The sequence below is a fragment of the Rattus rattus genome, chromosome 1 (assembly GCF_011064425.1).
Source record: "Rattus rattus isolate New Zealand chromosome 1, Rrattus_CSIRO_v1, whole genome shotgun sequence".
Classification (NCBI taxonomy): Eukaryota; Metazoa; Chordata; class Mammalia; order Rodentia; family Muridae; genus Rattus; species Rattus rattus.
Genome location: NC_046154.1, coordinates 16803600 through 16873691, shown reverse-complemented (window position 1 = coordinate 16873691; position 70092 = coordinate 16803600). Strand labels below are relative to the sequence as shown.

General features: G+C 53.6%; 1 protein-coding gene across 1 annotated transcript; it reads left to right on the top strand.

The window, feature by feature from the left end:
- The first annotated feature begins 28461 nt into the window (after nucleotides 1-28461).
- On the top strand, nucleotides 28462-56889 carry Epha2 (EPH receptor A2). The gene is made up of 17 exons (XM_032895174.1): nucleotides 28462-28653; nucleotides 34062-34129; nucleotides 35721-36396; nucleotides 43941-44096; nucleotides 44185-44517; nucleotides 45742-45857; nucleotides 46194-46347; nucleotides 47642-47741; nucleotides 48127-48182; nucleotides 48341-48466; nucleotides 48563-48751; nucleotides 48905-48966; nucleotides 49053-49262; nucleotides 49406-49555; nucleotides 50225-50418; nucleotides 51035-51190; nucleotides 55916-56889. Exons 1-17 carry the CDS (start codon nucleotides 28572-28574, stop codon nucleotides 56019-56021), a joined length of 2934 nt encoding a protein of 977 aa, XP_032751065.1. The 5' UTR covers nucleotides 28462-28571; the 3' UTR covers nucleotides 56022-56889.
- The last annotated feature ends 13203 nt before the right edge of the window (nucleotides 56890-70092 follow it).

The following is a 70092-nucleotide window of genomic DNA, read 5'->3' as shown; positions in this document are numbered from 1 at the left end:
GCTCTCTTCTGGTGTGTCTGAAGACAACTAGAGTGTACTTATATATAATAAATAAATCTTTAAAAGAAATGTATGCCTATACCTCCCTTCAGACCTTCATAGGTTTCTCCTCACAATTCAGGCATCAAGTGTCACCCACTCACCTGATGGCTGCTGCACACATGCTCCCCCCTGCCCCTCAGCACCATGGGTTCCCTGTTGGCTCATATGTAGGTTCATTTACTGTGTGTCATTCTTCCTGTTGGGCTGTGAAGTCCATGAGGGCAGAGACCTCAGCCGTCCCCCAGTGCTGTGGCCCCGCATGGAGAAGAAAACGTGGACCCAGACTGTGGGGCCAGGAGTCGCATTCAAGCCTGCACAGCCCTAAGTCGGAGCCACTCTGCTCCCCATCTCTCCACAGCAGCAGCCTCTGCTCCCCGAGGGACACCATGGTGTCCTCAGGTTGTGGAGGAGGCTGTCCTACCCGGGCTGAGCAGTCCTGGGCACTGAGAGACCGGCTTGGCTACTCTTGCCACTTTGACCTGGGTTTGAACTTGGGCTGAGCTCTTACTTCCTGTTCCTAAGGGACTCTTTCCTGTTCCAAGGTACCCTTCTCAAGTGTCCTCTCCAGGTCCTGTTTCATGACTCTTGAGAGAGGGAACAAAAGACACAGGTGACAATGCTAGCAGGAGGAACCCCAGTCTGTCACCCGCAGGGTTTACCTCCTGTGGGGACTGTCACAAACAGCCGGGTGGGTGGAGGAAGTGGAACTGTGGAACTCTCCTCACCACTGAACATCGAGAAGAACAGGAAATACGGGCACCTGCTGGGCGGGGAGCCAATGGATGAATAGGACGGCCATTGCAGGTCCTTGGCTGGTGTTGGGCCCTGAGCTGAGAATGGTCGTTGTCAGGGCCTGGTGGCCCAGTGCTGGTATGGGAGGCAAGGTCAGGGCTCTTGAGGGGCAGGAGGCTCCAGTCTGGGTTAGGAAACAGTGGCTGTCACATCCCTGTCTCTCCTCAGTTTCCTTATATGGTAACAATGTGGATTGAAGGTGACAATACCGGTAAGGATTGTGATGGTGCATGCCTGTAATCCCAGCACCCACAAGCCAGAGCAGGAGGATGGAGAGGTTGGGTCCAGCCTGGGCTATACATCTAGACCCTGTCTCTAAAACAAAGCCAGGTGTGGTGGTGCATGCCTGCAGCACTTGGTCTGTTAAGAAGATCTGGAGTCAAAGTCTAAAAGAAAAAAAAAAAAAAAAAAAAAAGGCTAGAGATGGCTCAGCAGTTGAGGGCACTCGCTGCTCTCCAGAGGACCTGAGTTCTGTTCCCAGCACCCACATCAGGCATCTGATTTTCCTGTCCTATCCTTTGTGAGTACTTGAGCACACATGTTTTTACATATATACATATAACACTTTTTAAAAGCCACACAAAATAATAAATTAATAAACAAATGGTGCTAGTCAGACGGCTCAGCAGGTTAAAATGCTCGCATGGGCCTCATGACCTGAGTTCAATCTTTAGAACACACATGACGGGGAGAGAGAATAGACTCCTGCAACCCCAGGTGCTCTCTCTCTCTCTCTCTCTCTCTCTCTCTCTCTCTCACACACACACACACACACACACACACACACACACACACCATACACACAAGCGAATACGACTTTGAGGAAGTGTTGTGCAAAGGGGAGGAGACTCGTGGTCTCGAAGCAGTGGTTCTTAGAAACTGCAGCCAGTCTTCCTGTTGTCAGCAGCTCAACCTCGGCGCCAGGCTCAGGGCTCTTAATCCTTCCCACACCCTGATTTCATCATCCCATTCTAGCCGAGGTTCTGAAAGGTGACTTGCCAAGGTCCCATTCCTCTCTGATTAAATCCTATCTGAGGGCTGAGGAGATGGCCCAGCCGTTAGGGGCTCTGGCTGCCAAGCCTAACCAACTGAGTTCAATCCACGGGACCCACATAGAAGGAGACTCCCAGAGCTGTCATCCACCTCCACAGTGAGCCACAAGGCACAAAGATATGAAAACGGTCCCGTCTGGTTTCATCGGAATCCTGCCCTCTGCCTAAGTGCATCCTAAAACTGACGGAGGATGTCTTCCAGGCACTGAAATGCCACGACCTTCTCAGCAGCGGCAGTTCTCCTAGGCAACCACCAGGGGGCAGCAGAGGCTGGGGCTGGGCTGGAGGACGGCGTGCCACACCCTGTGGTCTCCCTGAGCTGGTTGGTGGTTGGAGTCCGGCCGGTTGCTGAATAGTGTCCTGGGGTAGAATACAGGCAGCTGCAGCAGGCTGGACAGGGGCTAAGGGAAGGCACAGCCTCTGGGATCAGGGGCCTATTCTCAGCACTGGTCTCCGCTCCAAGCCTGGACTACGCTTTTCCCAGAGGCTCGTGACCCGTGGCCTGGCTGCCCCAGCAGCTTGCCCAAGTTCTTGGCAGTACAGTTGCCAACATGGACTGTGGTTTACCAGAGAATCAGGCTGTTTACCGAAGCGCCTCCTTCAGCAGAAGCCCCAGGAGCCCTTTCTATGTGTATCGTCCAAACTGGACCACGCAGGAAACCAATCTCAGAAAGGGGCTAGGACTAGCCTGAGCTCATACAGCCAAGTGTCTCCCGGGAACCCAGGCCTACCTGACATACTGTCTCCCCATGAAGCTCTTTGTGTGAGTGTGTGGTGTGATCTGTGTTCTGTATCGACGGTGTGTGTGCTGTGTATGTGAGACTGTGTGTAGTGTGTATGTGTGTGTGGTGTGTATATGTGTGTATGTGGTGTGCACATGTGTGTGGTGTATATATAGGTGTGTGTGTGTGTGGTATGTGTGTGGTGTGTATATGTGTGTGGTGTGTATATAGGTCTGTGTGTGTGGTGTATATATAGGTGTGTGTGGTATATATGTAGGTGTGCTTTGTGTGTAGTGTGTATGTGTGTGTGGGATGCGTATGTGCTGTGTCTGTCTGCTGTGTATGCTTGTGGTATGTATGATGTGTGTATATATGGTGTGTGTGTGTTGTGTGTACATGTATGGTCTCTGTGTGTTGTGTATGGTGTGTGTGCATCTATGCGTGCCTGTGTGTGGTGTCCAGGTAGGTGAATGTGTGGAGACCATTAACGTTCTGCCCTACCGTTCACTTTATTCCCTTGAAACAGGGCCTCTCACTGAGCCTGGAGTTCCCATCTCAGCTAGACTACCTTGCCAGAAACGTCAGTGTCTCCTGTCTCTGCCCCTCATATATGTGCGGTTACAGGGACACGCTCGGCCACACCCAGCCTTTTACACAGGCCCTGGGCACCCAAACTCAGGCCTCATGCTTGCATAGCGAACATTCTTACCCACTGAGCCATCTCTCAGCCAAAGCCTTCCCCTACAATGAGCTCACCCCTGTCTCCCCTCTTCCCTAGCTCTCTCTTGTCTGCTGTTCTCACAGCAGCTGGCCTCGTAAGGCTGGCTGGTGGCTGGAGATGAGGAGGACCTGCTAGTGCTGAGCTGAGGCCCCCTCGGATGGGTTTTCCAGAGTAGCTCGCCTCAGTATCCCTCGCTGGGGAGTTCTGTGATGCTCCAGATTGGCATTCCTTGGTGGGATATTATACCAGGGAAATCAGTTTCTCATGCCTGCCAGTCAACTTCTCCATGCCTGTCAATCATCAGCTTGTCCACGCCTACCAGTCAGCCTCCCGTGTCCCCCCAGCCCTGCACCAGAGATGGTTTCCACATTCTCCAGCACAGTACCCTGTGAACAGCAACCCACTGAGGCTGAGAGCCACAGGCGATGAATCTGGGGAAGCCCAGACCCCACTCCTGGCTTCGATCCCTCTGCCAGTCCCATGAATGTTTCTGTCCGAGACTCTGCCCATGCCCCCACTGGGTGTGAGGGGCCAACACGATTTGCAGCAGGCCACAGTCCCTGATCCAATTATCCCCTCTGGGGTGTGACAAATGACTGTGACTGGCCCCGCCAGGTGCCTGAGGACTGGGGTGCTCTTGAACTCCATCTCTCTTCTTGGGCCCAGCTGGGCGGTGAGAAGTCTTGGGGGGAGGGCGAAAACCCATTGAGGCCTTTGAGTCCCTGAAGTTGGTCTGCACTGCAGAATGTAGCCCTGAAGTCCCTAAGGAGATGGTGACATAGGAGACTGGCATCCTGACGCCTCCTATACTGCCCCTTAGGGTGGGGCCAGATGAGTCTCTGCAGAAGGCAAGCGGGGACAGGCCCCCAAAGCTGTGTTGTGTGTCTAAGGTGGGCACTTGTGCCCAACTGGCACCTTCCTGCGTCCGAGGTGGTCCTGGGTCTGCAGAGGAGGTGCGGAGACACATGGAGTATGTGGGAAAGCGTGGAGGATTGAACTCAGGACTCTGTATGCAAAGCAGGAGGGGTGTCTTCACCTCCTTCTCCCGGAACTCCTCACCCGCATCATGGCTGCCGTTTTCCAGGAAAAAGCCAACGCAGCCACTGAGTCAGCACGCACTGTTGGTATCGCCCAGGCAGCCCCACAGGACAAGCCTGCTGCGTTCAGGGCCCTGGCCTGGCCGGGTTCCCGTTACCCGCCCTGTACTGTGGCTCCTCACTCTCCTTGTCTCTGGTCCCCACCCTGTGGCCCCAACATCACCTCATGCCCAACCCGGCTTTTCTCCAATTCCAGATACCAAGCCTGCTGTCTCTGGGTAGGCTGAGGTGTCAAACTTGGATTTGAATGCAGGACCATGTTTCCTTGCTGTGCAGTCTTGGGTAAGTCCCTCGACTTCTCTGAGGCACAGTTGCCTTGTGGGTGAGATGTTAGCCACCAAGTGGTGAGTGATGCTATGCAAAGTGTCTGAAGTGTCCAGTGTGGTTCTGGGCATGAGGACAGTACTCAGGAAATGGCTCTTTCAGAATCACGGCAGGTTCCTCCCCAGGCCAACCTGTTCTCCAAGGCCCTATGGAAGGAGGAAGGAAATCGTGGGACTTTCTGCTCAGTGCTTCGAGCTGTCAGTCAGCTCCCTTGGAAGCTCAGCTGGGTACTGAGTTCTCCCACAGCTCCAGATGAGGCATAGTTAGCTTGAGTCTGGGGTGTTAGCAGGAGCTGAAGTCAGGAGGATCGATCAAGACTTCAATGTCAGCTGGGCGATCGTGGCACACCCCCTTTGATCCCAGCATTCAGGAGGCAAAGGCAGGTGGAGTCTGAATCTAGCCTGGTCTACGGAGCGAGCTTACAGGACAGCCTGGGCTACACAGAGAAACTCTGTCTTGAAAAACCAAAACCAACAGTGACAAAAAACAAAAAACGAAAACAAAAAAACAAACCCAAAACTAAATGTCATCTCAGCTACAGAATTTGAGGCTAGCCTGGTCTACATACAGAGTTCAAGGCCAGCCTGGGCTACATGAGACCCTGTTGAAGAATAATGAAAAAGATGATGGGGGTGGAGTTGGGGGGGATGGACCTGATGAAACCTGCTGGGCATGGCAAATATTCAGGGCTAGCCTGGACAACTTAGTGAGGCCCTGCCCCAAACTAAAAGTGAAAAGATTGGGGGTGGGGGGAGAAGAGTGTGTGGATAGCATGTGGGAGCCCTGGGTTTAGCCATCTCTCACAGCTCCTGTGCTGACTCTGGCCAAGGAGCTGGGGGCTTAGGGCCCACACCCAGTTCTGGTCTCAGCACGTTGGTTGTCCGGACCTAGGCAGCCCTTTTACTGTTTGAGGTTTGTGGGGAATTAGAGAACAGTAGGAGTCATTAGCAGCTCAGTGGCACAGTTGGGAATGGGAGAAAGACCTGGGAGGCAGGACCGGCTGCTGCTTACCGAGGGATTGCCCAACCTGTGACTGACTGGTGGGGAGGGAGGAGTGTGGGCGTGGTGGGCTGAGGGAGGAAGTGAATCAGTGAAGGGTGAATGAATGAATGAAGGTGAATGTGTGAGCTAGCGCTTAAATGGTGACATCAGCGAAGGCGTGTATGGTTCTTACTGACACCCGGGGGTTGTCCCAAGCTCTTTGACTTGTGTGAATTTACTGAGGTGTCACAAAAGCCGGTGAAGACTGAACTGTTACTGTCATCATTTCGGGGATGGGAGCACACAGAGAGGTTAAGTAATTGGCCCGCAGCCACACAGTTTGGAAGTGAGTGAGGACTGGACCCCGGCAGGCTGGCTTCAAAGTCTCCAAGTGGTACCAAGAGGAATGACCACACACACACACACACACACACACACACACACACACACACACGGGATGGGACGATGTCAATCATTCGCTCCTCTATCCATCTCATCCACTCACTGGGCTGTGGGACTGTAGAGGGTGACATTAATAAAATTCCATCCTGCTTGGTTAGAGCTGGCCCTTCAGGGCTCATCTCAGATGCTGCTCTCTGGGAAACCAGACTGTGCAGACAGCTTCCAAGCTTGGCTCCCTAATACTCTCCCCTCGGGGTTCCCCAGCCCTGTATAGTATAGTACGTCCATCTGGAGCCTTTGGGACACAGTAGGTGACCAACAAGTGCTTAATGGGCATCCCCCTTGGTACTGGGCCTTCTCCTAGCTCTCTCAGTCCTCTCTGAGTCTCTGGCCCTTTCTCCTCCCTCACACCAGCCAGGAGGTAACGGGGTTTGGTGGAGGAAGGGAGTTAGCCTCTACTGCCCCTCGCCCCCACCTCCCAACGCCATGATCTGTGGAGTGGAAACTCTCCAGACACAAACGCCAGCCTTGGGCCATAGTCAGCATGGCTAGAATTCACCACTGCCCCGGAGAAGGGCTGGCCTCACTAGCTCTGGCTCAGCAGCCAGGGGCAGCCTCTTCCTTCCCTGTCCTAATGTTTGTTTTCAAATTCCTGAGGCCTGTGTCAGCCCTACCAGGAGTGGAGTCCGCTGGCCCGGTCCCTCTACTTCCTTCCTTTACTTGCTTGACCAGGCTAGTCTGTAGGGTGGGGCACCTGGCCAAGCCTCTCCCTCTCGCCGTCCGGTAGTTAGGGCCAGAGAGCCTCCAGTTGGAGAGCTGGGGAAGTGGGAGGCTCTGGGACATGGGAGAGGGACCCCCCCGGGGGCCCTTCAGACCCTCTGGAGACAGCATGGTACTGCCAACTTACTTGTTTGTTTTGTGGAAACAGTGCAGGCTTGTGGGGAGTCCGTGGGCTGCTGGGCAGAATCTGTTTTCTTGAAACTTGTGTGTTCCTGACTGGGGAAGCCCTGTTTGGAGGGGGGAGACTGTCATGACACCTCTAAGCATGACCTGGTCAGGACTGGGAGCCCCGGGGTACAGAAGAAAGACCTCCCACAATTTCTTTCCAGCAGGGAATCTGGAAGCGGCTGGATCCTGAGTCTCAGAGCTTACCTCTCGTGTCAGAATCACTGGAGAAGTTGGATAAACACAGAGTCCAGGCCCCTGTGTCCCAGAGGCAGACTCTAGGGGCCTAAGCCAGGCCTGGGGGTCTGCATTTCACTGGGAGACTCTGATGTAGGATGTTCAAGGAGCCAAAGAGAGATAACTGGGGGCTTGGAAAGGCAAATGCAGCCGAGTGGGCAGTAGTAGCACACACCCTTAACCCAGCACAGAGGCAGGAGGATTGATGTGAGTTGGAGGCCAGCCTGGTCTATAGAGTGAGTTCTAGGGCAGGCAGAGCTACATAGAGAAACCCTGGGGAAAACAAAACAAAACAAAACAGAAGGAAGGAGAGAGAGACAGAGAGAGACAGACAGAGAGAGAGACAGAGAGACAGAGAGAGACAGACAGAGAGAGAGCGAGAGAGAGAGAGAGAGAGAGCTGGAATTTCTGATCCCCCTGCCTCAATGTCCTGAGTGCTGGGATAGCAGGTGTATGGCACGACGTCCAGTTTATGCACCACTGGGCATAGACTCCATAGTTTATGTCTCCTAGGCAGGAACTCTACCAACAGAGCTTCACCTCGGTGCCTTAACTTTTAGTTTTTTTATTTTTTAGGACAAGGTCTTGCTATGTAGCTCTGGCCAACCCCTCGTGGTAATCCTCCTGCTCCTCCAACACATCCAGCTTCTCTTTGAGTCCATGAAATCGAGCAAGACTGAAGGCAGTTTCTCTTTGTTTGCGGTTGGAATGCTTAACGGCCAGTGGAAGTGAGTGGCCAATGAGTTGTGCAAAGCCCACACAGAACACGCCCATCTACCTGGCATTCCAGCCAGAGAGTTTTCCGGACAACACCGTTGTTCCAGAGTGCGCTTCGCAAAGCCAGGGATGTTTGCCTGGTTTGATCATTGCTGGGTTGAAGCATCCAGTGAAGCACTCAAAACGAAATTAGAAATCAGCAATCAGCCTGCCTCCTTCTGTCTGTCTGTCTCTCTTGTCTCTCTCCATCTCTCACTCTCTGTCTCTCTCTCTGTCTCTGCCCCCCCCCACCTCTCTGTCTCTCTGGAGGGTGTGGGGTCTTACTATGTAACTCTGGTTGGCTTGGAGACCAGGCTGATCTTGAACTCACAGAGATCTCCCTGACTCTGTCTCCCAAGTTCTGTAATTGAAGATGTGCACTACATTTCTTAATTAAAAAAAAAAAAATCTTTGTATTACAGTGTGTGTGTCTGTGTCTGCATGTCTATTTGTGTCTGTGTCTATGTGTCTGTGTGTATATATATCTCTGTATCTGCGTGTGTCTGTTTGTGTATCTGTGTGTCTGTGTGTGTATGTCTGTGTGTATGTATCTATGTGGGTGTATCTGTGCGTGTGTGTGTGTGTGTGTATGTGTCTGTGTGTATATATGTCTCTGAATCTGCATGTGTCTGTTTGTGTCTGTGTGTCTGTATCTGTATGTGTGTGTGTGTCTGTGTGTCTATGTGTAGGTCTCTGTATTTGCATGTGTCTGTGTGTCTGTAACTGTGTGTCTCTATATGTGTGTGTGTCTATGTGTATGTCTGTATGTATATGTCTCTGTATCTGCCTGTGTCTGTTTGCGTGTATCTGTCTGTGTGTCTATATGTGTGTCTCTGTATGTGGCATGTGTCCAGATCGGAGGACAACCTTCAGATGTCTGTTTTCTCCTCCTGCCATGTAGGTCCTACAGGCCCGGCTCAGTCAGGCTTGGCAGCTACATTAGTCACTGAGCCATGCACCATTCCATTCTGGTTTGGTCTCTACTGCGGTAAAGTAAACACTCTACAACTGACCTATTGTTGTAAGTCTTTGTTTTAGTTTTCAACCTTTTGAGACAGGGTCTTGCTATGTAGCCCAGAATGGTCTTGAACTTGCCATCCTCCTGCCTCAGCCCCAAGAGCTAAAGTTACGGGCAGGAGCTTTGTTCCCAAGGTGTGAGTTGCTGACCTTTTGAGTTCTGTCTGGATTCGTCACCCTGATGACCAATGACTCTGCTGGAACCTTGTTACACCAGGTAGATATGGAGAGAAAACTCCCTTGCATGATGCCACTAAACAGGCAGAAAGGCCGTGGGTCCGGAAACATAAGAGGGCGGGGCGGAGCCTGGACTGAGCCAGGACTCAAGGCATAAATACCCAGATGTTGCTATCCTACACACCACCTGACAGTTAGGAGCTACCCAGAGAATGAATGTAGGGTGAATGAATAAGTGAATGAATGAATGAATGAAGAGTGAATGAATGAATGAGTGAATGAATGAATGTAGGGTGAATGGATGAATTAGTGAATTAATGAATGAAGAGTGAATGAATGAATATCGAATGCAGTCAGACCAGCCCAGTCTAGCTGAAGAAACAGACCCCAGGGGTTAAGTGAGGTACTTGGCAAATATTTATTCAGTTGATGACACAGTGTCACAGGGCAGGGCTTGCTGTCCTGTCCAGGGGCTCTGAACCTGTAAACCCTTCAATCCTTACCCCAAAGGGACAGTCAGGACTGTTCCTTGCCCTGCACAGGAAATTATCAATAGAGTAGCTAACTGTTAGCGACAGGAACGCGTGAGTGCATGGCTTTTCCCCTTGGGTTTTTCGTGCCACAGGCTCGGGTCTGTCACCTGGCCTGAGACCAGGGTTCAGGGTGTCTGAGCTCAGACTTTCTAAGGCAGAGATCCCTTGGGGACACTGGCGGTGGCCTCAGCCAGGGCTGGTAAATGTTTAACACCAGGCTCTCATGAAAAGAAGCAGGGAGGAGGGAGGAAGAATAGAAGAGGAACATGAAAGAGAAGGAAGGAAGGAGGGGAGGGAGAGAGGGAGGGAGGGAGACTCCAGATTCATGCTAGCCAGCAGAGGGGTCCCTATAGCCACCTCACTTTCCCTCTCTGCCATATTCAGAAGCCAAGCAGGCACAGGCCGCCCTGACTGTACCCATAACCAACTGGCCCTTACCTTGGCTTGGGAGAGAAGTCCCCTCTACAACCAGGCACCCCTCCCATCCCTTTCTAGGCCCTGGCATGACTCCAGGGCTTCCAGGGAGTTCAACATTCTCCCTCTGCCTCAGCCTCTCTCTCCCTCCCCCCCCACACACGCATGCACACACACACTGTGCCCCTCTCCTCTCAATGATGGCATCCAAGGTTCTTGCATGCCCCTGGGTGCCCGAGTGCCTCAGGTCTGGAGGAGTTGAGGTCAGGTTAAGGGGTTGCCTCTTCATTTTGGGAGGGCAGGCTACATTCCTGCCTGGGTGTTTCGGAATTCCCTTCCACAGAAGGAGATGGGAGCCTGAAGTATTACCACAGGAAGGTGGTAGTCCACACAGAGGCAGGCCTTACATAGATGGGGAAGCTGAGGTCAGGGAGGACAAAGGTCACTGGAGAACCTGTGACTCAGTCCTTGAATTGCCCAGCACTCTTTCCGGTGCCTTGTATAAGAAGCAGGGGAGGAGAGAGAAGAGTACAGTGCGGTTGTCCTGGGCGAAGGGGTGACCAGCCAAGGGCTTGGCACTTCTTTGGAGTCCCTTGTGCCAGGTGAACACCTCAGGAAGTGGGGGGTGAGGTGGGGAGGCTCACCCTCTTTGGAGGAGCAGCTCCCTTTTGGAAGATCCAGGGACCCAAGAAGCACAGAAACTAATGTAGCCCTGTGTTGCAGTAAATCTCCAACCCCAATAAGCCCGTGCAGAAAGAACACACAACCCAGTTACAATAGTTATGAGCTGCATGCCTGTTTGGGCAGATTCCCCGCTAAGATACTCTGTTCCCCAGCTATGAGATCCCTGCTACTTGTGGCTTCTCCGAGCCACGTGGTCCTGCTACATCTTCCTCCCACCCACTCTTCCTCCCTCTCAGTTTGCCTCTCCTCCTTCCTCTTTTCTCCCTCTCTAAAACTTCCAGCCCCACCTTTCCCCTTCCAATGCTCAGTCAAAGGCTCTGGCCTGGTTTTGACCAGTTAAAAAGGGGAGCCAGTTCATTTGAAATCACTTGAGTACAAGCTCCATTCCTCTCCAGAGCAGCCCCTCTTAAGGAGGAGGCAGAATTAGCATCAAAATACAAACAGCGCCCGGGCAATCCATCCATTCCTTCCTCTTCGGCCTGATTCTTTGTCCCTCCCACGAATCCTTAGGCGGCCCAGGCCCCTTGGTAGCCTTCCCGGATTGCTGAATGAGAACCATGTACCACACCGGTCTCTGTGTTTGCTTATTGCCGAGGACGATACTCAAGGCCTCCCCTTCCTCTGTGATAGACAAGCACTCCATTTTGTTTTAAAACTTATTTCCAACTTCAGAACTACATTCTAGACGCTCAGTATAGACAAGAGCCTTGGAGGAGTAGATTTGACTGGAAGCAGGGGCCGGGGTTCTCGGCTTCTCAGACAGCCCTTCTAGTGGGGGCAGGGCACTCTCCTGGGGCTGGGGCCTGAGCCATGCCAGAGTCACCCAAGCTGGAGAGGTTGTTGCATCCTAGAAGCAAGGAAGAAAGATAGTGAGAGAGAAGAGACAGACCAAGAAAGGGAGACCCAGAAGGCAGGTAAAGAAGAATTGTGGAAGAGAGAACACCAGGGACTGGGCGAAGGAGGGAGAACCTCACTAGGCCTCCACACTCTTTTGTTAAACTAATCCTAAAGTCTCTGTCCTTGACGGCTGGCGGTAGCCCGGGAGTGTGACCTTGGGGCTCCAGTCCCCTTGCCTGGAAATGAAGTCATGACTGTCTGCCTTACCCTCCTCCACTTGGGAACCTTATCCCCTGACCCTGGCTCAGGTTTGAGGGGCTCCTGAAGGGGAGACATGCACACACACACACACACACACACACACACACACACACACACACACACAAAAACCCCAGTGTTCTCAGATGCTCCCTGGGGGGTGTCTTTAGCTGAGCCTGTTGGTCACTCTTGACTGGGAGAATCCAGTCCCCAGGAACCCTGGGGCTCAAGCCAGGCAAAAGCAGAGAGGCACAGGCTCTGACCCTCAGCTTTAATTTGCAGTCTGTTTTCCTTTTTTTTTTTTTTTTTTTTTTAGCTGAGGACCAACCCAGGGCCTTGCGCTTTGCTAGGCAAGCACTCTACCACTGAGCTTAAATCCCCAACCTAATTTGCAGTCTGATCCGCAGTGTCTGGACAGCCCCAGCAGGCAAGGTCTCCGTTTCTCCCTAGGGACACAGTCCCCAGCCCTGGAAGTGAGGTGCGGGGTCCCAGGTTGTGAAGGTGTTCACAGGGGGGCAGTTAGCACTAAGCACTCACTCTGAGCCCCCAGCACACTTGCACACCTGCACACAAGGGCATGCATGCGTACCCTGCATTCAGAACCAGCCTTTGCTAAGGTCTAAGTTACACACATTGCTCCTCAATCTGCTGGTGGTACCCATTACCTTGAATCCTTTCGTTGCTCTCGTGTGTGTGTGTGTGTGTGTGTGTGTGTGTGTGTGTGTGTACTCGTGTAGTACACAATGAGGCAGAAACTTCTCATTAAAACCATCCCGGCAGAAATGACGATATTCTAAAGAGATGCCCTTGTCTTTCAACGTGACTATCAAGCTATTGAAACAGTGCAGCTCAAATAAATAGCAACTTCATTAATTGGAATTTCCCCAGGAATCTCAAAATGGGAGAAGGGAAAGGCTCCACCCCTGTGGGGGAGGGAATTTATCTCCTGGAGGGAGACTCCACACGGCTTGTCGCTTGTCAGACCACCTTACTGGGGAGGCTGAAGCCCAGACAACAATGGATTGGAGGTGGGTGGGACCGCACCTTGACCCAGACAGCTTAGACGTACATATCCTTGGCCCTCCATTTAACCTCAGTCTCACTTCAGAGCCCCAAGACGGGAGTGAGGAGTTTGTGAGCTCTCTGTCCCTATTCCCAAAGTGACCACACTCAAGAAATCTTTTTTCTGCGTCCATTTTGTTGTTGTTGTTGTTTGTTTTTGCTTCTTGAGACAGGTTTTCTCCGTGTGTCCTGGACTCGCTTTGTAGACCAGGCTGGCCTTGAACTCACAGAGCTCGGTTTGCCTCTGCCTGCCAGCTGCTGGGATTAAAGGGGTGTGCCACCGGGCCCAGCCTGCTTCCCATTTTAAATTGTCTTACTCAGCATGATGGTAGGACCTGATTTGGGGTACGGTGTGTGAGCCTCAAATTTGATAATAGGATCAAGCCACACCCCACGTCTTCGGAGGATGAAACTGGAGTCTAGTTTACCGGCCTGCCCCCCACAACCGCACACCCAGCGGAGTGGGGGAGCATCCAGAGTATGACTTCCTATTGCAGAGCCCAGAAGGGAGCACAACAAACCTCTCAGGCTTCCGGGAGGAGGCCTCTCAGATAACAGCTGATCCTCTGGTTTTGTTTCTGGCACAAAGGCCCCCCGGATCCAGGCTTAGCTGTGAATGGAGGCTGTAGGCCCCTCCCCCGGCTGGCCTGGCAGCCCTGAACCAGCAGCTCCTCTAGGGGCTGGAGAGTCAAGCTTGCTTCACAGAATGGGGCTCCATACCCGAAGGGGAAGCAAAAGCAAGCAGACCTGGGGCGCTAAAGTTGGCAGCGGAGGTCTGGGGTGCACACCTGGACACACTCCGATTTTCCGAGGACAAGCAGCTGGGTGTGTCCTGTCTTCGGGGCAGTTTTGGTGTCTATGAATGACATGAGATGGCCCACGGAGTTCACATTTCAGATTTTCAGAAGGGTGCTCAGCCTTGAGAAAGTCTAGACAAATACTCTAAAATCTGAAGTAGTTCTGGTCCAGAGAATACAGGAGATCTACCCAATAGCACACAGCAAGACAGAAACCGGATCACTGAGCAGGTCCAGTCCAGGCAAGAGGTGTGTTCTTGAAAAAGAGCTGTTTTAGGGTTGGGGATTTAGCTCAGTGGTGAGGCGCTTGCCTGTAAGCGCAAGGCCCTGAGTTCGGTCCCCAGCTCCAAAAAAAAAAAAAAAAAAAAAAAAAGAAAAGAAAAGAAAGAGCTGTTTCTCCTGCTCCAGAGAAACACAGAAAAAAGACAAAGCAGTCAGAGGAAGAGAAAATAAAGAGGAAGAGGTCTTGCCCAGATAAAAGGAAGGTTTTCCTGGGGGAAGGAGAAGGGTCCCCACCAGGACCCAGCTCCTGGAAGAGGGGAGAAGAAAACTAGGGCTTCTTTCCCTAAAGCCCCCAACAGCCCCCGTGAGAAGGATCTGGGGTCACTATGACCTGCGGCTCAGATTTGCCTAAATCAGCGATTGTTGGTGTGCGGGCTCTGGTAGATATAAAAGGTGAAGAAAGACTGTCTTGGGCAACCTATCCTGGAATCTAGCCATGCTGTGCTGCCTGAGGGAGGTATACATCCCTCTCTGGTCCAAAGCAGGTCTCTGTATAGGAGTTCAGGGTCTCCCCGTATCCTAACACGGGGGTATGGAATCCATAACTGAAGGTCCCCTCGCTAAGCGGATTCTCAGGAAAAGCAGGTTTTCATGCTAGGTCTGTTTTTCAGACAAAATCCTAAGATCAGGCACGTAGACTATAAATCTCAGAGTCTCTGGACCTCCGCTTTGACCCCCGTCCCCTGAGGCCTGCTAGTGGTCCGTTGCTGCGTCTGGGACCCAGAGCCAAGGCTGCGGCAGAGCCTTGGGCCCTAGTGCGAAGCACCCTCTTGCCCAGTGGAAAAGGAAGGAAGGGGAGGCTGCTTACCTGCTCCCCCACCCCCCAGGTCCCAGCCCTGCTGCTGTGGCAGCCCCCAGGAATGCTACTGCATTCCTGTGGCGGGGTGTGGCTGCCCACAACTCTGTTTGCCCAAGGCCTGGCCGGGTTGCTAAGTAAGCCTAAACTGCGGGTGCTGAGTCAGCACGCTCGGTGCCCATCATCCTCTGGAAACCCAGTCACCAGTACCGTAGTGGCAGGAGGCAGGAAAGACTCTCTGCCTCTTCTTCCCTTGGAAGCTCAAATGTGGTGACGTCAGCAGCAGGGAGGGATGGTGGAAGCTGGGCCCAGCGGAGAACTTGGGGGGAGGGGGGCGCTCCGTGTGTTTCAGGAACGAAGTTGAGGATTTTGGACCTTGCGAGCGAGGGGGCACTGCTTTGCGGCGCGCATGCAGATGACCGTGACCGGCGCCGAGCTGGCTGCTGCGTCCCAGTCCCTTATCTCATGTAATAAAACTGACTCAAGTCTCTCTTACCCTCCATTTTGCATGTGGGGAAACTGAGATGCATCCCAGGACTGGCAATGAGACCCTGAACTAGCCCCCCTCCCTCTGGTCCCCGGTTTCCTATGTTGGCTGAAGTTTCACAGAAGTCTCTATGTCCTGGAAGGAAGGAAAGAGTATGCCTGAGGGATCCGGAGGACAGGTGACAGCCCTCACCGGCCTCTCCCCTGGGGCCGCCTTTGATCGGCCAGCAATGCCGCCGCCACCGCCGGCAACCTCAGATTCCCCCTTATCTTTATAGGTAGCACCCTTGGCCTGTGGGCTCCCCACCCCAGCCTGGCATCCTGAAGGTAAGACCCAGCTCCCTCCCAAGAAACCAGAGTGAAGCAGAAGGCCAGAGCCGCACAGGGCAAGGAACATCGGAAGTCTGGGATGTTGACTTTCCAGGCTGGATCATTTCCCTCTGGGGCTGCTGACAGTGGACTGGCTGGGTGTGGGCACCGGCTGCCAGGGTGGGGCAGACGAGGAGAGGTGTAGGGGTCAAGAGGTCAGGAGTTTCGATGGCTGGTTTTGGTGGTTTTTGATAAGAGGAGAATGGCAGTCACTGGGACATGGAGTGAATGGGGCTGACTCTAAGGTGGCCAAGCACTTTTTACTCCATTGTCCATCCCAGTTCTGAGGCCCCGCGGCCCCTGCTTGCTCCCTCAAATCAGATGACAGTGACTTGAGTCAAGGCCGCCGCAGGTGACAGCATCTTCCATCACTGGAAGCGCCTGCTCTCTGCTGAAGGGGACACAGCACTGCCCTCCCCTCGGGGAATTCACAACCAGAGGGTGGAGGCAGGCCAGTCTGGACGTGGAGGAAGTCAGGGTGAGGCCTCGGGACCCTGAGGTGAGGCCTGGAGGAAGACCGTTTCACAGGAGGGGAGTCTCCTCAGGTGAGCCTGAGGCACACGTGCGGTCATAACACAGGCAGATGTGGTGTGCAAAACAGTTATTAGCTGTTGTTCCCTGGGGAGAGGGGACCAAGACAGAGAGAGTGTCTATTACTGGGGCAGCAGCAGGTCTCCCTCCCCGTGCCCAGCTCCAAACCACACACCCTCCTGCACAGACATACTGCCCTACACGTGCACCCACAGGAAGACACACTACTTGTGTCATTGTATGTGTGTGTGCGCATGCATGCACAGGTGTGTTTATGTGTTTATGTCTGTGCAGACGCTTATGTACAGAGGCCAGAGGACAGCCTGGAATGTCTCTCAGGCTTGCACCCTTTTGTTTGAGGTAGGGTCTCTCCCCTTGGCAAGTAGTGGAGAACAGCCCCTGCTGCTTCTCCCCAGGACCGGATGGAAAATGCATTCCACCACACCTGGCTTTTATGTGGGTTCTGAGTATTGAATTCTGGTCCTCCAGTTTGCAAGGCAAATGTCTCTTCAGCTGAACTCTTTCTCTCTCCAGTCTCCACCCCCCTCCCGCCCCCAATGATTACTTTTTTTTTTTTGGTTCTTTTTTTTTCCGGAGCTGGGGACCAACCCAGGGCCTTGCACTTCCTAGGCAAGCGCTCTACCACTGAGCTAAATCCCAACCCCAATGATTACTTTTTAAGACAGGATCTCAGGGCTGAAGAGCCGTCACTGGAATTAAGAGCACTGGCTGCTCTTCCAGAGGACCCAGGTTCTGTTCCCAGCATCCATAACTCCAGCTCCAGAGGAATCCACCCCATCCTCCCTTTTTAAGCCTGTGAGGGCATCGGGCACACACACGATACACATAAATACATGGAGGCTAAACACCATACACATAAGTATAAAACAAATAAATCTAAAGAAAAGACAGGTTCTCACGTAGCCAAGGATGGCTTCCAGCTCCTGGTCCTCTTTTCTCTACCTCCCAAGTAAGCAGGGTTACAAGAGCATGTCCGTTACATCTGACTTTCTTCCTTGTGGTTTATCAAGAAAAGGTCTCACTCTGTAGCCTAGGCTGGCCTGGAACTCCCTATGTAGCTCAGGCTAACATGAGATTCACAGCAATTCTTTTGCCCTCACCTTCCGAGTGCTGGCGTTATAGGAACACATCACCACGCATGCCCAGTTTGGGCGGAGCAAACCCAGGGCTTCCTGCACGCACCTGACAGACCACCCGAGCCACGTCCCCAGCCTTAGTTGTCTGACTGAGCAAACCTTTCACCTATCAGCGCTTGTTCGCCTATGGAGGCCGCTGACAGACTCTGTCCCATTGCCTCAGACACTCAGATGTAGATGCCTGTGCGGGCCCCATACTTTCACCTGACCCAACCCTGCCCTCAGGGATCGCGCGTCATGTGCCTTCCCACAGGGCCCACTCAAGTATCTACAACACGGAAGAACTATGACCTGCGCCCCAAGGGAAGCTTTTGCCCCTCCACCAGCAGCTGCTATCTCCGGGGCAGATCCCAAGTCAGCCGGAAAGTTCTTTTGTGAGCTACACAGAGCTGGCTTCAAATCCAGACTGTCCCCTTCGTCCAGTCTCCGCCCCCTGCTACAGGAGGTAAACAGTCATGGGCTGAACTCTGTGAGAGGGTCCATCCATATTCAGTGTTTTGGGGTCAGAGACATATGCTCAACGGGAAGTGTGGCCACCGGAAGGCAGGGCCACACTTGTGGAGTTGCTACCAGACATAGTCACCAGGTAACTTCAAACCGGTTATGTTCTAGGCACCGAGCTGCGCATTGGAGCTTCAGACTGACAGCAAAGTAAAACCAGTCTCAGTTCCTGAAGGTGCTCACCCTGCGCCCTGCATACGTAGCCAGTCGTGAGTCAGCGCAAGGCACACTGGGAAATGCAGGGTGCCGGGGGTGGGGGGTTGGGGGGGAGGAATGGAGCTGCTACATGACAGGGGGTAATGTTTGTCAAGTGATTTTTTTTCCCTCCTTGATTCATTTTTTCCATCCATAAAATGGGCATGAAATGACCACCTGGCTGAGTTGCTGTCCATATTCGAGATTTATGGGGACACAGTCAGGCTTAATAGCAGGGAGAATGGTGGTCGTGGGTGGCTGCCGTCCTGGAGGAATGTCATCTCTGAGCCCCTTTCTTTCCTCCTCAGCCTGTGTTGGGAAGAGTATGGTCAAAGCTATTTATCCCCACGGCCTAGGATCGTGTCCTCCATCCAGCCCTGGAGTCAGTTACTAGGTCTCAAGGCCGGGGGGAGGTTGAGGATTCCTGAATGTGCCTGCCCATGGCAAGACAAGGCGACCCTGATCAGCCTGGCTTTGAGCATGTCTAGCAAACACAGACCAGAGCAAAAGACAGGGGTGTATAGCTCTGTGTCTGCAGAAGAGGGAGATTGGGGATGTGGAGGGTCACAAATCATGCCCGCTGACCTAAAACTCTCCAGGATGTGCGATTGGAGGTCCCTCAGAGATGTCTAGGCTCACAGAGATCCCCTGTGTTTCTGCCTCCCCAGCGCTGGGGTTAAAGGCAGATGCCTAGCCCTTACTTGTTTTGCGTGCTAGCCCACAGCCTGAGCCATGGAGACAGGCATGTGGCGGTCAGAGGATAATTAGTGGGACTCAGTCCTCTACTTTCCCCCTGTGCTCCAGGCATCGAACTTAGGAAAGCAGGCACCGGCTAGAGGACTCCTCTCATCATCCCCCCTTAGAGATGGGAAAACTGAGGGTGTTGTTGCTGGGTTTTTTGTTTGTTTGTTTGTTTTGTTCTGTTTTTCTCTCTCGCTGATCCTTGGCTCATTCTAGGAGTTGATATGAAGACAAAAGATGACATTCTTGGTGCTTGGCTTGAGGTCAAGGTTCACAGTGGGACTATGATCATTGGTGGGCATTGCTAGAAAACTCCAGTCCTCGACCCCGGCCCCCTACAGGTGGCAGTGGCTGAAGGCTTCCGGGAGGAGGTGACTCTCAAAGGCTCTTGGGGTTAGGGGAGGAGAGGGGCGGCAGGAGAGCGGGGACCACCCGGGGGAGTTGACGGAGATATGCAGAGGGCGCAGCGGGAGCGTCCGGTGACCCCAGGTGGGTCCCACCCGCCTCGCCCTCCGCGGGGATGTGCCCTGTTTCCAAGGCGACGGGGGCAGCGGCTCTGTTGGCGCGACCTCCTTTACGAGGCGCAGAGCCGGTTCCTCCCGGCGAGGCGCAGACGCGGCCGCGCCATAAACCTCACGTGGCGACCCTCAAAGGCGACACCTGCGGGGTCGGAAGCGGGGCGGCCGGAGCGAGACAGGGCGGGGCGGCTGCTAAAGACCTGTGACATCCCCTCCCCCCACCAGCTTTTGGGGCCAGTCGGGCCCTGTGCTCCACGTGGCTCTGCTACTGGGCTCCTGGCTGTGCCTCCGTCACCGCCACTCCCCCCACCCCGCCCCCACCCTAGGCCTTGTAGCGGCGCTCATCTCTCTGCAGCGAGGAGGGCGAAGGAGCCGAGGGTGACAGTGAGTGACCTCGGGAGGGCTGGGGGCTACTACGCTTGGTCTTCAAGCGCAGGGTCGCCTGAGCCCCGTTCTCGCATGTGCACAGGTGCGACCCTGCTAAACATCTCCAACTAAGGTTGTGGTTTGTTTTATTTTGGGTAGACAGATCCTCATGTAGCCCAGGCTGGCTGCCAACTCTGCTAAGGTTGGCTTTGAAATTCCTCATCCTTTTGCCTCCACCTCTCTAACGCTGGGACTACAGTCCTAAATCACCACACAAGTGGCCTGGAACTCACCGGGATCCTCCTGTTTCAACATCTGGGGTTCCAGGTGCGAGCCACCACACTCCATTCCTGTGTGTTATTTTGAAGAGGCCTTTGATGGATCTGGTGAGAAACCCAAAGAACACACAGGAAGCGCTCACACAGTAACCCAAAGAACACACAGGAAGCGCTCACACAGTAAACCAGCCACTCACACCCACCCCAGGAGGTTGCGAGTTCCCCAATACTTACACCTGGTCTTCAAGCAAGGCCATCCCCAGGTTCCCACCCTCCTGGCTCCCAATTCTCCTCCTCGTCAACAGGCTTGTTCCTACACATGCTGAGAAGTGCCCAGGACCCAGCCAGAGCCCAGCACCTTCATCCGGATGGACACACGTCCATGAACTCACTTGTGTGTACCCAAGAGAAACTATCCTGAAATATATATTTCCCCTGGGTCAGGCTCCTGTCCCTGTTCCCCATTTCCGTCCCATTTCCCTTAATCTGTCCGTCTTTCTCCAATAGCCAGTCTCAGAGGGATCCAGCTCACCCCTGCCCAGCCCCCTTGAGCCATCCATCCGATGAGAGGTGGGAATCCATCTGTCTATCTGCAACTACCCCGGTAGGGAAACATCCCCTGTCCTTCATCTCAGACACACCCACCCCAGAGGACCCCTCTCCCATCCTCAGCAGGGCCTCTCATCACTCACCCAGACCCCCACCCACCCCTCCCTCCTCCTCCTATCCGTTTCCCTAATCTGTCAGTCAGTCTGTCTGTACACCCATCCATCCACCCTTCCTTCCTTCCTTCCCCGCTGGGCCCCATCTCTCTCAACAATTCCTGTGTCCCATCCATCAACTTACAGACAGCCCTGCGCTGCCAGGTAGTCTCCTCCTGGCTGCTCATCTGTTTGTCTGTTCACCAGGCCATCCATCCATCTGTCTCCAAACCCATCCATCCATCTATCCACCAGCTCATCCGTCATGCAAGTCGCTTGTGAGTCTTTGACGATCCTTGCCGGCTCCCTGGTGGAGGCCCTCTCAGCAAGCCTGAGGAGTGTGTGTGTGTGTGTGTGTGTGTGTGTGTGTGTGTGTGTGCGTGCGTGTGGTGTGGTGTGTATATGTGTGTGGTGTGGCATGTGTGTGTGGTGTGGCATGTGTGTGTATGTGTGTATGTATGCGTGTGTATGTTTGTGGTGTGGTGTGTATGTGTGCATGCATGCGTATGTGCATGTGTGTGTGTGTGGTGTGGTGTGTATGTGTGTGTGTGTGTGTGTGTGTGTGTGTGTGTGCTGTGGTGTGTGTGTATATATGTGTGTGGTGTGTGTATGTATGTGGTATGTGTGGTGTGTGTATATGTGTGTGGTGTGTTGTATGTGTATATATGTGTGTGGTGTGTGTGTATATGTGTGTGGTGTGTTGTATGTGTATATATGTGTGTGGTGTGTTGTATGTGTATGTGTGTGCTGTGGTGTGTGTATATATGTGTGTGGTGTGTTGTATGTGTGTGTGGTGTGTGTGTGTGCACCCTTAGGTACCTTGGTAACCCCTGCCCCAATACCCCCTGTGCTGAATCGGTAACTGTGCAGAGCCTGGAGCACTACTGGGTAGGGGAGGGATGTGGGGCAGGTTTGGGGGATTCTCAGAGGCTTCAAACCCATAGGGTGGCTTCCTTACCCTTCCAATCTTCCTCCCTTTAGGCTTCCACCCAGGCCTTTGGCCTAGCTGTCAGGATTGGGGAAGCAGGTGACACCAGTCAGGCCCCATGCCAGCCTGGGGCCCCCAAGTAGGGTGTTAGTGACAAAAATAAGCCGAGTTGATGTTCTGAGGACCTGTCACGGGCTCCGCATCTGCCCGGTTTTCACACTTCCATGGCTGCCCCCACAAGGTGGATATTGCATTATTTTTATCCCCACTTGACATAGGAGAAAGCAAGGTTGGAGCTCACACCCACTGCTTCCACCTCTTTACCGTGAACGAGGGTCAGGCCTGGCTCCATCTTCCAATCTGGCCAGGGGACACTGGTTTTTTTGGTTTCTTTTGGGTGGTGGTGGTGGGGAAACCAGACTAGAGAGAGGGCATGGGAGGACACCTGCCTAGTAGAGTTGAACCAGGACCATAGTGTCAGAGGGAAGTGATCTTGCCACAGAGATGTGGTGCAGCTCTGAGCAGGTTCCTTCATTGGTGTGGATCTCAGTTTCCCTGTCTGTAAAATGGAGCTACAACAAATGAAGAAATGAGACAATTTGGGAAAGCACCTAGGCTGGAAGTCAGAGCGGAGGACTCTGGGACTCAGGTGGAGCATTTCCTGGAGACCCCTTTGCTCCACCTCTGTACTGGTGGGAATCCCCCACTCTTCACTCTCTGAAGCCTCTGCTCTAGGCTGGATGCCAGGTTTTGTGCTAGGCAAACCCGTGCCAAACTCACACACCTCTTAGTGGGTAGCTACTGTTGGCCCTGAGTGTGCCCAGGGGTAAGGCGTGGGGAAAGAACGGGGGTGGGGGTGTGCAGGGAAGTTAGGTGAATGTGTCACAGGTGAGCTGAACCAGACAGCAGCCCTGAAACAGAGGAGTGAGTGGTCCAGGCAAAGAAGACAGGAAGTGCCAGAGCCAGTGCAAAACAGGGTCCCCTGACTGCTGCCCGGATTACAAAAGTCTTGGCACAGGGTTTGTGATTAGCCTTTTCCCTGGAGCTGACAGCCTTCAGGTGGGTCGCTGAAGAGACCTGACAAGATCAGAGAGAGCATAAGTGAGAAGTCTGACCAGACTTGGAGTCTTCACTGGGGCTCCGGAATTTTCCGTGAGCCCCGCCCCCTCTTTGAGTCACCCCCCTCCTCTGTAAAAAGACAGGACCTAGAGCTGGAGAGGTGGCTGGACAGGTAAAGGCAATTGCTTCCAAGCCTGCCGACCATCCCTGAGACCCACCCCGTGGAAACCCTGAGATCCACCCAGTGGAAAGAGAACCAACTTCCACAAGAGGTCCTCTGACCGCCACAAGGGCTCATGGTAAGCAGACACCACAAAATAAATATATGTCAAAAATAAATACGAAAAGAAACAGGTTGTGGTGGGTGGTGGCCTATGCCTTTAAACCCAGCACTCGGGACAGAAGCAGGCAGATCTGTAAGAGTTTGAGGCCAGCCTGGTCTACATCTCATCTCACGTGATCTCCTTTTTTGCTGTGATTTCTCATTATGAAGCTAAGTTTGGCCTTGAATTCATGGACTTACAGTCCTGCGCTGCCATGACTGGCATCGTTTTACTATTAAAAATACTTCATTGTAGGCCCGACACTCTGAGCCTTGAGAGAGGCCTGGGGTGGACAGGCAAGTAAGGGATCTGTGATCCAAGCCCAGCTGGAAGGCCAGGAGGATGTGGACAGATGGGGGTGGGAAGGCCCGGCGGAATGAGGGGCGGGGGCTGGAGGAGGGGGCTGAGAAACCAGACTGGAGGTGGGCGGAAGGCACCCCGGTGACCCTGGGGACTGAGCGGAGGCTCCGCCCCTCCCGGAGGCCCCGCCCCGGGCCCCCGCGGGCAGGATTTGCGAAGAACCCACTTCAAAGGGTCCCAGGAAACGCTTGCAAGCCCCAGAGGAAGCGGTGCAGCCTCTAATCCAGTTTGGGGTGGGGGTAGGGGAAGCCCCGCAATTACACAAGGGTTTCGTCTTGTGCCACCCCCTTAAAATCTGGGAGCCCACACACACGTGAGTCTCAGACCTGTGTGTGTGTGTGTGTGTGTGTGTGTGTGTGTGTGTGTGTGTGTGTGTGTGTGTGTGTGTGTGTTGGGGAGGGGAAGCGGTGCTCGACAGAGCTATTCCGTAAATCATCCCAAAGCCTCACTCAAAAAGCTGATCAACCAATTTCATTTTCCCCCTGCGCTTGGAAAGTGCGTTCTTTTGAAAAGGAAGCTCTCTAGTCAAAGCCTGTGTGAGGTCCACAAATATTTGCTAAACACCTACTGTAAGCCAGGCACCACTGGGGCCAGAAAGAGGGAGTGCATTAGGCCCCTGCCCCTCAAAGGTCTCCTTGCCTAAGGGAGAGGGTGGTATAGTACACCTGGCCATGAATTTGCCCTCCAAGGACAGTTAGTTGGCCAGTCAGCCTTCAGGAGAGACCTGATTGTGGAGGGAGGAACGACTGAGATTTAAAGCACATTGATTATAGACCCATTGGAACTGCCGAGGGTGCCACGTAATCTCTTGGAATGTCAGCCGCTGCCCTGGAGGGTACAGACCCATTATTTTCCTATTTTACAAACCACACAACTAAGTCACATATCTCTTATGCAGCGGGAGGCAGGTCTGCTGGGACGCCATCTCTCCATCGAGCATCCGTTTCTCTACCACCGGCCCACCGCTCCCTGAATCCATCCATCCACTCAACAAACTAAGTCTGTCCCGGGTTCCCTCTGCACTTCCGGTCTCCATTCTCTGGTGTTTCATTAAGATAGGTCCCGCCTGGGTAGGTAGGAACTGTCCAAGTGGAAAGCGCGCAGCTCGGCCAGTGTGCAGGCAGGGATATCCTTGGGTGTGTCGATCAACTCGGGTAGCCATCGCTAGAGAGACTGAAGTGCAAGAATCAAGAGCTAAAGCCTCGCTTGGGGGACTTAGCGAGAGACCCCGTCTCAAAAATATAAACAGCTGGGTAGGGGCGGTGGCTGGTGGTGCACGTCTTTAATCTCAGAAGGCAGAGGCAGGCCGATCTCAAATTGGAGGCCAGCCTGATCTACAGAGAGTTCCGTGACATTCTGGGCTACACAGAGAAACCCTGTCTTAAAACAAAAAAACATGAGCATTTTTTGAAATGATTCCAGCATGCAGGCCGCTTTTCTCTTGGATTCAGGGATTCAGATGAGTCCTAGTTACCTCCAGTCTCTGGGAGAGAGTCAGGCTGGGGAGATTGTTAGAGGTTCAGGAATCTGAGAAAGAGTCCCTTTGGCCCAGTTGAAGATCTTCATTGTTTCAGGAGGACTCAGAGGCTTAGGAGAAGACCTGTCCCCTGAAGCCACTAAGGGGAAAGTCAATACAGTGACCTGGAAGTCTTGGTTGCAGGCAACAGGTCTATCATTCCAGGCAGAGGGATGTGAGATTCAGAGACAGGAGAAGGGTCCACACTGGGTCCAAACTGGCTGAGATCCAGTCTCCAACTTTTCGGAGCCCATTTCTAATCCCTGGCACTCAAGATGGACGTCAGTTTGACAAAATGCTTAGAACTGAACCTGGTCCATAGTGAACCTTTCAGTCCCAGATAACACCAATCGTCATCATCCTTTCTGATTATATCTGGCTCTTGACCAAAGGCAGATGCGGATCAAAGGTGGGTAGAGAAACGGAGGCATCGACATTCTTTTTTTTTTTTTTTTTTTTTTTTGTTCTTTTTTTTAGATTTGGGGTTTGAACCCAGGGCCTTGCGCTTCCTAGGCAAGCGCCTACCACTGAGCTAAATCCCAACCCCAGGCATCGACATTCTTGTGGTGGTCTGCTGATGCCCAGCCTGAAGTAGAGCCTAGCAAAGGTGGGCACCTGAGCTGGAAGGCGCCCTCTTCTCCTTCTCTCTCTCTCTGATTCCACCTGCCTGCTTGGAAGCCTTACCCGCTGCAGTAGCATTTAGGCCCCCAGGGCTCCTTGGGGCCTTTACTGGGTAATTCCATCTCCATTACAGCTGATTACGCTGTAATAAATACCACATTCCAGGGCCAATTTATGAGACTCACTAGGGAACTTTCCCCCTTAGCATCAGTCACCCAGAGCCAGTCAGGAGAGGGGAAGGGTGTGCCCGGAAAGTAGGTGACTAAAGCGACCGCCTCCTGCCACTGCACGAATCTCCTTTTCACACCAGCTCATGGACCATGCTGTAGATGGGTGAGAGCACAGCCTGTGCTCATGCAGACTCCAGCGCACATCTGTCTCTGGGCATATGGCCCTAGCATTGAGGCCTGACAGCACCCTGGCATGTCGGGGAGGGTCAATGTTTTGGGGGTATACATAGAGCACATACAGGGTACAAAGAGGAACAGCCAATGTTACACAGAAACCAGTATTTGGAGAGCTGGCCAACACCACATCCACTTACCCCTTCATTCACTCAACAAAGTTTCCTGATGTGTGTGTGTGTGTGTGTCTGTCTGTCTGTCTGTCTCTCTCTCTCTCTCTCTCTCTCTCTTTCCTTCCTTCCTCCCTCCCTTCCTTTCTTTCATACAGGGTCTCATGATATATGCTTGGCCAGCCCAGAGCTCTCTCTATAGACCACGCTGGCCTTAAACTCCCAGCAGTCTGTCTGCCTCTGCCTCCGCAGTGCTGGGATCAAAGGCACGCACCATGATGCCTGGCCCACAGTGTTTTCTAGTACTCAAATACTCAAAATACAGAGCCTGTAAATATCATGTCACGCACACAGTAGGTCTTACAAACACATAGTAGGTTTTACAAACAACGAACAGAGCTGACTATAATGGCACACACCCACCCGGAGCCCTAGGACCTGGGAGGTAGAGGGAGGAGGAATTCAAGGGCTAGCCTCGGCTACACAGGAAGTTCCACATCAGCTTGGGTTGCGTGAGACCTTGTCTCGCCAGTCACATCCAGGGGCTGGAGAGAGGGCTCAGTGGCTAAGAAGGTTTTCTGTTCTTCCGAGAACTTGAGTTCAGTTCCAAGCACATACATCCGGTTGCTCACGACTGGACTGCCTGTGACCCCAATTCCACGGGATCCCGTGCAGTCTTCTGGCCTCGAGGGCACTCCCAAAACACACACATACCAAGAAAAAAAAAATCAAAACAAAAGGAACTGACAGGAAGTCTTAACACAAACCACAGTGTACCCGGCCTAGCGTGTCCAACAGAACACTTACTTGTACCATGTGTATACTACACACATCCCCATACACACGCACGTGCCCATCCACAGGACCTTGGCACACCACAGTCCCTGCCTCCCCAGATGTGATTTCCTCCTGCTGAACCGCATGTAACCGTAATAACAGCTGAGATTTGACTCGAGGGTCTGCGTCCCAGTCTGTGCGGTTTCCATGCACGACCTTATTTGATCTTCACAGCCACGATTTCCAAGTAGGTTCCTTGTGTCCCCAGGGCACGCAGGGAGGCTCAGGGGAGCAAAACTACTTGTCCAGACTTTGACTGGTGCCCTCTCCTCTGTGTTCTCCACTGCTGGGAAGTGTGTGGCACACTCAGGTACACACAGGTCCTCTCACACGTGAGCACACACTTACATACACACCAACACTTGCATTGTCACACGTCCACACTCGATATTATACGCAAGGCACTCACAGATTCCCATACACTAACTCTTAGGACCCGGCTCGTATATTCCAGTACTCCATTCAAACGTGCTCACACATACATGTTCACACATATATGTTCTCAGAAGACATAGCCTCCTCTCCCATCATCCCTGATCAAAGGCTTTAATTAACCCCAACACTTGTAATTAACCCTTTCTCTCCCCCTCCAGGGGAAATGTCTGGACCCGTTTCTCAGAAACAGGTGCCAAGGCCCAGCTGGTGGGTAGGACCACCTATCAGAGTAGTATGGTGTGGTCCAGGATGACCAGGGAGGGACAGGGGAGTCACAGAGAGGAAGGCCAGGCAGGGACTAGGAGGTGGGCAGAAAGGTCCTCGGAGAACCACGCTTGCTATTCTTTTCCCACTGGCCAAGTGGTAACGGGGCGACAGGCAGTTGTGGGTGGCTGGACTGGCTGGCTGCTTAGTTCACTTTCGCGTCCGCTTGTTACACAGACTCTAGACGCCAAGCGAAAAGATGAACTCAGGTTTGAGGAACCCTTGGCAGAGAAAGGTTGGGTAGGAGGCAAACGTCTCCAGGGTATCAAAACCAAAACGTAATCTCATTCTGTCATCCAGGGATCAGGGGACAAGAGTGTTCTGTGGGAATTCAGAGGCAGAGGTCAAGAGTTACCCGTGAGGGTGTGTGCTGGGTCCCCAAATGGAACAGTGGTTAAAACAGATCGGGACCCAGCCTTGAGTCCTGCCTCTAGCACTCTGACTGGTGAGTAGTGCAGCCTTTGGGCATCCTAGGATACCTTGGAACCTTATCTTACTTCTCTGATTTACAATTTATGTCTTGAAGCTCAAGGGCGAAAGGGGAGAGTAGGTGCAGATTCATTCCACACATCTGGGGACTAACCCTTGGTGACGCTTTGAAGTGAGCAAACTCCTCAAGGTTTGCACAGGCCACGCACAGACACATGCACGCACAGGCCCCCCACAACCCTCCCCCAAATTCCTGCCCTTCCCCCAACCCCCAACTTCCCTGACTTCCCCGCCCTCCAGTCAGGGTGTCAGTCCGTCCCCTTTAAAGACATTCCTGAGGGCGTGGTTTCGGTGACGTCAGCGCAGGGCATGAATGAACAGGAGCGGGTTCTCACTCAACTTCCATTAAGGACTTGGGGCAGGAGGGCAGAAGTTGTCTGTGGCGAGCGGGTAGAAGCGAGACATCCGGGCCGGCGTGTGGACAGCAGGGATCGCGGGGAGCGAGGGGTGCAGCATGAAGCTTCGGGCAGCCGGTTTCTGCCTGGCCCTGTTGTGGGGTTGCGCGCTGGCGGCCGCGGCGGCACAGGGAAAAGAAGGTGAGTGTCTGAGGTGGCCGCAGCTAACAGGGACTCCGGGACACGGGACCCGGGGCAGGCAGCCTCCTCTCTGGGGCTCACCTTTGGAAACTGACTTAGGGCTGCTGGGTCTCAGCGCGCAGAGTTAGGTAGGGTGCGCGGGCTGCGGTCAGGGACGATCTTGGAGACCCATACTCTGAGATCCCAGGTTCACTGGAACTAAGGGATCTCGGCTGGGGCTCGGAGGCCGCGGAAAGGGGGACGCGGCTCCCGCCACGCGGCTGCAGCCCAGTGGCGGCTTCTGGAACGCGACCCCCGCAGGGCGCGCGGGGTCCCTCAGAGGAAAGGAAGCGTCTAAGTAGGGTTTTCCGGGCGACCAGCCTCTTAGTAACCCGAGTTCACTTAACTCATCCACCCCGATTCCGCGCGGAAGGAATTTGGATGCAGGCCCTGCTTTTTGGGGAGGGGTCTTCTCGGCGCCGTGTACCAAGCAAAAGGGTCACTCTGAACCCCATCTGCTTTTTCACTGGTGTCCTCTGGGCCAGCACTGGGAGTGCCAGGAGTCAGCCTCAGTCACTCACACCTTCCCTCTTTCCTAAGCCACCCTCCCAGGTTCGGGAGACAGGTTAAGGGCTGGGAGCGAGGACAGGAAGTCCCAAAGTCAAGTGTTCTGAGCAAGGGGTGACTCAGAAGAAGGAAAGGCGGCAGGTGGGGTTGCGGCTTCCCGCGGTGTGGAGCCGTCATCTCGGGGCCACGGGGAGCCCAGGCACCTGGAGGTGGGGGAGTGAATCACCTGCCCCCGCCCCAGCCACGCTAGGTGCGAGGGCCGCAGAGATTGCCTTTGCCCGAGGCGCAGCCAGGGGGTGTGCTTGGGGGCGTTGTCCCTCAACTAGGGTCTCCGAGAGGGTGGGGATTCCTGCCCGGCCCTTGGCCGAGGATTTTCCTGTCCACCCCGCCGGAGCTGGCTTCCGTTTCCCACAGCGCAAACTTTTCCCAGCTTCTGCTTTTTCTCCTGCGGACTCCAGGCGGGGGTGCGGGGGTACGGGGGTGGGGGGAGCGCGAAGGAACCCCTGGTGGGTGAGAAGTTTCCTTATTCTTTTTGCCTTCCACGTTGGGAGGGTAAAAGGCCAGACTGGAGCTCTTGGAGGGTGGGGAGTTAGGGGTAGATGGGGTGTTACATCCTGGCCCTATCCCGAGGACAAATTACGCCCACCCCCATTCGCACCCCGCGCGCCCGACCTTGCTTTTGTCAAGGTGTGAACAGGGCAGGGATTCTGGGACCCTCACTCCCCTCTTTCTGATTCAACTTGAGGCTCTCTCTTCCTGGGAATGTGGTTGGGGAGAAGGGAAAGACAGCTGGGATTGCTAGAGAGGCCTTCCTGCGCTGCCCCGGAGTTGAGGATTAGACGTCTGTTTTGCTGTGCAGGCTCCTGACCCCCAGCCCCCTGCCCCCAGCGGGGAAGCCTCAAACAATCTTGTACTTGTGCCTCTGGGTGCATCTGTCCTCCTCACCCCAGCCTTTGTGATTAATCCTGTTCTGCATGGGATGGAGCAGAAAAAAGGGTGCATATTGCCGGTGGTTGTGGAAAATTCTTGTCTAAGCCCCGGACTCCCCAGGAACACTATGTCTGTGTGAGGGGGGTTGGGAGTGGGGTCGTGACCCAGCTGGTTGCACTTCCCTTGGGGGGAGTTGAGGGCAGGTATGATCTGTCTCCTCTCTAGCCTTCGCACAGCTGTGCAGTCCCTTTTCTGCTTTCTGCTGGGGTTGGAAAAACCAGGGGAATCGGTTAGGTCCTCAACAGCTGCTGAATCTACCACCTACCGTGAACTTTTACTTTTTTCTTACGTGTGTGTGTGTGTGTGTGTGTGTGTGTGTGTGTGTGTGTGTGTGTGTGTGTGTGTGTGTATACAAGCGTGGAGCTTAAGAGTTTGCAGAAGGAATTGGTTCTCTCCTTCCACCCTGTGAGCTCTGGGATGGAACTCAGGTGACAGACAAGTGTCTTTACTTGCTAACCCACTTCACTGCCAGGTTCTTCCTTACAGAGGAGTGAGAGAGGTCCAATATGGTCAGCCACGGAGGGTCTGAACTGCTGGGATGGGTGGGGGTTAGAACTGCAGAAGAAAGCTGGGTTTCTTAGTTCAGCAAGGGCTTGTCTGCCTCCCAGCCTGCTTGTGTCCCGGAGTCTCTGGTCTTCCCCCCTTCTTTAACTATAAGCCGACCTTGGGTAAAGAGAGATGAGGTTAGCAGGGAGGTGGCAAAGGGGACATTGCATTACAGGAAAGCTTGTCACAAGGGGACATTATGGTGGCAGATTCCCCCTCCCCAGTGTCTCTTAGGGAACAGAGGACATACAGGGTACCCATCTAGGCTAGCCTTATGGTGGATCCCTGAGAGAGTCATGAAGGGGGGCTCCCAAGCCAGAACCTTTGATTACCAGAGCCCAGGGACTCTATCACAGCAGAGTGATGGCTGGGCTCTCCCCGTTCCTGCTGGTTGGTTCTAGGGAATTTCCATGGGAGGGGGCTGTGGCTGGAAGGCCTTGGGGTGCATGAAGCCTTCTTTTCTTCTCGGATTGTTCTAGATCCAGGCTTGGGCTGCTCCTCCTGTCAGGTTAACCCTTCAAAGCCCCCGGCCCAAGGGGCTTAGCTTGTACTTTGCATACTGCTTGTGTATATGGTGTGTGTGAGTGTGAGAGAGAGTGTGTGTGTGTGTGTGGTGTATGTGTGTGAGTGTGTGTGGTATAGGTGTGTGTGGTGTATGTGTGTGAGTGTGTGTGGTGTCTGTGAGTGTATACGTGTGTGAATGTGTGTGGTGTGTGTGGTATAGGTGTGTGGTATATGTGTATGATATAGGTGTGTGTGTGTATGTGTGGTGTATGTGTGTGTGTGTGGGTTTGTGTGGTGGGTGTGTGTAAGAGAGAGTGTGTGGTGTGTGTGAGAGTGTATGTGTGTGAGTGTGTATGTGGTGTATGTGTGTGAGTGTGTGTGGTATATGTGTGTGTATGGCATCTGTGAGTGTATACGTGTGTGTGTATGTGTGGTGTGTGTTGAGTGTGTGTGGTATAGGTGTGTGGTGTATGTGTATGATATAGGTGTGTGAGTGTATGTGTGGTATAGGTGTGTGTATGTGTTTTGTGTGGTATCGGTATGTGTGGTGTGTGGTATATGTTTGTGTATGGTATCTGTGAATGTATGCATGTGTGTGTGTATGTGGTGTGTGTGTGAGTCTGTGTGTGACTTTGTGTGTGGTGTGTGTGTGGTGTGTGAGTGTATGTATGTCTGTGAGTGTGTGTATGCCTGAGTGTGTGAGAGTGTGTGTAGTGTATGTGTGTACTTCGTGTTAGAGTTACTGAACAGCCGTCCCCTCGTCCTCCTACCCAGCTTGAGTCAGGAACCCCCGGAATCATTCCTACAAGGACAGTGAGTTTCTCAACCTTAGGCCCCGGGCATGTCTGAACAAATCCCAGCCGCTACCCACCCACCACACCTTCCACTGTCTAACGTGCAGCCTCTGCCACCGCTGTGGTACAGTGCCTGCTAAGCCACTTTAGACTTCCTCCTCTTCCTTGTCTGAGGCCAGGGCCAGGCTGACAGTGCTTCTCGCCAAGCGTCAGAGCTTCCTAGGACAGAGACAGTCTAACTTCAGAAAGGGTTTTCTTTGTTTGAGATAAGATGTCATTATGTAGCCCAGGCTGGCCTCAATTAAGAAATCGTCTTGGCTCTATATATAGCTGTTCTTTTTAGTTTCATTTTAAGATACTTATTGTTTGTTTGCTCGTTTGTTTGAGACAGAGTCTCACTCTGTAGCCCTGACTAGCTTGGAATTTGCTCTGTAGACCAGACTGTCCTCAAACTCTCACAGAGATCCACCTGCCTCTGCCTTCGGAGTGCTGGGATCAGAGATGTACACCACCACATCTGCTTTACGTGGTGTTGGAGATTGAACTAGAGCTCCGTCCATGTTGGGCAAGCACTGGTTAACTTTATTTATTTATTTATTTATTTATTTATGTATTTATTTATTTTGTGGTGGTGGTAGTGGTTCAGGGAGTCGCCTCCTCAGCCTGTACTCCTCAGCTGAGCCACCCTGCCCTACAGTCCAGTCACCTCTTATATCTGGAAGCCTAGCCTGCCTCAGTTTCCCACAGAGAGCTGTTCTTCTCGCTCTTGGTGTGGAGGAGCGTTGCTTCTAGGGCCAGATCTCCAACCTGCTTCCCAAGAAAGTCATTACATTGTAGCTTCTTCTTCAACCACAGGCCTTGGTTTCTGAATCTGGGGGCACCTTATGTGGGTCCAAAGCCTCAGTTTCCCCAGTACCTTGCTCTCTGGGCAGTTCCAGACTGATTGGTTGATTGATTTATATTCCTGTGCATTGGTGTTTTGACTCCATTATATGTCTGTGTGAGGGCACCAGATTTCCATGAGCTACGCTGTGGGTGCTGGGAATTGAACCCTGGTCCTCTGGAAAAACAGCCAGGGCTCCTAGCCACTGAGCCACCTCTGAAACCCCCTCCAGATGCCTCTGGAGAGGAGATGGTCTGGTCCTGGGCACCTGATCCCTCTGGGCCAGGAAAGTCCTCTATGATGGTTTCCTTTCATCATTTTCCCACAGGTGCTTCTGCCAAGGTTAAGAATGAATTTCCCAGGGGGAGACCTGGCCAGCAATATGTAGCTTTGGGCGCTTCCTAGAGACCTCCGTGCCTTCAAAGCTTTAGTTCTAATCTGTGACTTTGTATTGGGAAAATACCCCCAGATACGTCCCCTCTTGCTAACAGCCCTTTCTTTCTCTTTATTGGGGATGGGGATGGGGTTGGGGTACAGAGTCTGTCCATGTAGCCTTACTGGTCTGGAACTGATTGTATAGATCAGGGTGGGCTTGAACTCCTGAAGATCTGCTTGCCTCTGCCTCTCTAATGCTGGGGTTCAAGCTGTGTGCTGCTACCAGGCCTGGCCAACACCCCACTCAGAGGAGCATGTCTGCCCATGTACCCTCTGCTACTGTGTGTGCTGGGTGGCCTGGTTTAGGTCAGGGTGTTCCATGCGTGTGTGGGGGGGGGGTGGCAGAAGCAGACAGTCCTGTCCTCTGTGACCCGTGTGAAGTGCTCCCTTGTTCGAGGAAGCAGATGGGGCAGTGGGCTCTCATCGTTTTTCTTCCACTCACCCCGGCACACTACCCAGCTGCCGATCTCCCGCTGTGCTGAGTCGTCCCCCCCCCCCCCCCCCTTCCCAGTGGGGGGCTGAGGGAACAGCATAGCTGAAAGCCTGGTGGCAGGCGGCTATGTGGCACACTGAGTTCCTCTTCTTCCCAGGTCACGTCTCGGGCAGATCCTGGGGTTGGGGTTGTCAGGGTGCGGGATGCACACACATCAGGCCATGCTGGTTCTGCTGTGAGGCATAGCTCACAGGTCCTCTCCTCATCTTTCCCGCAGTTGTTTTGCTGGACTTCGCAGCAATGAAGGGGGAACTCGGCTGGCTCACACACCCCTACGGAAAAGGGGTGAGTAACCTCCAGGGCTGAGGGGGGCCGGGAAGGAGGGGCCGGGAGCCTGGGTCAGACTCCAAGCTTCAAAGTGTTTAACGGAACTGGACTGAGTTAGTGATCAAGGCCAGGGCTGGCTGGAGCTGGGCAGAAAGGATTGTTCAGAGATGGGGAGTTGGGGAGACAGCTGACGATGAGGACAGCAGAGTGGGTGGGATGCTCCAGCCGCTCTGTCTGCATACTGGGGGGAAGGGTTAAAGGCTACACAGGGTGAAAAGAGAGAGAGATAAAGGACAGTGACTTCCTGCCTGGGGCCCCTTCCCTTTGCTCCTACTCTACCTTACCCCCCACTGGGAACATCTTCCTTTCAGGCACATTTTCTAGTGATCCTGCCCTGACCTCAGATTCCTAGTCTGAAGGCTGTGGAAATTAACAACTACTGTGCATTGGACCTCAGTTTTCCTTGGGTACAATATACTCTTGATAAGTTGGTCCTGGGACTCTGAGACAGGGAGAGGGGTGTGTCTTTTGGGAACTCTTGGGACAGTTTCTACAGCTGGCCAGATCTGAGTGAATTAGAGTACACTGTAGCTGTCTTCAGACACACCTGAAGAGGGCATCGGATCCCATTACAGATGGTTGTGAGCCACCATGTGGTTGCTGGGAATTGAACTCGGAACCTCTGGGAGAGCAGTCAGTGCTCTTAACCGCTGAGCCATCTCTCCAGCCCCCTACTTGTTGACTTTTTTCCTTTCCTTTATTCACACATTTCATTCATCTGGGATCACCCTAAGCGCATATTCTTTGCCCAAGAGGCCCTGGGGATTCAGAGCTGAGTCAGTTGTTCCCGTGCTGAAGAGTTCAGAACACAGCCCTGAGAGCCAGGCCATATGCCAAGTTCTCCAAGGATAAAGGGGCGTGGAGCTCCTAAGGGCACATAGCCCCCTCCAGGCACCGTGGAGGAGCCTGAACCATATTGTGAACATGAGCTGTTCACCTCCAGGGGCTGGGAGAATCATCCATTGTCTTCACTTACTGTATCTGTCAACACCCATGGTGCACAGCGATGACCCTTCACAGTGACACGATGCTAGCTGCTTCTTATGGTCATAGCCCCGAGCGCCACGTTTTGGACTCAGTGTTTTGTCATGCATCCTCTCAGCAGCCCTGCTCCCATTGTGGAGATGGGGATGCTGGGCTTAGAGAGCATAAACGATGCCCCAAGTGCCCCAGACTCTAGCCCAGGCGCACTGATGGGGAGACTCACTACCCAGACCTTAGAGCCGGAAAGACCCACAGCCATGTCTTGGCCTGGCTGTTTTCTGGTTGCCTTGCTCTAGGCTCTAGTTTTCCTCCCGGTAGAATGAAGGCACTAAGAACTGAGAGTCAGGTGTGGTGGTACATACCTGTCATTTAGACGTGGAGGCTGGAGGATTAGATGTTCAGAGTCATCCTTCATGACACAGTGAGTTCGAGGCCGGCTTGGACTACATGGGACACTGTCTCACTAGAACAAAGATACCGGAAAGGGGTGAAACTGGGAAGCTATGTCCTGTAGGACTCAGTCCCCACCCTCCCCGACTAACCCTCACCTGTTTAACGCACACAGTGGGACCTGATGCAAAACATCATGAATGACATGCCTATCTACATGTACTCCGTGTGCAATGTGGTGTCTGGCGACCAGGACAACTGGCTCCGTACCAACTGGGTGTACCGGGAGGAGGCCGAGCGCATCTTTATTGAGCTCAAGTTCACCGTGCGAGACTGCAATAGCTTTCCGGGTGGCGCCAGCTCCTGCAAAGAGACCTTCAACCTCTACTATGCAGAGTCAGACGTGGACTATGGCACCAACTTCCAGAAGCGCCAGTTCACCAAGATCGACACCATCGCCCCTGACGAGATCACGGTCAGCAGTGACTTCGAGGCTCGCAATGTCAAACTGAATGTGGAGGAGCGCATGGTGGGGCCCCTTACCCGGAAGGGCTTCTACCTGGCCTTCCAGGACATCGGCGCCTGTGTGGCATTGCTCTCCGTTCGTGTCTACTACAAGAAGTGTCCCGAGATGCTTCAGAGCTTGGCCCGCTTCCCTGAGACCATTGCCGTCGCCGTCTCAGATGCACAGCCCCTGGCCACGGTGGCCGGTACCTGCGTGGACCATGCCGTGGTGCCTTATGGGGGCGAGGGGCCTCTCATGCACTGCACGGTGGATGGCGAGTGGCTGGTGCCTATCGGGCAGTGCCTGTGCCAAGAAGGCTATGAGAAGGTGGAGGACGCCTGCCAAGGTGAGTGGAGGTCCCTGGGGTGGCAGAGAAGCCTAGCTGGAGTGGGAGGTCACTGCTCTGGGATTGGAACATCTTAGTATACTGGGGATGGGGCTGTTCTGGTGGATGTCTCTGCTCTCATGGGTTGTGGCCCTGTGACTGGAAGTTGCCTGGGAACAGGACGATGCAGGGACTGTGAGCCAGGGTTAGGGTTCTAGGACGACCAAGCTTGGCTTCCGGTTCCCAGCGCTTCTAGTTTTCCCCCTTTCTTTCACTCCCGGCCTGAGTTTCATCATCTGTAAAGTAAGAGAGAGAGGGTCATAGTATCTGTCTTGGGGGGTAGTTGTGATAATCACATGACCTCATGCTCGTAAAGTGCTTATGTCAGCGCCTGACAGGTAAATACCGGTGAGTGAGGCTGTTATTTTTTTGATTCATCCCGTGAATAGGTGCTGCCCTGCTGGGGCTCTCAAGTCTATTCCCAGGAGCTGTTTCTGATTCTCTTGCTGTGTGGCCTCAAACAAATTGCCCAACTTCTCTGGGCTTCAGCCCATTGTTTAATGCAGTTTAGCCGTTTGTTGAATCAGACCCAAGGTATGCTCCAGTCACCTGGAGTGGATGGGAGGAGCTGGGAAGCAGGGTGCAGTTAGCTCTCAGTAGAGCCATGGACCCAGAGATCCTCTGTGGGGGTTTATAAATGACCTGTGGAGACCCGTTTGGGTGACTCTCTGGGAACAGGTCTGGGCATTAGCGAGCTCACACACCGGAAGCTGTGGGGACAGCCAAGGCCTGTGACAGCAGAAATGGACAACGGGTTTGCAGTGGATGACTCTGGAACCGACTGGGGCAGGCAGTGCGTGAGGAATGCTGCTGACCTTTGAAAGGCCCTGGGAGCTGCTTTTGCAGTGATAAGCTGGGTATTGAGAAATTGGGGGCTGAGGAGTTCCCTCTCATCCCCTGGCTTCAGCTTTCCTTTGAGCAAAATGGGGATAAAAAACACCTCCACCTGCACGTCTATTTTTTCCACGAAGGAGGCTGGAAGACCCCGAAGCCTTTCAATAGGTGGTCTGTATGCTTCCCGAGTCAGTTCTTAGAACCTCGCTTAACACAGAACATAGGCCCCTCAGATGAGGGAGGGGTCTCCTACCAACTTTTCTGGTCACGTGACTTCCCATCACCCCACTCCTCCCAGCTGCCTTCTGCTGATCGAGCCCCCTTCCCTAGGTGGGCCCCTGCTTAGGTGACCTCAGATGTACACTCTCGGCTTCAGACAATGACCATGGAAGGGGGGGTGCAGGACAGGACAAGAGCGAGTGGGCCCAGGAGCTCCTCCCCCATGACATCCTAACACAAGAATGCGGGGGTGGAGGAGGGGCGGTTGAAAACTTTCCACCCTGGTGATTCAGACCCTGCAGAGATAAGTGGGGGGTTAAAGGGGGGTCTTCATGCACTGGGCTAGCTCCTTTTTCTTGTGGGGAATCAGGCTTCTTGGCAAGCTTTGTTTATAAAGAGCTTATAAAAAGCCCTCTTCGGGAGGAATCCACCCAGCTCAGCCTGAGGACGAATCCCCAGGAGGGACACTTGACTTAGCTGGCAGAACTCTCTTAGTTCTAGCCACCTACTGCCCTGGCTCTGTCTCCTGGCACCTCCTCCCAGCAGGTAAAGGGTCTTGCCCTGCAAGTCTGGCAACGCACGCAACCCAAGTTCAATTCTCAGAAAGCAGGTAGAAGGAGGGAACCAGCTTCACACACATGCGGGGGCAGGCGTGCACGGATGTGTGTGAGTGCCCGTGAGTGCATGGGCACGCCGTTGTGATGAATACGATTAATTTCAAAATTCTTGCTTCTACCTTCTGCTCAGCAGCCTGGGGCCATGGTACCGAGGGGTTGACAGTGGTGTGCCCTGAGGTTTGTTTGGTCCTCTCTGTGAGTCTGGGACTCTTGGTAGTCCCACTGAATAGATGAAGAGAGGAAACTGAGGTTCAACTTGCCTGGAATCACACAGTTAGGTCAGGGTTTAACTCACGGTGCACAACAGTGCCCAGGCTGCCGTGGGTCAGGAAGTGGGACAGGAAATGACCGGATCCTGTGGAATCCCTGACTCAGCTCTTGGCACTGAGATGGGCTCTCTGGGCAGTTCTAGGATGGCAGGTCTTGGCATCGGAACTGGGCTTCATCAGAGGGAGGGGTGGGGTGACTGGAGGGCCGTTGCTGGGTGTGTTGGGGACGTGAGTGGGGGACATGAGAGGGACTCTCTTGGCTCTCTCTCTCTCTCTCTAGCCTGTAGCCTCAGGTGCTTCTGTTACAGCTTTTACTGATGACAGAGGTGGTGTGGCACCCTGAAGTCATCCTGCACCACGTCAAGGTCATCTCCAGAGTCATCTGGTTGTGGATCTGTTTTTCCTGGGGGTGCTCTCTCCCCGGGGAAGAAGGCTGGGGCTGGTCAGGAAAAGGTTAAGTGGTCAGCGGAAAGGAGGTGCCTTCCAGGTGGACAGGTGGGCATGCTGCCCTGCCACACTAGCCAGAGCTATGTCAGGAATGAGCCAGCCTTCCTCCAGCCCACCCCCAGCTCTGTCCAGGGAACCGTGGAGCCACTTGGACTGACTACCCTCTGGCTGGGGGCTCCTTTGTCTCTATTTCCTGCCTTCGTTGGCCTCCACAGCGCCCCCACCCCACCCTGCCCAGACTGGCACCTCACTTCAGTGGCCCAGGGAGACTGAGGCCAGGTGAGCAGGTGGCCAGCAGCCTAGGCCAGAGGCTCAGCCCAGCACCTGGAAGGCCAGCCTCTGGAAAATGTCTCTGCCCAGCTCTGGTTTCTTGGCCGCCTTTCACATGCAGGGACACTTCATTCCATGTACTAGAGCAAACACTTCACAGGCAAGATCTATGGTCTGGGGGCTGGAGAGGTGGCTCAGAGGTTAAAAGCACTGTCTGCTCTTCCAGAGGTCATGAGTTCAATTCCCAGCAACCAATGGTGGCTCACAACCATCTATAATGAGAAGATCTATGGTCTGCAAAGCACTCAGAGAGGTGCAGACTTTCCCATTTTACACATGAGGAGATCAGGGCCTGAGAGGAGGTGGCTGACTGTACACTATCCCCACCTGTCTGTGGAGCCGTGCAGCAACCATGGTAACGCCCCTTTGGGCTTTATCCTTTCTCTGTACACACTATCTGACCACCTTATGATCAGATCCTAAAAGCTGTCATTTTTCTCGATCAGCTCGGTCTGAGCTATTACATGTGATTTACATGTGATGTTACTACATGTGATTTACATGTGCCGTTACTTGGGATAGATGGGAGAAGGGACTCCCTTACCCAGGGCCCACCCAGTCCTTGCACTGTGGGGGACTGGGGGCTCTAAGAGCTGTCTATAGTGACTCTCAGGCTTATGCCCCCTCCCTCTATAGTCACACCAGATCTTATTCTGTGGATTTCAGGGGTAAGGGTCACGGTGGCAATCCCCCAGCCTCACCCCCTTGTGCTCTGATCTCTGTGACCTAATAGCCCCGCCAAGCAGGCTCAGCCCCTCCCTGGTTACCGGAGGTAAGTGGGTCCCCTGAGCGGAAGGAAGGAGGCCTACAGAGAAAGCAAACAAGATAAAGGCTGGAGGTGGGGGAGTCGGGTGGGTGGAGGGGAGCACTTAGCTTATCTGCTAGGGGGTGGATATGCCCACAGATAGCCCAGGGCATATGGCAGAGGAGATGAGGCCTGGGAACTGGCAATGGGGCTCCCCTTTTCTGTAGGTACCCCAGAGCCTCTTGGGGGCACCTTCTACACCCTGGGTCAGTAACTCACAGTTGATGTTCCCTGGCAGGAATCAAAGTTCAGACTCCACGTGCACAACTGGGCTAGCGAGGTGGTATTCTGGTTGCCGGCTCCTCCTGGCTTGGGGAGGCCCATGGCCTCCAGGACTGACCCATTGACCTCACGACCTTACCACCCAAAGCCTGGGAGGTGGCTGGGCCTGGGGAGGGGCTCCACAAGGAGCTGGATTAGCTCCACACAGAGGGCGTCTGTCCCTGAGTCACCCTGCACTGCCACCTGAGGGGCGGGCAACGGGAACTGGAAAAACCAGGGTGCAGCCCTCGCTGCAGTGCCTGTGCCCCAGTTCTGCTTGGAGTGGCCCAGGCCTGCCAGGCAATTGGGGCCAGAGATGCACTCCACAGGTGCCCCAGGTGTGCCCGAGTCAGGCTACCCGCCAGCCAGGTGGGTGTCCCCCAAGCGAATGATGTCCCTGGGGAGGCTCTTCTGCAGCCCTTGGCGTGTTTGACGGTGTGCTTACGAGTTTGCCATCTAGTCGCTCCTTCGTTTCTTCACTCACTCATTCTCTCATTCATTTCTTCATTCATTCATTCACCCCTTCATTCCCTCCTTCCCATTTCCGTATTTATTCAAGACCGATTCATTGAGACTTCCTTTACATCAGATCCTGTGCTGAGCCCCCCCCCCCCCACACACACACACACACGGGGCAGATAAAACAGACTCCCGCTCTCTCGAGGCTGCCAGTCTCAGAGAGGGAGAGAGGAGGGAGGGAAGGAGGGAGGGGAGAGAGAGGATCCTCATATGTGCACAGATCATTTCAAATGAGGCATAAAAGCTAGGCTGCGAATTCCCCTGGAGCTGAGAAGATGCTAATCTCTCAGTCACACCACCACATCCCAGTTCTCAGCGTCGTGCCAGACACGTAGGTTGGGCTTGTTTCTGTTTGGTAAACTTGAACCTGAGTAATAAATGCACCACGGGCTCACCAGGGGCCCTGAAACTGAGTAGCTCGTGGAGGTTATAGAGCAGCTGAGCAAGCGGGGTGGGTACTTGGTGTGGAGGGCGTAGTGCGTGTGAGAGAGACAGACCATGGTTGCTTGCTTGCTCTAGGTGCTGAGGGAAATTTAGGCGATTCTTAAGGTCCTCGGTGGTCTTCCCGACGTCTCCTGGGACTCCTCAGACACTTGCAAACTCTGGCAGGCAGGGTCTGTGGTGCCCCAGAGCTCTGTGGTTGGAGGAGGAGGGGGCAGTGTGTTTTCAGCAGGCAGGAGCATGCCCTGTGGACACCGCCTCCCCTGCATTATCTGGCATATCCGCAGCGGAAATCTCTCCAAATTCCCTTTTTCCTGCCGTGAGGCAGGCCACCCCCAGGCTCTGGGGCCAAAGAATAGAACCCATCTCTTCCCCCACTTCCTCTCCTGGCGTGAGATGGTGGGGAGCAGGGGAAGGTGGGCAGGTGGCTCAGGCCTTTGTGACCCCCATTCTTCTGTAGGTTGAGCGCTGGGGCTGGGAAGAAGTGGTTGTGATTTGGGGGCTGGAACCTCCATCTCCCAGTCCCCTGACCTTGGTCCCCAGGGAACCAACACTTGCTCTCTCACAGGTGCTGCTGGGTTTAAGTGAGAGCATTAGGGACCGGCGGGACCTGGCATTCTGGCATCTCGCTTCTGTGTGAAAGTTAGGCGAGGGAGAGAGATATTTTCGTATTGTAACAGCTATGGAACGGAGGCCAGAGACACACGGCTCTCTAAAACCCACTAGGAGACTGGAGCTTGGAGGAGGTGTCTGTAGCTAATTCCACAGACTCGGGGGGGGGGGTCCTGGGGATGTGGGTGCTCCCCTTCAGGCTATTGGCTATTGTCTGGACTTAACTGGTTGGTTGGTGAAGCAGGTCAGCAGGATTCATGTCGCACCGACACTGAACTTAGTTCCAAACTGAGTTGTTCCTGGGAACAGAAGGGGGGGCGACAGGAGAGGTGGTCAGCCTCTGGCTTCCTCAGTTTACCTTTTGACATGCAGAATGGAGTAGCTGCTACTAGCCACACCCACATGTAAAGGATCACCTTGAGGGCTAAATAGATGTGGAGTCCAGGCCCTGCACACAGTAGGTGCTTCATCCTTAGGAACTCAAACTTTGTGCAGGTTAACTGATTGGGGGGGGGTGCATTCGGGTTGGGTACCTTTGTCCAGCTGTTTGGTTCGGAATGACCCCCCACTTTCTCACAATAGGTACCCAAATTCACTCTGTGTGTGTGTGCGCGCGCACCCGCGCGCGTGCGCTGGGCTAGCCTGGGCTAACTCAAGGGACCACAAAGAGTCAGGATGTTGTCTTCCTGACTTCTAGCAAATGTAGGGCACAGGCTAGCCCGTGACAGAGCCCTGCTCTCAACCCCATCTCGCTTTCACCGCCTCTATTCTATTTCCCAAGGAGAGATGGGCTCTGGTCTCCAGCCTGGCTTGGTTAAAGGCTCCATGAGGGCAGGGGACTTGAAATTGGCTTCCCTGGAGGGTCCCTGGAGTTGTACTCAGGCTATGAAGGGCCAGGTCTGCCCCATGTCCGGAAGCCCTTGTCCAGGACTTTTTCCTTACAGCGCCTGTGTGACCGTCATTTTCTACATCAGACGTGGAGTGGCGCCTCTTGGGCACCCTGTGGCTCTCCGACTTCTTTGCCTGGCGTTCGAGGTCTTTGCTGCGGTTCCTTCTGTTTGTGTCTAGAAGGCTGCTCGTACCTTTTGGGTGACAAGCTCTTGCGTAGCCCTAATTCCCTACTCTAAAACCTTTGCCCTGTTGAACACAGCCTTTAAGAACCCCAGCTTAAGTATCCTCTCTGGCTCCTCTGAGGCCTGGCCACCCTCTTTGACCTCTGCCAGCTACTTCATGTGGACGTGTCACACACTCCTGTGTTCTACCTGTACTCAAGAGTCTTAGCGTTCACCTCCGTGTCCATGAGCCACATGGGGCTAGGCTGGGGATTTGGTGCAGGAAGTTAATGGTACCTCAGGACCCTCCTTGCAGAAAAAGCAAAAGGGGCTATTGTAGGACCTGGGGAAAGCCTGTTCCAAAGCCACCAAAGCCTGGCCAGCCCTGTGAGGTGAGCCTCCTGTCTGAGCAGTTTCCTGCCTGTAGGCCAGGAAAGAGCTTGGAGCAGGGAGCAGGGTAAGGTGCTAGGAGGAAGAAGCCCCCAGAGTCAGGTGCCTGGCCCTGTAGCCAGCTGGCCAGGATGGCCCGCTAGAGGAGGAAGAGCTATTTCCTGGCAGCCCTCTGAAAGGAGAAATGAGTTGGGGGAAAGAGCTGGGCCCGGCCTTTCCTGCTTCTTGGAGGCCAGCCCCGGAACAGGAAAGAGATGGAGTCCTAGGGTAGAGGAGCCCCGGCAGGGGGGTATCCTGACTGGGGAAGGCCAGCTGACTCGTCAAGGGTGAGCTCCACAGATAAAATCTCCACCCTGGTCAGTTCCAATCTGTACAAGTTGAGATTCCGCTGACCCTATCCGCACAAAGCAGATTACAGGGAGGTATATGTGTGTGTGTGTGTGTGTGTGTGTGTGTGTGTGTGTGTGTGTGTGTGTGTGTGTGTGTGTGTGAGGTTGAGCTGTGGTCCTTCAGAGCTTCAAGGTGTGACATTTTCTGCAAAAGGCAGCTGGCATCTGATGTCCCGGGCTTTGGGGAACTCGGGGGCACTTGAGACAGGTTATTTTGGTGTCCAGGAGACGCTGGCCGTGGGTGTGACGTTCTATCAGCGAGAACACGACTGGGGAATGGCATACGGAATTGACCTCCTGTCTCTCCTTGTGCCTCTCAGCCTGTTCTCCAGGATTCTTCAAGTCTGAGGCATCTGAGAGCCCTTGCCTGCAGTGTCCGGAGCATACCCTGCCATCCACTGAGGGTGCCACCTCCTGCCAGTGTGAAGAAGGCTATTTCAGGGCACCCGAGGACCCACTGTCCATGCCCTGCACACGTGAGTCTTGCAGAGATCCAGAGGGGGTGTGTGTGGCTGAGCAGGAGTGGGGGAAGGGCAGCTCCACTGATCTCTACCTTTTGGACAGGTCCACCCTCTGCCCCCCACTACCTCACGGCCATCGGCATGGGTGCCAAAGTAGAACTGCGTTGGACGGCCCCCCAGGACACCGGTGGGCGCAAGGACATCGTCTACAGCGTCACTTGCGAACAGTGCTGGCCAGAGTCTGGCGAGTGTGGGCCCTGTGAGGCCAGTGTGCAATACTCAGAACCACCTCAGGCCCTGACCCGCACAAGTGTGACAGTCAGCGACCTGGAGCCTCACATGAACTATACCTTCACTGTCGAAGCCCGCAATGGCGTCTCAGGCCTGGTGAACAGCCGAAGCTTCCGGACTGCCAGTGTCAGCATTAACCAAACAGGTGAGCCCAGGGATAGTAGTGGCTATCCAGGGGACCTGCCTGGGTGACAGGCACCCAGGACTCAGCTGTGTGTAGAGAGGCAACGGGAAGTGGTTCTGAGTTTCATCCCTCCTTGTCTATGTAGTGAGCACCAGGTTAGACCGTTAAGACTTCTGCCAGGAGTGACAGCACGTCCCAGAACTCATGTTCCGAAGGTGGAGGCAGGGAGATCAGGAGTTCAAGCTCACCCTCAGCTACATAATGAGTTCAAAACTGGTGTGAGGCAAAGGAAAGACAGGGGACATGGCTCGGGTGTTACAGTGCCTTGCTGCAGAGGCTTGAGGGCCGGGTGCGGATCCCTAAGACCCATGGAGGCAAAGATAGGGAATTCCCAACTGATACAACCAGGTCTGGGTTCAGTAACAGACTCTGCCTCAAAATACAAGGTGGAGAACAATGGAAGAAGACAACCTTTGACCCCCCACATGCACGTGCTCGAGCACACGTGTGAACACACACACACACACACACACACACACACACACACACACACACACACACACACACAGTGACCTATATGGACGACTCACTCAGCCCTGGGACTTCGAGTTACATCTGGAGATTTTTTTTTAATGCTTTTTTCCAGAAGTAGAGATGCTCTTGAAAATCTATTTTGATCAGGGAATGGAAAGGTGCCTTACTCAGTCCAGTGCTTGTCGTACATGCATGGGGCCTGGGTTTGACTCCCGAGCGCTGGTTGTAACTTGAGGGCCAGGGTGGTGGGGGCGTGCAGATCCCCGCAGCTCACTGATTACGGAGCCTGACTGAATGAGAGAAACTTCAGGCTCAGTGAGTCTCTGTCTCAAGAAAACAAGGTAGAGGGTGACTGGGAAGACACCTATGTGGACCTCTATGTTTAACACGCAGGCCTGCATACCAACATGCACTCGTACAAATGTGTTCATGCACACACCACACAGAAATAGAATAGACCATATAAGGCTTTTCAAGCCTTGCCTGACCTCCAGAAAAACTAACTCAGTGGCAGTCAGCTAGTATCTTAGTTGTTATTTATATGCTCATGAATGTCCCCAGAGCACCTCTGATGGGCTAGCCTCTGCGGTCAGAGCAGCAGCCATAACAGGAAATCCTGGAACCCCAGGCAGGACCTGAAGCATGCGGTACTCTGTCTCTATCCCTCCCTTTCATGGCTTCTCACACCTCTCCCTTCCCTCTTCTGCCCAGAGCCCCCCAAGGTGAGGCTGGAGGACCGAAGCACCACCTCCCTGAGTGTCGCCTGGAGCATCCCGGTGCCACAGCAGAGCCGTGTGTGGAAGTACGAAGTCACCTACCGCAAGAAGGTGACTTGATGAGGGTCGGCACAGGCCATGGAGACGCTCAGTGGGCACAGCAATCTGGAGGGGTTCCCTTCTGCGTCTGGGGGAAACTGAGGCCTGAGGTCTCCCGGGACAGCACAGCAGAAGCTTATAGGGGAGAATGTTTTGGGTTCTCAGAGCCAGTTAGAGTGGGCTCGTCCTGGGGGTGTATATTCCCTCTCTGGCCTCTGGGGAGCCTGTCCTCCTGTACCTCAGTTTCCTGTTCCTAAGAGAGAGCATCTGCCTGGCTGGATAACACAGGGTGGGTGGGGTCTTGGCTCTTAGCTTCATGCCTGCTCCTCTCCCCACCACCACCCACAGGGGGATGCCAATAGCTACAATGTGCACCGTACGGACGGCTTCTCCGTGACCCTGGATGGCCTTGCTCCCGGTACTACGTACCTGGTGCAGGTGCAGGCGCTGACGCAGGAGGGCCAGGGCGCCGGCAGCAAAGTGCACGAGTTCCAGACGCTGTGTGAGTCAGGGGACCCTGAACTAAGTCGGACATGGCTGGGGAGGCAGTAGGCCGGAAAGTCTAGAAATGCCCTTCCTTTTAGCCAGGGCATGTGGGGAGGGTCGGCACTGAGACTGACATGTAGGACCGGGAATGTGTGTTCTGGGTAGGGTTAAGGGGTGTGCGAAGCTGTGGTTTTGACATTGATGTGCCCGAGTTCAAAGCTCGCATGGAAAGCACTGGAATCAGGCTGGGGTAGAGCTCAACTGGTAGAATGCTTACCCAGCATCCCCAAGCCCTGGGGTTCAATTCCCAACACGTGGAGTAACTCGTGCTGTGCTCCTGTGAAGAAACAGAGGTTTGAGGTCTCCTTGGTTACGTGATGAGGCCGGTTACATCAGTTATAAGAGATTTGGCCTCAAAAATTGGCGGTGGCACAGGCCTTTAATTCCAGCACTTTGGGAGGCAGAGGAGGGCGGATCTCCGAGTTCGAGATCAGGCAGGGACTACACAGAGAAAAACTTGTCTCAGAACAACCAAAATAAGTAAATATTTAAATAAAGAAACTCGTAAAACAGAATAAACTAAAGATTAGGGTTCTTAATTCTTCCTCCATGGACCGCCAGGAAGGCCCCTCTCTGCCTAGCTGTGAAACAGGGTTTAAAATCCTTAGGAGTGTGGAGAGGTGGCTCAGTGCACCTGCAATCACACACACACACGGACCCTCACCCCTACATACATACATACATACATACATACATACATACATACATACATACACGTGTATATTTTTATATACATATATGTATTTATATATGTACATAAATGTATATGTGTGTGAACATTATATATATTTAAAAATAAAGAAATCTGTTTATCTTAGTGGTCACTTACTTATATTTTGGTTTCGGTTCCCATTTTTTTTGTGTGTTTTTCTTGGTTTCGTTTCTCTGATCTTCTATTTCTAAAAGGGAAGGAAAAAAGGGTGTGGGGTGTGGAGACAAGAGGAGAGGCAGGTCTAGGAAGGAAAAGTGTGACTAGAATATATAATATAAAAAAATAGTGCTGAATTTAAAAAAAAATCCTTGCCGAGTCATGGGCATGTGAAGCAGGTCTCTGTGAGTTCAAGGCCAGCCTGGTCTACAACGGAGTGAGTTCTAAGACATCCAGGGCTACATAGAGAAACCCTGTCTCAAAAAAAAACATGATGCCGCCTGTGCCTAGGCTTCTCAGGTCCCTTAAGAGGGCCCTGGGGTGCGGCAGGGTGTATCTGTAGGATTTGGGGTGGACTCTCACCAGCTGTCTCTCCTGACAGCCACGGAAGGATCTGCCACCATGGCGGTGATCGGCGGTGTGGCTGTTGGCGTTGTCCTGCTCCTAGTGTTGGCGGGAATTGGCTTCTTCATCCATCGAAGGTTGGTCACACCTCCTCCCGGGCTCCGCCAGGGTCAGGATTGGGCACAGAAAGGCAGAGAGGCCCACGGGGGCTGCAGTTCCTGGGAGGATGGACTGAGCTTTAGGGACCACAGTGTGTCACCGCCATCGGGTGTGCTCCTTGTTAACGGTGTGTCCACGCTTCCTCTGGACACGGGACAGGGTAGATGAGCGGGCAGGATGAGCTAACTAGTTCTTTATGGCTCACGGCTACTTACATGGCCGCTGCGGAGAGTGGACTTGGTGGCCTCCTGCCTTCCCCCTCACCCTCTGCCCCATACGAAGGCCGAGCGGTGAGGCCAGAGCATGGTTGGGAGGTCCTTTTAGTACAGGCTATGTTGACCACGTGTGTCTGGTCCCCTCCAGGAGGAGGAACCTGCGGGCCCGTCAGTCCTCTGAGGATGTTTACTTTTCCAAGTCAGGTAAGAAGTAAGAGGCTCCATCCAGCATCTTGCTGGCGGAACCCCCTGGATCCCAACCTTCCTAAGGTCCCTCCTCTTGTGGCTACCCCTTCTCTAGGGCTCCACCTCCCAGGAACGCCTCACCGAGCTGTGCCTCTGCTTCTCTTTCCCCCTTCCAGAACAACTAAAGCCCCTGAAGACATATGTGGATCCTCACACTTACGAAGACCCCAACCAGGCCGTGCTCAAGTTTACCACCGAGATCCACCCATCCTGTGTCTCCAGGCAGAAGGTCATTGGAGCAGGTGAGGCTGGCCCACCTGCTGTGCACCTGGGACCCATCAGCTGCTCCAATGCCCGGGCTTCACTAATGACGCTTCTCACACCTTGCCCACCTGCAGGAGAGTTTGGAGAGGTATATAAAGGGACGCTGAAGTCCTCCTCCGGGAAGAAGGAGATACCGGTGGCCATCAAGACGCTGAAAGCCGGCTACACTGAGAAGCAGCGGGTGGACTTCCTAAGTGAAGCCAGCATCATGGGCCAGTTCAGCCATCACAATATCATCCGCCTGGAGGGCGTTGTCTCTAAATGTGAGGCCTGGGAGGTTCGAGGGTTGGGGGGTGGTTGGCCCTAGGTGGTCAGGGAAAGGAAGGGGCTGCTTCCTAGGATCTCCTGACCCTGGCTGTCTCCTCCCCACCTCCCCATGCTTACTGGCCTCGTTCACACTTGTGTCTGCCCTACAGACAAACCCATGATGATTATCACAGAGTACATGGAGAATGGAGCGCTGGACAAGTTCCTTAGGGTAAGATCAGGGTCTGTGGTCGGGAGGGTGGACGCTCGGTGCCTGGAGCCAGCCGGTCAGCGCTGAGGGTCGTCTGTGCTCTGCAGGAGAAGGACGGCGAGTTCAGCGTACTGCAGCTCGTGGGCATGCTTCGGGGCATCGCGTCTGGCATGAAGTACCTGGCCAACATGAACTACGTGCACCGGGATCTGGCCGCCCGCAACATCCTTGTCAACAGTAACCTGGTATGCAAGGTGTCCGATTTTGGCCTGTCGCGTGTGCTGGAGGATGACCCTGAGGCCACCTACACCACTAGTGTGAGTTGGAGACGGGGATGTCAGTCCTAGGGTGTGGAGGGCTGGATCCAGGGCCTTGAGGAGTCAAGGGTGACTCTAGGCCCAAAGAGAAAGGGCCCTGAGTTCTGGCTGGGACAGGAGTAATTGGGCTGGGTCTCCTGCAGGGCGGCAAGATTCCTATTCGGTGGACAGCCCCAGAGGCCATTTCCTACCGCAAGTTCACCTCAGCCAGTGATGTGTGGAGCTATGGAATTGTCATGTGGGAGGTGATGACGTACGGAGAGCGGCCCTACTGGGAACTGTCAAACCATGAGGTAAGCCTCTTAGTTTCCCAAACCCTGGGCCCCGACAGGACAGCTCTGGGATCAACCTGCTTCGAGTAGAGATAACACAGGTACTTGTTCTGTGGCCCATCATGGACCAGGACCCAGCCTCTGCTTATAGTGAATACAAAAGCAGACAAAAGGGAGAAGTGTACGGAGTACATGCTCATGTGTGGTGTGCATGTGTATACACGTATGTGCGATATGTACATGTGGATATATCTGCATGTAGGTATATGAATGTGTGTACATATACATGTGTATGTGTGTGTACATATATGTATGCCCATTGACATGTACCTGGTGCCTTGCCTAGGCTGGAGGCCTGGGGTTTTGCTTGTAGGGGTCACATCCCTACAGAGACCTAGGAGATGTATGTAAGGCAAACAGGCTAAGACATGGCAGGGAGAGAGAGGCCCATCTGTGGGGTAGACAGAGATAGGATGCTGAATCGTGGGGCACACAGGGCTGATCTCTGCAGCCCTGGAGGCAGCCCCTCAGCACCTGCCCCATGGATGGCTTTCAAACTGTGTTTGTACTTAGGAAAGGGTGCTTATCTGTCTCTTGGGGTCTCCTTTCTGTGCTGGGGTCTCCAAGGGAGGCCTGTAGCATTTCCATGTGGTTTCCCACTAAGGTCACCCCGTTGCTTGTGTCCCCTAGGTCATGAAAGCCATCAACGATGGCTTCCGGCTCCCCACGCCCATGGACTGCCCTTCAGCCATCTACCAGCTCATGATGCAATGCTGGCAGCAAGAGCGCTCCCGCCGGCCCAAGTTTGCTGACATTGTTAGCATCTTGGACAAGCTCATCCGAGCCCCCGACTCCCTCAAGACCCTGGCTGACTTCGATCCCCGGTGAGTCTCGTGTCCTGTGCCTTGGTGGCACCCATATTCACTCATTTGGACTCCTTGGCTTCTCGGGCTGACCGGATGGCCGGGGGGAGTCAGGGCAGTTGTGAGTTCAGAGGTGACACATCTAGGCAGTGATGAAACCAAGTAGCAAATTGTTTGCCTGGAATGTGTGAAAACCCTGGGTTCAGTCCCCAGAAACTAAAAAAAAGGAAAAGGACTAGTCAGGCATGGTCCAGTAATACCAGTAAGAAACCAGCTTAGATGGTGCATGGGCAGGCACTGGTCTGAGCACCAACCATGTTCCTAGCTTGTTGAAGCTTCCAGAGGCGGGCTTTATGCAGGGAACTGAGACGCGGGGTAGCCAGGCTGGGACCACGACTCCAGGACCCAGAATTCCAGCAGTTATGGGAGGGTGTGGCAGGTGCTTCTAGCAATGGTAGGCATGGAGCAATGGCAGCGGCAGTGCCCGGAATCCCGTGGGTTCTTCCTGTCGGTGCTTCCTCAATGGTTCAGAGGAGGAAGCTGACACAGCCGACTGTGTGCCTTGCCTGAGTTAGAGGGGTAGGTGCTTGGGGTAGGACATGTCCAGCAGCCCCTCATCTGTACATTTCCATCCCAGAGTGTCCATCCGGCTACCCAGCACCAGCGGCTCAGAGGGAGTCCCCTTCCGGACAGTGTCTGAGTGGCTGGAAAGCATCAAGATGCAACAGTATACGGAACACTTCATGGTAGCTGGCTACACGGCCATCGAGAAAGTGGTGCAGATGTCCAATGAGTGAGTAGATGCCTTGGTGACTTTGCCTACCAATTCACCGCTGGGGACAGCCTCCGATCTATGTGTCACTCCCCCTCGCCTCTGTGTGTGTGTGTGTGTGTGTGTGTGTGTGTGTGTGTGTGTGTGTGTGTGGTATGTATGTATGGGGTGTGTGTGTATATGTGTGTGTGCTGTGTGTGTGTGGTATGTATGTATGGGGTGTGTGTGTATATGTGTGTGTGTGTAGTATGTATGTATGGGGTGTGTGTATATGTGTATGTGTGTTTGTGTTTGTGATATGTATGTATGGGGTGTGTGTGTGTTTGTGATGTATGGGGTGTGTGTATATACATGTGTGTTTGTGGTATGTATGTGATGTGTGTGTGTATATGTGTGTATGTATGTGGTATGTATATGTGTGTTGTGGTCTGTGTTCGTATATCTCTTTCCTGGGTGCCTTCCCCTTCCTGCCTCTTCCTCCTCAATGGGAAGACACTATGAGATATAGCCAGCCCAAAGCTGTCATGTACATACAGTGGGCTACAGTGTAGGGAAGGGGTCGATAGTTAGTATAGACTCAAGGTTACCCATTCCCCCGTTCCTACCTGGGGCAGAGATCATAGCCTTGACCAAGCAGGACCCAGAGCCCTGCATCCCTTTCCTGGTGCCTCAAATAAAGAAAGAGCCTTGCCAACCCCTTCCAGGCCACTCTCCCTGTCTGGCTGACTCTTGGCCTACCATTCACTCCCTGCTGGCTCTGGACATTTCTCCTCAGAGTTCTATTTCTCCTCAGAGTTCTTCTCCCCACCCGCCCCACCCCATCTCCATCCCTGACCCTTCTCAGAACAGATTTGGCAGGGGCAGCTCTTTCTGTCCCTGGAGGGACACGACATTGTCCTCTTAGCCTTTGTGCTTCTAAAAATAGTTGTGGATCCCAACAGCCCAGGATCCAAGTGTCCAAGGCCACGGAAGAAACAGGCCTCGGGGTGGGAAGGTTTTGGGAACTGTTTGGAGGAGGTGACCTGGGCCTCCCATGTTCCTGGGCTCTAGATGTTCTTGGTCTTAGACACAAACATTCTCCAGGGCCTTTGGCTTCTGGCCTAATGGCCATGAATGTGGCCAGCCCAAGAAAATGGTGGGTCATGGGAATCAGACCGGGAAAACTGACCAGAGGAAGGAGGAAGAACATGGAGGGGAAAACATCAGGTCCTAGGAGAGAGCTCTCTCTGCCAGCCAGCAGCTGGGCTCACACTTCGGCTCTGCAGACAACACCTGAATTTATGTCCCATGTCTGCTGTGCGAGTGATTTGGTCTGACTTGGACCTTGGTACCCATTTCTCCATGTGGGGATCCATGGGCACGGTTCCGAGATGTGCCCAGGATGCCTTGATCCATATTGCCTCTATTTTGCCCTTCCCAGGGTCCTGTAAATCAGGGTTCTATGTCCTTGTTCCTGAGTCACTCTCTATTTCCCTGGCAACCGGGGTCAGCTCCCCCCACCCTCCCCCCACCCCAGATTCCATCAGGTCCCGTATTCCCCTCCCCTCCCCTGGGACAGCACAGCTTTTCTTCTGCGATCAGCGCTGAGGGCATGGAGCAGGTTTACAGGAAACACATGGCCGTAGACGTATCCCAGAATAGCCCGGGGCACCCCTCACAAAGTCCTTTCCCACGAGCTGGGACGGGCTCCTGGACAGACAAGCCGGCGGTGTGCAAGCTCACGGGTTATTTGGAAAGGCTCTGGATAAAGCCCGGAAGTTGTTTGGCACTCCTTCCTCCTGTGGTCAGACCCACCGGCTCATAGACCTGCCTCGGATGCCCTGAGGGGATGTAGGGTTGGATCTGAGCACTTTTTAAACCCACAGACTGTGCTGACCATGCTATGGAGCCCCACAGGAGCTGGTTTGCGACAGAGAAATCGGCTCCCTTCCTGCTAGGGTCAGGATGTAGGCTTCAGTACCCTGGCCTCCTCCTGCTCGAGCCTCCCTTTCAAAGGACCTTGCCTCTCTCCCCTGCAACCTCCAGCTCTTCCCGGGCTCAAGTGCCCGACATGCTGCGTTGGAGTTGGTTGGCCTTCTAGCTTGATGGCTTTTTTGAGAAAATACAGAAAATGTTTTATTGTACGGTACCTTGAACAAAATGGCAGGCCCAAAGGCCAGCCCTGCCCAGTGTCAAAGCTTCAGAATGTGGCAGCCTGTGCTCAAACTGTAGGCACACAACTCCTGATGGGTCTTAAAAAGCAGAATCTAGCTGCTGCATGGGAATGATACAGCTCTTGAGTCACTGGGGATTATTATGCCTCCCCACCCCCTACCCCATAGTAGGTGTACATGGGGACTATTTATACCCCTCCAATACACACAGTAGGTGTTCACAGGCACTTAAACACACAGTAGGTGTTCACAGGCACTTACACACACACACAGTAGGTGTTCACAGGCACTTAAACACACAGTAGGTGTTCACAGGCACTTACACACACACACAGTAGGTGTTCACAGGCACTTACGCGTACACACACACACACACACAGTAGGTGTTCACAGGCACTTACATACACACATCCACACACACACACAGTAGGTGTTCATGGGTACTTACATTCATGAGGTTTCTGCCTCAGAGGAGAGACAGGGTACAGAAGTAGACTGTGTCTCTTCCCTTTCTGCACAAGAGTTAATGGGATGTGTTCTTCATACCCGAGGGGGAAACTGAGGTTGGAACAGGAACCAGCTTGGACCCTGGATTATCTGTGACTCTCACTCCAGTGTGCATGGTTCTGTCTGTAGTCAAGAAAGGATGGGCTGGGGTTGGGGATTTAGCTCAGTGGTAGAGCGCTTGCCTAGGAAGCGCAAGGCCCTGGGTTCGGTCCCCAGCTCAAAAAAAAAAAAGAAAGGATGGGCTTTAATCCCAGCACTGGGGGAGTATGGGGGGTAGGTGGAAACAAATGGGTCTCTGAGTTGGAGTATGAGCTCAAGCCAGCTAGAACTGGCCTGCGAGACCCTGCCTCAAGGAAGGGAGGTTGGTTGGTTGGTTGGTTGGTTGGTTGGTTGGTTGATTGTCTGTCTGTCTGTCTGTCTGTCTCTGTTTGTTTCTTTGGTCGGTAGGTAGGTAGGTAGGTTGGTTGGTTGGGAGAAGGAGGTCACTGCTTAGGAATACATCACCCAAGCCTCGTGTCTTTGTAAGAAGGACACAGAGGCATGACCAGACTGTGAAAGGAACTGCTCTGCTGGGAGAGGGCCTCAAGGTGGGGCATTGGCTAAGCCCTACAGTGGTGTTTTATACCTACCCATTTACTCAGCCGTGCAGGGTGGGATCAGGCCCAGTGAGCTTGCGGTTGCCTAGCACCCTGCCTTTTCTGGCTACTCAGGGCTTCTCCAGGCCCCCACACTGTGATCTCTTCAGGGGCATGCAAAATATCCCAGCCACTTGGTGGTAGGCTTGGAGGTTCTGCCCCTTATCTATCTTCCAGCCTTCTTGCTGCAGCAGGAGCAGTCTCTCCCTCTCTCTCTCCCTCCCTCCCTCCCTCCCCACCTGGGTCTGCCCATCCCTGCTCAAGGCTCGGCTCTTTCCAAGTCTGTGGGAAAGTCGTGGCTCCAGCATTGCGAACTCCTGGAGCTTGTACCATATAATTAGCTCCAATTACAGCCAAGAGCTGGCCCGTAAAAACCTGGGTGTTTTCATGAGCTAGGGCTGGTGGGTGAGGGCAGTGGAAGAAGAAAACTCCTGAAGTTAGCAACAGACATTCTGCTGACAGCTCCTGGAAGCCGTCATGGTTCTACCTAAAATGGGGGTGGTGGTAGGGAGGCCAGGACAGTCTATCCCTTCCCCGTGGGGCCCCTGGGACCTATCATCAGCCTGGCACTGAATCCTAACCCCTCAGTAGGACACTGTTATCCTGAAGATTCCCACAAAGAAAGGCAACCTCCCTCTGGTGAGCTGCAGGCCTCACCCACTGCAGTCTAGCAGAGCCTTAGACTACTTGTCATTCCAGTCTCCACTGGGGGGGGCGGGGTTATGAGCGATGGAGGGATAGGGACAGTCCTTGGATGGAGGTCTTGACACACACGACATTCCTAGAGGGTCCCCAAAAAGCCTCCTGCTGCTTACAGAAAAGACTTGGGGCTCCCCAGCAAGGAAGGAGACAGGGTGACATTTCCCCCCCCCCCCCCGCCCTCCCACCCCCATACACACACAAAAAAAAATCTGACAGAAGTGACAGCCTTTGGAATCCTGGTGCTGAGGAGGGGACAGGCGGATCCTTGGAGCTTGCCACCGCTGCCGAGAGACCCTGTCTCAAAATAAAGTGGGTAGCTCCTAAGGTTGTGCTGTGTCCTCCCCACGCATGTACACACGTGTGTTCGGGCATACAACATGGATACATACACACACATACAAAGAGCATCTATCCCAGACCCCTGGGAAGTTTTGATTGAAGAGGCAGGGGTGTATCATGTCCTCAGTTCTCGGTTGCAGGCCCTGTTAGAATACGAACCCTCGGGGTTGGGGATTTAGCTCAGGGATAGAGCGCTTGCCTAGGAAGCTCAAGGCCCTGGGTTTGGTCCCCAGCTCCAAAAAAAAACAAAAAAAAAAAAAAAAAAAAAAAAAATACGAACCCTCCAGCCTCCTCCATAACTGGATTCCCTCACCACAGGTCCTCAAAGCCCCCTCGCTGTCCGATTTTCCTCTCTGCCTCTGCCTCCCAGCCCTGTCCCTGACTCTCCCTCTCTTCCTCTTTACCCACAGTGACATCAAAAGGATCGGAGTGCGTCTTCCTGGCCACCAGAAGCGCATTGCCTACAGCCTGCTGGGACTCAAAGACCAAGTGAACACAGTGGGGATTCCTATCTGAGTCTGATGGGGCCTCGTGCCCACCTTGACCAACAATACTTGAAGAGCCACAGTGGTCTCCCTACCGACCTGGTGCTGGGCCGCTGGAACTTTATTTATTTCTGACTTCCTCGTCGATGCCTCCCTGAGGACTCTTCGAGGGGGACTCTTGAATGACACCCTGGCATGAGCCGGGGAACGCCTGGTCAGGGTTCCTTTCCCCCTGCAAAGGACCCAGCTAAGCACTTAGCAGGTTGTCATTGCACTCCCAGCATCCTCTGAGGCTGGAGTTTGGCCAAGACCGTCGATATCCACGAGGGGAGTTTCCAAACTGACCTCCCCGTCTTTTCTCCCTAAGAAGCCACCTCAGGAGCTGAGGCTAAGCACTAAGCCCAGGACCATATGACTAGGGCACTGTAAGCCCCACCTCTAGTTAGAGGGTAGGTTTTGGACTTGGCTGGGTGGGGCCACAGCAATCTCCCAGTGCCTTCTACAGACCCAGGGCTCTGCCCTCTGCCCTCGAGGGCCAGTTTCTTGCTTTCCTAGGGCCCTCTCAGGATGCTTGGCTGTGTTGAGGTTTTTTTTTAAATATATATTTTATACTTGTGGAAAGAATGAGTGTGTGGCAGGGACCTTGCCAGGGCTGGGGACAGAGGATACCCTGCAACAGACATTCCCGGGCTGAGGCCTGGCCGACTTGTAGGAGACTTACCACCCAGCCACCCCGTCTCTAGCCCCTTTGGACAACTGTCGCTGTCAGTGTTACAGATCTGTGTTATTGGGTGGTTTTTGTTTTTGTTTTTGGAACCTTAACTTATTATTATTTTTTTTTATATTTATTGTTAGAAAATGACTTATTTCTGCTCCAGAATAAAGTTGCAGATGGTTCAAACTGATCTTGGCTTTCATCCCTGGATGCTCAGTGCGGGTCTGTCTCTGCCTTTGGGGGTAAAGGGGACTCCCAGAATCCACTGCTTCCACAAGGGAGGGTGTTGTATCACCCCTGAAGAAAGAGTGGGCAGGGGGCAGGGAGTCTGCTCCTGGCCTCCACACCAGCGGGCCTGATCACCTTTGATCTCTTGGCTTCTGAGGGCCGGGAGGCAAGAGCAGCTGTCCTCCCTTCCCACATGTGTTCGAGGCTGTTGTGGGGGAGGGGAGGGGGGCTGGCTACAAAGCCTTTCACAAGTTTTGTCATGTTGGGGTTTTAGCATTCATGGATTCTTGTGGGCATCCCCATTTTATGGAAGAGGAAAACTGAGGCCAAGTCCAATGACCAAACTTGCCTGAGGCCACATAGCAGGATAGAGATAGAGCCGAACTGAAAGGGTGGGGGGCGGTCAGGAATGCCCCATTTTTCTCAAGAAACTGAAACTCAGAGACTTTGGGCAGTGACTTGCCCAAAGTCACAGCAGCCGAAAGCCTCCAAGGAAGTCAGAAGCCCCATTTCGAAACCCAAGCATTTCCCTCTACTGGATTTATGTGTCAGGTTGCACATAGCGGGGGGGGGGGGGACTTCAGAAGATGTCGCGCACAGGGGGAGTGATTAAGTGAGCAGAGCTTCCCTGGAGTGGGGGACGCCCCTTGGGCTGCCTCTCTGTATTAGGGAAACCAGTGAAGTAGCTGGAGGAAGCTGGGCAGGCAGAGCCAGGCACGGGGGTGTGAAACCACAGTTGTGCAAGGGAGCCACAAGCAATTTGATGTTATTAAGGCATGACGTGGAATGTCTGAGAGATCTCCCGGGCCTCGTAAGGCAGGTTCCCGCAGTGAGGACTTTAAGTCCACGGCCAGAGGGAGCCATTGGAGGTTTTAAGCAGGGTGTGGCACCATGAGAGTCGGTTAAGCTCGGAGCTCAGGCTTCCTGACTCAGCCTGGAGTTGTGGGGAGATGAGCAGACACCCCGCTTGCTCTGGGGTGCTGTCCTTCCTCCTTGCTCCGGCTAACACCTCTCTGGGTCCTAACCCACTCAACACAGGTGAGATATGCCTGTGTCACACGCGGGCTCTTGGGGCAGCTGGGTACTGCCTGTTAAGACCAGGCTAGACCGGGGTTGGGGATTTAGCTCAGTGGTAGAGCACTTGCCTAGCAAGCACAAGGCCCTGGGTTCGGTCCCCAGCTCCGAAAAAAAAGAAAAAAAAATAAATAAATAAAAGACCAGGCTAGACCACCTGAGTGTCCTAGGTGAGTCAGGATCTCTATCTATGCCTGACCCTCATCTGACCTAGCCAGGGTGACCGTGTCACTTTGGAAGAAAGGCCAGGGTCTCCACTGACAGACAGTCTAGGTTCTTGAGTTTGAAGAATCATCGAAGGTCCTGTCCCCACGTAACTACTTATGTCCCACCGTGAGCAGGCATGGGAACAGGAGGTAGTTCAGAGTTAAGCTGTCAGCCTCGTGTGTGTGATTTTTGCCCTTCAACCCAATGGGCATAAGGCTTTTCCTAAGGACCTGTAAGATCCAATGGAGGGGGGGGGTACAAGTACTCGAGAGGCCAAGGGGATGGTAGGGGGCGCTGGCTACCTGCCCATGCCAATGAACGCTTTAATTGGCAAAAGTAGAAATACTGTCCGCTTGTGTCATTACTGTGTGTAGAGTGTGTGTGAACACAGATGTGTGCACGCCACAGTGCCTGTGTGCAAATCCAGTTGCTTTTGGGAGTCCGTTCTCTGCTTCAACCTTGGGATTCTGAGATCCACATACACATGTCTGCAAACTAAGCCATTTTGTCCTCCCAAGACTTGTTTTTTAAATGAAAACAACCCCAAGGGTGTGCCCTAGGCAGCCTGCATGTAGTGACGCCCCTATAGCCACTAGTAAGCCAGTCTTAGGAAACTCCAAGGTGAGCTGGGAGAGTCTACAGAGACTGAGGAAAGACTCCAGAGAAGACAACCGTGTTGTTGATGCATAGGGACAAGGTGACAAAGCCTCCAGTGGGCAGACCTAGGGCAAGGTGAGCAAATATGGTGACATCACTGTAGGCCCCAAAGTTCGAAAGAAACACACATGAGTTCGTGCTAGCACAAATAAACAGTAGAGTAAACAAATAAGTAGAGGAAAGGCAAGCATGGTGACATACCTTGGAATCATAGCACTGGGGAAGTTGAAAGAGGAGGATCATGAGTTTGGGGCCATTCTGGGCTACACAGGGAGACCTTGTTTCAAAAATTGACAGACACATGATAGGTTAGATAGACAGATTGATCTTCTAGATTTTCAAATAATTAATATTCTCTCTAGAGCTCCTGTCTCCGCTCACTTGCTAGTGGACTGTTGACTCTTCCAAAGAAAGGAAGTGTTGGCTCTGGAAAGATGGCTCAGTGGTATGCTTTGCAGGGAACATGAGTTCAGTTCCCAGCACCCACAGGGCAGCTATAACCTCAGCTGCAGGGGGATTCAACTCCCTCTCCTGGCCTCCACAGACAACTGCCCTTATGTTCACCGACACTCTCAACATGTCATTAAGAACAAAATCTTTCCCCCACCCCCACCCCCGTAGGGCTTCTCTGTGTAGCCCTGGCTGTCCTAAAACTTGCTCTGTAGACCAGACTGGCCTTGAACTCAGAGATCAGCCTGCCTCTGTCTCCCGAGTGCTGGGTCGAAAGGTGTGCACCACTGCCACCCAGCTTAGAAACAAAATCTTAAGGAAGTGTGGAAGTATAGTAAGGCTTTCAAGAAAAAAGCAAAGAGGGCTGGAGAGGTGGCTTAGGGGTTAAGAGCACTGACTGCTCTTCCAGAGGTCCTGAGTTCAATTCCTAAGTTCAATTCCCAGCAACACCTGGTAGCTCACAACCATCTGTAATGAGATCTGATGCCCTCTTCTGGTGTGTCTGACAACAGCTATAATGTACTCACGTATAATAAATAAATAAATCTTAAAAAAAAAAAAAAAAAAAAAGCAAAGAAAAAGTAAGCTTTGTTGGGGGAAAGCCGGCAAGTGCCACTGTAACCAAGGATCAAAGTCAACATTGCCAGTTAAAAGCAAACAGATGTTGCCAGAGAGCGATGTGGGTGAAAGGGAAACATTGCGCTGAAGGGAAGCCCTGGCTGCCAGCCTCCACCCACTGCTCTGAGTACCTGGCCTGTGCCACTCCATCGGTCCAGTGACCCTTCCAGTTGAGCGCTGCTGGTGGCCTGTTTTAAAAGTTGTTTTTTTTTTTCTTTTTCTTTTTTTCAGAGCTGGGGACTGAACCCAGGGCCTTGCGCTTGCTAGGCAAGCGCTCTACCACTGAGCTAAATCCCCAACCCTGTTTTAAAAGTTTGAATACTGAGGCCAGGGCAGTGTGGAACCTGCCAAAGCCACTCAGTTCTCTTAGGGAGAAACGTTAAGACCAGCTTCCCGGGTGATGTCTTCAACCACCATAACAGGAGGCGGCCCACTCTGCCAACCATGGGCTCCGTCAACAAGGTCTAAGTGCTTGGACTCGGTGGTGCACACCTGTAGATTTGGTGAGGGAATCAGGTGTTCAAACATCTCTGCTATATTTGGGAGCTGGAGGCTAGCCTGAGCTACATGAGGCTAGCCTGGGCTACATGAGACCCTGTCTCAAATCAAAGGAACAAAGGGGTGTGGGGGGGACAGAGACAAAGATCTGGGGAGCTCTAGAACATTCCTGAGCACTGTCTACACCCAGGTACCCAAAATGCCTTGCTATTTGGTTCTTTCCTAATGTTTCTGCTCAGTGAGGCCAGCACAGAGACCAGGCTTGATCCAGGGCCCTTTGAAGTCCCTTTAGGTCTCTCCGGGACTTCAACAGTAGTGGTGGTGATGGCAATGGAGAGAGGACCAGGCTTAGGAAAAGAAACCAGAGAGGGCCATCTGGCCCAGCCTGGAATGTCCAGAGGCAGAGCCACTCTCTAAGGCTAAATAAGGAAGGGAAAAGCCAGGAAGGTGAGGGGACAAAAGTGTACCCCAGAAGAGCCTGGTCCTACCTTGACACCTATCATCTGTGGGTGTGGCTGAGCCCTTTTCCACACCTGGGCTTCATTTGGTTAGGATAAGCCTCCTCCGCCTCCATTACCATACTGACTTTTCAGTGACCCTGCTGCCAACAGCCCTGGGACACCGGCCTATGCCTTCCCACCCAAAGAGCAGCCAGCATCTCCAACCTCAGTCTTCTCAGCTGCCCTTCCTGGGCTCCAGGCTGCAGGGACTGCGGCAGCCCTTTGATGGGCCCGGCAACGTCCAGATAGAGGCCAAGGTTGCAATTAGAGGATGCTGGGTGGGGAGCCCCTTCCCCAAGGCTGCACGTCTGGAAGCAAGTTAAAACAGTCTCACCAGGCACCACCCGCCTTAGATTTTCCCAGTTAATTAGTAAATCCAGACCCAGCAGGCTCTCTGCCCCTCCTTCCTATTTCCCACCCTTCAGCTATGGCTGCGACTTCTGCCCGCCCGGGACAGGCTGGCCTGGGGAGCAGCAATGTGGCTGGAGCCAACCAAACCAAGAGAGTGGGTGCATGAAGTTTTGGGGTTTGCAGCACCCCTCCCCCGGCTCATGCACAGCCGTGCTGTGTGCAGTGTCTGGTGTACCAGCGTCGAGAACCTAACACCCCACCAGCTTCCCCGATACCCATTTGCTTGGCGAGCAATGAAATGAGAGGGAGACAGAGGGAGGCTTGGGGACCTGAGGGTACAGTGGCATCGCACAGAGGACAGTCTTTGAAGATGTGGATTTAGGGAGTGGGTGTAAATGCTATGTGGATGGTCCCACCTATCCAGCTCCCATTGGCTGGTGGGAGCCATAGCCATTATTGAGTCTTTCTGTGCCTCTCAATAGACAAAAGAGGAGACACACGCTCTCCACTAACTTGGAATGAGGCTGATCTTACGATCTCTGTCCCCACCACTGAGGGCTGTGTGACAGATGAGCATCCCTCCCACCCTGTCCTGGTTTAGGCAGCAATGGGGATTGAACCCAGGCTTCCTGTATACCAGACAAGCACTCTACCTACCAACTTACACCCTCAGCCCCACCTCCATCCACACTGCCTTACTGAAAGGGTTACAGCTGTCCGAGACACCCATTTGCTCCATTTTACAGATGGAAACACCAAGGTGTAGTGAGGATACAGAAGTCAGAGCAAAATGCCTCAGTTATGTACTTGAGGCGACCGATACTTCAGGATCTGACAAGGACCAACTCAACCCCATTGCTTGCTCTGACATTTGGAGCCTGGGTGGTTTCTCTTGGAATACTGTGGAAACAGCCACAGGCTGGAAGAGGATGAGCGTCTCTGTAAGCATTTCCTCTCCAGTCTCCCCACCCTTGAAGGGGCCCTCAGGTAGCATGAGGAAGTGTAGGGTGACCCCCACCTAGACTCGCCACCCCTATCCTCAGCACCCAGGCAGCAGGACCCACTCTGGCCTCATTCTGAAACTGTAGGCCATGGGTGAAGCAGGCCCTGGTTCTGGAAAGCTGCAGGCGCCCTGCTGAGGCCGGGGCCCCTGCCTCCCTCTGGGTCCAGGCCTCATTTCTGCAGCCTCATCACATTCCCAGGCTGCAGTTCAGGCCAAGCCATGAAGTTTCCACACTGGTCTGGCAGAGTCTGGCAGCTCAGTACCAGGGCTCCTGCTGGATAGCCAGGCCCCTCTCCCTTCTCCATCAGGGCCGAGGTCCAGGGGCTCCTGGCCAATCACAATGTCTGCATCTAGTTACTGCTCCCAGACTCACTGCTCTCCACTGTCTCCTGACTCACACTAACTCCCCAGGACAACCTCCCCCTGCAAAGTGCCCATCCCCCGTAGGCCTAGAAACTGTCCCCATACCCTAATGCCTCTACCCCAAGAAGCCTTTGTGAAACCTTCTGCTGCCCGCCATGTTTATATGACAGCAGCTTAACGGACGGCCTGCAGAACTGGACGCCACCTCTTCTGAACAACTGACTTTTTTTTTTTTTTTTTTTTTTTTTTTTTTGGTTCTTTTTTCGAGCTGGGGACCAACCCAGGGCCTTTGCGCTTCCTAGGCAAGCGCTCTACCACTGAGCTAAATCCCCAACCCCACAACTGACTTCTGAACGCTGTGTGTGTGTGTGTGTGTGTGTGTGTGTGTGTGTGTGTGTGTGTTTACTGTCCTTTGTACTATCCAGCCTAGGCCTAGCTCCAAGATGCAGGTGTCCCATTCCACCCCCATGGCCCAGTCCCCAGCCCTCTGCCACACCCTAGTCTGGGGAAGGCCATTATAACAGTCCCTAATCACGGCAGGGGGCAGAGTGATGTCACAGGGCCCCATTGTAGCTATGCGGGGCAAGTCCGCCCCACCAGAGAGGCCCACTCTCTACCCTGCCCAATCCTATTAAGCCGAGGTCTGGACAAAGGAAGGCACTTTGTGCTATAACCGTGTCTGAAGAAGGGGTGGGCACAAGGGTTATGCATTCCAAAGTGTGCTCTCCCCACCCCCAGCTGGGCCTCCAGGTCAGGACAAGGCCTGGCCACCACCACTGTGGGCTGTCTTAAGCCTCCCAACACACACACAGACACACAGACACACACAGACACACACAGACACACACACACACACACACACACACACTCACACACACACACACATCATCCACAAAGCTAAGGTCAATAGCTGAGGAAGAAGTTGCAGGCAGAGTCCAGAGCCCCGCACCAGCTCTCCAGTACTCTGCTCACAGAATGAAGGGGGAGCCTCAGGGAATCCCAGCCCTTACTTAGATCAAGAAAAAGAACAGTTAAGAGCCAGAGAGCAAAAGTCTTTGACAGTCCTGGGGGAGGCAGCTTAAGGAAGAGAGCCCAGTAGGGGAGCATATCAGGGACCTGCTACCCCAACATCAAGAAACACTTTTTTTTTTCTTTTTTCTTTTTTTTTTTGGAGTTGGGGACCGAACTCAGGGCCTTGCACTTGCTAGGCAAGCGCTCTACCACTGAGCTAAATCCCCAACCCCAAGAAACACTTTTAAACACAGACTAAGAGCTAACTCCGTAAGCATAGAGGGTACTGGCTTCACCCTTGCCAGACATGGCCACTCTGACACCTCAGAAAAGGACAAAGCTTGGTGTCCCATCTTCCCCAGAAATCTGTCTGCTCCCCACGGCTGGGAGGAGGAAAGAGTGGGACTTCAGAGTCTCCAGCTTGACCTTGTGGCTTTTTTTCCCTTTGTGCTTGGTCCTTCTCTGAGCCTCAGTTTACCACTTGTGCACCGAGGACAGTGTGAAACTGGCCAAGGCAGGCCAGCACCCCTTACCCCACCCCCTCACTGATGCCAGGAGCCACCACAGTTCACGACAAGCCCGACTCCATCTCTCTCGGGCTCCTGGGTAGCACCTGTGCCCTCTGCTGTACCCATCCAGGCCTTAGAGGTGAGGAGGTGCAGTGGCTGGGAGCCGCCAAGGACTGTGGCTCCAGTAGGAGCCTTGGCTTCCCCACCGCCATGCTGTGGGCTTCTCTGTCATTGGCAGAGTGCCTGGGCATGCAAGGAGGCTGGGGGTGGCTCGGTTTCAGGGAACAAAGCCCCCTTTCTCCCCAGCCTATGGAATGCCTAGCCCTCCCTCCCTCCCCACAGCCTACATTTGAGGACCCAGACCCCAGGGTTCACTCCGTGGGGTTTAGGCTGCACTGCCCACCAGGCAACCCTCCACAGTAGCAGACCCAGCCCACTGTGACACACATGGACACTCACCTCCCAAAACAGCTCACCCTCGGGTTGGACCCCAAACCCCATGACGAACACTAAGTAATTCAAGTCAAAACTGTCCCCAGCCAGTTGGAAGCTGATCAAGTCCCAGGTGCTCTGGGCCTTCCCTCCCCTCAGTTGTTCTGTGGCTTTGTGCCTGATAACGTATTTCGGGATTGATATCAGATTATGAAATTAGAAACCCTAAGTCTGTCCATGCCTCTCTTTGCAGAACTGGGGATTGAACCTGGAAACTTGTGTATACTAAACTGTTTTCATAGCCTTCTTTTTAAAAAATTACATTTACTTATTTGCGTGCATGCGTGCGTGCGTGCGTGTGTGCGTGGGTGTGTGTGTGTACACATGCATGTCACAGAACCTATGTGAAGATCAGAAGACAATCTGGGGAAGTCAGGTCTCTCTTCCACCGTGAAGGTTCTGGGATTCGAACTCAGGTCGTCAGACTTGGCAGCAAGCTCCTTCACCTCCTGGGCCATCTCGCCAACTGCTCAGCCCTCAAACCTTTTATTTCAGGGTAGCAGCATCTCTGTTATACGGGACTTGAACTTTCAAGCTTCAACCTTCCAGGTACCTGGGACTCTAGGCCTGGGCCACTGGTCAAGCCCAGATCACTAATTCCTACCTCAGAGGCCCACAGGGGGCACGAGTTGCTGAAGGGCACAGAGCCTGGGAGGACAAGGAAGGAAGAGGGGATGAGAAGTCGGGAGGTAAAAGCCTGGTGTATGTGCCCTGTGGGAGAGAACACCCTTCCGGAAGACAATGGCTCTTTTCCGATGGCTCTTATATGGAGGAAGCTGGAGAGACTGTGAGGACCAGTGCCCTGCAGACAGTCTAAGCTTCAGCTCTTGGGCCCGTGGATGGGAGAACCTGTAGGAGACGCTGAGCCCCCAGGTCTCCTGGCGCAGGTGTAGGCTGGCAGGCTTCTGCAGCAGACAGGGTACTCAGCCCTAAACTCCTGCCCTGCTCTTGACCCTGGATGGGATCTGCCCCTCCCACACTAGTCCTGACCAGACTCTGCCCAGACTCCTCAGGAATGTGGACTGGGGGTTGGGTGCTCTCAGTGAAGACAGACCCTTTAGTTTCAGGGTCCGAACCCTCCCTGCACTCCTGGGCTAGACGGCTGCAGGTGTCGGAGGAGAGACGCACGCATGTGCAGTGTGACCTTTGGTGTGCAGTCACGCACAACTCTGCTTCTCTGGGATGCAGAACGGTGTCTGTGCCCGTAGAGCTGAGGCAGAAGTGGTCGCTGAAGCTCTGGGGTTGGGACTTGGGCTGGAGAGAGGGAGAGAGATGTGGGAACCAGCCTTCTACCGAGCTCCTCTCTCTGCCTCCTCTGGCTTCAGGAATCGCCTTAATTACAGCGTCAGTCAGTCCGTGCTTCCTGCCATAAACCCAGGAATCTAAATTAAAAGGCAGAAGGCTGGTTACCCCTTCCCTCCGACCCCCCAAGTCTGCTGGGAAGCTCTCCTGGATACAGGCCACAAGTAGAAGGCTAACTAGAGAGGTACCCAGGGCCCAGAACTGGGGGCATCTACCCATCATCACTGCCCGGTGCCTGTAACTTGCCAGCAACACCCCCAGACTGGCACTAGGACTCGGGTTTCCAGAGGAAGAAACTGAGGCACATGCCAGAGTTTCACTGGGCAATGACCGCTGAGTTGTCTGGACCTGAGTCTCCAGTCCCCAGCAAATTTGCTTCCTTCGCAGAAAGCCCTGAATGTGGAGGCTGACTGTCAGTTCCTCAGGGGTGGGAAGATCTTGCCCTATGTACACCCAGGTTCTTCAGCTCCCCAGCAGAAAGCAGGTACTGGAAGAGGGGCTTTGCAGAGTATGGGCAAGCTGAACCCTGTGCAAGCCCAGCTTGTCTGACCCCTTGTAAGTTTAGTCTCTGTTCCCTCCTCTTCCTGCAACCTGATGGTGGGGTAGGCAGGCTCCTGACTGGGGACCATGGGAGGAGTCAAGCCTGCCTTAGATCTAGCAAGACACCCAGAAGGGATATGTGTGTGTGTGTGTGTGTGTGTGTGTGTGAGTGGGCGTGCGAGGGTGTGTGCGTGTTGGGGTGTGCATTGTGTGTGTTCTTTTTTTTTTTTTTTTTTCTTTTTTTCGGAGCTGGGGACCAAACCCAGGGCCTTGCGCTTGCCAGGCAAGCGCCCTACCGCTGAGCTAAATCCCCAACCCCCATTGTGTGTGTTCTTGTGTGTTTGTATGAACTCACTGTGAATTTGTGTGTAACAGTGTGTGTGTATGTGTGTGTGTGTGTGTGTGTGTGTGTGTGTGTGTGGTGGGAAAAGTGAGGTCATGCGGGTAACTGGAGCTAAGGGTATCCAAACCACTGGAGCCACCAGGGGAGAGACAGCCTTCAGGGGAGGAGGGCTGGGGTGAGGGAGGCTGGAAACAGGGGCAGGAGGCTGGGGGGGATGGGCGATGTCTCAGGGGAGGTCCCTGAGAGGATGGGCTGGGGACTGAGTGACCGGACACCCCATAGCATAGTGGATGGATATTTGCAGGGCTTGGGGAGGCTGCACAGAAGTATAGAGGATCCAGAGACGACGCTGCGGCTTCATTTTCTTCTGGTTGGTGGCTCTGAAATCACCCAGGGGGCTGCTCCAAATGCCAAGAGATGACCCGGCCCAGGAGCCAAGGCTCCGTAGAAAAAAGAGAGAAGACAGACACTGCCCTTCCTGCTTCCCCGCCCACAGGGCGACCTCCATCCATGGTGACCATGGATCCTGACAGAATAGACTCTTGGGAGACAGGCTTCAGTGAGACAGCTTGTTTAATTGGGGGTGGGGGAGGGCGGTGAACAAAGGCTATGTAACCTTTGAGGGGTGAGTGGGGGGCTCTCGGGGTGAGTGTACATCACTGACAAGGGAAATGAAGATGGCTTGTTTGCATGAGGAGGAATTCCAAGTGCTGCTGGATGGACATGATCTTACAAAGGGAATGGAAGGTGGCCACCTGCTATGTGACCTCCCCTAGTATGGCAAAGGTGGGGGTGCTCAGGCTGCTAGGACCAGGATGTGCAGGCCCGGGGTGGGGGGGGGGAAGAGGAGGCAGTGATCCTGCTCTTGCCCATCCCAGGGTGAGACTTCTGGGATTTGATTACTCCTCAGATCCACGTTTGCTCCAAAGCTGCTCCTCCTGCTCCCTCGGCCCCCCGGACCACACCTCCCTTTTCTAAGTTTTATAAAGGGGGACATCAACATAGTCGTTGGCCCCTAGGTTGAGAGTGGCTTGGTATTGAACCAGAAACTGATGTTTTACTTATCTGTGCTTTTTGAAATTTGATGGGGCAGAGTGTCCGGAGGTTCTGATAGCCAAGGCAGAAACCGGGATGGGGAGCAGCCAATCCACTCGGGAGTAGGGCGAGTAGGGTGGGGAGGGGAGTCTGCGTACCATAAGGTAAGGGTGCCTGCCTAGAGTCCTCCACACAGGTCTCTGAGCTTTTGCATATTCTGTTCCATCAGTCCAGATTCACCAACATAGAAGCAACATCCCTCCCCCAAAAGGCACCTCGCTCCCTGTTCAGCAGCCACTAAGTCCCGGGGTCTCCAGTTTTGTCAGTGGGAGCCATGGCCTGGTCAAACTTATCCTGAAGTCGCCGGCCAGACGGTGTGTTTGGACGAAGGCTGCTCCAGTGGTTCCCGGCGAGACATGGAGACCCAGTCCAATGAGCAGAGGGAGGGATGAAGACGTCCCTTTTCTCTCAGCCCCCTCCAGTTACAGTCATAGAGATAAACTTGGGGAACAATTAATATGGAGTGCAGAAACCTTGGAAAGGGGGGTGAATTCGGGCACTGGTAATGTTAGTTACCATCAGACAAGGGCAGGAGGGTTAACACTGGCTGGCTTGGGGACAGTGATGTTACAGGAACAAGTAGGATGGGACATGAAGAGGCCCTACGAGACAAAGGGGGTGGAGGATAGAATAAAAAGAGGAATATTTTTAAACTAATCAGAACAGCTGGGAGAGGAAGTGCAGGAAAAGCCTTGAGAGGAGGTATGGTGGACCGTTAGGGAAAGGGGATGGATGGATGCTGGATGTGTCGTAGCCAAGAGAGGGTGGCTTGAACTTCCCTTTGATTCTTCTGTTGAAGGTCGGTCAACGGAGGCCGGGATGAGCTGGCGGGAGATGTGTTTATTAGTCACTGGCTATTTGGTGTAGCTGCCTGGGTAGAGCTTACCCACAACTCCCATTCCCAATCCGTCATCCCAGGGACAGCCAGTGGAAGGTTGGAGAGCGTGGTGCCGTTGTGGCTGGTGGACTCACTTCCGGTGTCTCCGATATCTGCAACCTCCATATATATGGAGGCCTCTCAGGGGCAGTCAATTGTGTTGTGTTGAGGAGAGCAGAGCCATGTCTGGGAGCAGCGGAAATGGACTCAGGGTGTAAGGGGATCTCAGTCCTTGTCTGGCATCCTTCCAGTGGGCAGCCCTGGGTTCCTATGACTTTGTTGTGTCCATTGTGGGACACAAAGAATCTCCAGTGGTGGGTATTGGGGGTGTTAGGGAGACGCTGGGGTGGCAGCCCAGTTAAAATGAAGAATAACAAAACCAGCCATAAAAATGGAGGAGAGGGAGCCTATAGAGGTGCTACTGGATGGAACCTTACAAGGGGAGAGGACGTTTAACCTGGCTACGGTTATATAATCTCCTCCAGCGGGGCAAGAGTAGGGAGCACGGGGCTGCCTGCAGGCTTGGGCAGGAGCGGGGACAGTGATCCTACTCCTGCCTATGTCAGGATGAGATTTTCAGATTTCCAGAGTGTTGCAGGACAGCCAGGGCACGCCTGGACCCTACTCTTGCTCCTGGCCTGCTCCTCTCGGTCCTATGGACCCCTGGCCCCTGAGTGGAGAGCAGAGAGAGACTTCAGAAGCAGCTTTAAAGGAACCAGGAGGGTGGTGAGATGGCTCAGCACCCAAGGGTGAGGACCTGCCTTTCATCCCTGGAAGGCGCATAGTGGAAGAAAAGGGAGAACTCTCAGAACGTGATGACCTCTACACGTGCCTACGTACAGAGGTGCGTCACACAGACACATGCATACACAGACACAATTAAAATAAATAAATGTACTTTTTTAAAAAATGTAAAAACAAAACACAACTTGGAAAGAAACAAAGAAACAAAGAAACAATGAAAGAAGAAAGAAAGTCGCTGGAGCTGGGCTTAGCTGGTCTGGGCCAGGGATGGGTCGTCAACTTCCGAACCCAGGGCCTTGCGCTTACTAGGCAAGTGCTCTACCACTAAGCTAAATCCCCAACCGGCTGTCAGCTTTTTATTGGCCACATCCCAGCCACTGTCCCTCCCCCCTCTTCTTTCTCTCTCTCTCTCTCTCTCTCTCTCCCTCTCTCTCTCTCTCTCTCTCTCTCTCTCTCTTTTTTCTTTTTTTCTTTTTTCTTTCTCACAGGTAATATTAATCCCAGGTTTGCCTTGAAATTGTTGTA

What these genes read in the sequence shown, in the direction of transcription:
- Epha2 (XM_032895174.1), top strand. Translation starts at nt 28,572, where the DNA reads ATGAAGCTTCGGGCAGCCGGTTTCTGCCTGGCCCTGTTGTGGGGTTGC. An exon ending in TGTCAGCATTAACCAAACAG is followed by an intron (nt 44,518 to 45,741) that starts GTGAGCCCAGGG and finishes TCTTCTGCCCAG; the next exon opens with AGCCCCCCAAGGTGAGGCTG. An exon ending in GGGAACTGTCAAACCATGAG is followed by an intron (nt 49,556 to 50,224) that starts GTAAGCCTCTTA and finishes TGTGTCCCCTAG; the next exon opens with GTCATGAAAGCCATCAACGA.